Raw genomic sequence first — 72,089 nt, forward strand, 5'->3', positions numbered from 1 at the left:
GCAAAGCTGCTCACATCACAAAACAACTTGGGGTACTTTTTAAAATATAGATTCCCGGACTGTATACCCCAGAGTTTGATTCAGTATACCTGTGTGGAGTTAGACCGTGACATCTGCGTTTAAACACATGCCCTGGGAGATTCTGATGCCCCCTGTCTGCAGGCACTGATCTAAGAGATTTTGTGTCTCTGACCCTTGACCCAGGAGATCCATGTGGAGAAGTAGGGCCTATGGCCCTGAAAGTCCATCCCCTGTTTGCTCCAGAACCACTTCTCTTTGGGAGGCTGCATAATATACTGACCTGATTTTCCAACACAGTGCAAACGCATTGCTCAGAAGCAGGTACAAGAAGGATCTGACGGTACAAATGAACCTATTTACAAAACAGAAATAGAGTCACAGAGGTAGAAAAGAAACTTATGGCTCCCAGGGGAGAAAAGAGGGAGGGGATAAATTGGGAGATTGTAATTGATATAGAAAACAGATTAATTAATGTATAGCTATACACGAGTTATACAGGAAACTTCTCAATACTCTGTAATAACCTGTATGGGAAAAGAATCTTAAAAAAATGGATACAGGTATATGTATAACTGATTCACTTTGCTGTACAACAGAAACTAACACATTGTCAATCAATGATACTCTAGTTAAAAATAAAATTTTTTTTAAGTCTGAGGAAGGTCACTCAGAGTGCCCTGTTTACACTACCACACTCAGCACATGAATGCATGCCAGCGTGTACACACACACACACACTCTATCTGACTGGGGCCTTCCTGACCTTCCCAGGGCAGGGACTAAGAAATCACTATGAACATACCACCCAATCGGCACCTTTCCTGGTGGGTTCTAAGGATTTATGGTTACAGTTCACGCTATCAATTCAGGCTCCTCACAGGCCTAGCAGTTTACAAGGAGACCTTCCACAGATAGACATAAAGGGCTGTGACTAACTCCAGACTCAGAAGGTCTTGCACTGTTCGGTGGCTAGCAGGAAATGTGCTAAATATAACTTCCTCCTCAGGGATAGACACCAAAATATGTGTGCTAAAAATGCAGTCTGACTTCATTGCCAAAAGGGCGGTGAAATCTTGATGAATACCTCTCTTCACTCTGGCATGTCATGCCGAAAGCCCACAGCTGCAGGTACAGTTTGTAACCAGATAGAAAATAATCCTACTGGCTGATAATAGTGTGCAATAATTGGTGCAAAACATCACTTTTCTCATCATGTGACCTATCAGTTCACACTGAATCCTCCTTAGATGGGGTCTAGAGGGTCCTTTCTCTCTGAGCTCCACCCTCTCTACCAGGGTCCTGGTCTATCTATAATGCTGTCTTTTTTTAAATATTTATTTGCTGTGTTAGGTCTTACTTTCAGTAAATGTGCTTCTCTTCAGTTGTGGCAGTGCATGGGCTTAGCTGCCCCGCAGCATGTGGGATCCTAGTTCCCTGACCAAGGATCAGACCCACATGCCCTGCATTGCAAGATAGACTCTCAACCACTGGACCATGGGGGAAGTCCCCAGGGTCCTAGTCTAGCAGAAAGAAGCAAAAGAGGTACTTGAGATTTTAAGGGTCAGTCCCAACGCCATCCAGGGGAAATAGCTCAAGACAAACCATTTCTTCATTTGCTCATGTTGACTGTTTTCCATAGCATAAGTTCACCATGGTTATACCAGAGAAGTCTTTACCTTTATCCCACTAAATACCACTCTTCTCTAGGGTTGAGGAGGAAAGACAATCCTAGCTTGACACCTGTGAGTATAATGAATTCCTAGATTAAGGAGGATCCATTGATGCCAACAGATGCACAGAGCCCTCCTCCAGCCCAGGAAGACAAGACCCCAGTCTGTTGGTTGGTGATTCTGTAAAGGGATAGGAGGAACACTCTGCAGACCTGACCTTGCTAATGATACTCCTTCCTCCAGTGTGTTCTGAGGCCTGATGTGGCGTCTGTTATAGTTAGGCAATCTCGTATTTGAGTTGATACATGTGAGAACAAGTTATACAACCTTAAGAAGCCTGGGACAAAGACTACTCTGAAGGACATGGGGTTGTGGATGGTATTTTTGTCTCTGTGTGAAGAGTCTGACTTTGGAAAAGAAATAGCACATGGCTAACACCTGATAATTGACATGGGGTCAGAGAACAGGATTTGGGGGAGGGATTGTGACTTATAACAAAAGATTTATGGACCTCTGGTAAATTATATGGTAACTAAAAAAATGGGCATCATGTACTTCCCAAAACTTTCAAGGAAAGAGAAAAGTGTCCAAATAAAGCTGCCTAAATATGTATTACAGGAACTTCCTTGGTGGTCCAGTGGCTAGGACTCTGGGCTCCCAATGCAGGGGGCCAGGGTTCAATCCCTGTCAAGGAACTAGATCCTACATGCCGCAACTAAGAGTTCACATGCCTCAACTAAAGATCCCAGCCTGTGCGCCGCAACTAAGACCTGTGTGTGTGTGTGTGTCTGTGTGTGTGTGTATGTTTGTGTGTGTGTGTCTGTGTGTTTGTGTGTGTTCAGTCACTCAGTCGTGTCTGACTCTTTGTGACCCATAGACTGTAGCCCACCAGGCTCCTCTGCCCATCGAGTTTTCCAGGCAAGAATTCTGGAGTGGGTTGCCCTTTCCTTCTCCAGGAGATCTTCCCAACCCAAGGATCAAACCTGCATCTCTTATGTCTCCTGCATTGGCAGGCAGATTCTTTACCACTGGACCACCTGGGAAGCCAAACTAAGACCTGGGAGAACCAAATAAATAAATCAATATTAAAATGGAGAAACAGACATAGAGAACAGACTTATGGACATGGGGAGAGGGGAGGAGAGGGTAAGATGTATGGAGAGAGTACCATGGAAGCTTACATTGCCATATATAAAATAGAAAACCAATGGAAATTTGCTGTATGTCTCAGGGAACTCAAACAGGGGTTCTGCATCAACCTAGAGGAGTGGGATGGGAGGGAGATGGGAGGGAGGTTCAAAAGGGAGGGGAGATACATATACCTATGGCTGATTCATGTTGAGGTTTGATAGAAAACAAAGTTCTATAAAGCAATTATCCTTCAATTAAAAAATAAATAAATGAAAAACAAACAAGAACACAAACAGGTATTACAGTAGTGGTTTCCTGCATGAGTCTGCAGACTGGAGCTGGACCGTGACAAAGGATTTCTGGTCCAAAATGAAATAATATTTTTCCGGTACTTTTTAATTCTGAAAGTATATCCTTTCTAACCCTACAAAGATTAAGCTATGTTCTTTTATGGAAAAAATGGTGACATTCTAAGATTGCTTGGAATAAGAGGGAATATCATTTCTTTTTTGTCAAATACATCAATTTCAAGGGATTTTTCCCTGTAATTAGTTAACTTTAATAAAATCCTAAAGCTGCATCAGAGTGGAAGTGCTGCATCAGAGAAGACCAGAATGGGAAAGGAACTTGAATCTTTTCACAAGAAGATAAGTAGTTGATGTAGAACTCATGACTGGAGGAGGACCATGGAAAGACAACAGTGTTCATAGGAAGCAGATCTAATTAAAGATTCAACACTTAGTATATAAGTCCAAAGGGAAATCACAAAACTGCAAATGAAAGCATTTGGATGACAGGAAAATAACATCTGGGAGGAGTTACAGAATAGCTGTCAAGATGAAAGGAAGACATGGAGGGATGATGCTTTTTAAATTCAGGTTGCAAAACTGTTCCAAGGCAAGATACTAAGGTGCCAGAGGTCCCAGAATCAGGGCATCAACTCCAAGTCTCCCTCTGCTGGAAGCAAAGCACCTAGTAAATTCTTGCCCTATTGACAACTTCACTTACTGGAATTTTTTACATTGAATTATAATTGATATACTAGTTTCAGGTATACAACATAGTGATTGATATTTTTATACATTATATAATAATCACCATGATAAGCCTAGTAACCATCTGTCACCAACACAGTTATTACAATATTATTGACATTAGTCCCTATGCTGTACATTACATCCCCGTGACTTGTTTATTTTATAACTAGGAGTCTGTACCTCTTAATCCCATTCACCCATTTCACCTGCTCCCTCACCCCGTCCCCTCTGGCTACCACTCCTTTGTTCTCTGTGTCTGTTTCTATTTTATTTTTGTCACTTCCTGGAATGTCAAAGAAAGATGGTCAGACATAACTTTTATAGATTTCAAGTCAGATTTCAAAATGTTCCAAGAAAAATTACCTGAGGGGCTCAAAACGGACAGCTAGTTCTCTGGTGTGAAGTTCCAGTATTTTGTTTCCCCAAAGGATCCTGCTGAGGGAAAAAAAAGCCTTCACCAATCAGAAAATTGCACTGGTTGTTTTCTGATGTGATCAAACTATGAGCAGGGACAAATGACAAGTCTCTTACACTGAAAAATGAACCAAATAAGTAAAGCAAGGACACAGTTCATGTGAAAATGTTAAACCAATATGAAGGTTTTAGTGAACTGAAAGGTCAGTTTGAAGTGGTAAAGGATGAGGCTGCCAAAAAAATTAATCCAATGTTAGGGCTCATTCCTTGCATTCCTATGTAGATGCGATGGACCTGAGCAGAAGTTCAGTTCCGGGAAATTTTTCCTTTTTTGTGTGAACAAAACATTTTCATTTTAATGAAATAAGGAGAACAGGACTTTTAAAAAAATCATTCAGGACTTCCCTGGTGGTCCAGTGGATAGGATTCTGCTTGCCAATACAGGGGACATCCATTCGATCCGTGGTCCAGGAAGATTCCACAAGCCTTGGAGCAACTAAGCCTGTGAGTGGCAACTACTGAAGCCCGTGCACATAAAGGCTGAGCACCGCAACAAGAGAAGCTACCACAATGAGAAGCCCACGAACCTCAATTAGAGAGTAGCCCCCACTGTCCACTAGAGAAGGCTCAAGAGCAGCTGCAAAGACACAGTGCAGCAAAAATAAATAAATACATTGATTAATTAAAATATTTTAAAAATCATCCATAATTACACTATCTAGAAATAACCACATTAAATATTTTTAAACACATATGTATGTATACATGTATTCTTTCCATATCAATAAATATAGAATATAAAAATGCAGTCACCCTGTAATAGGGAAAAAACTTTTGTATTCTATCACAAGATAATCAGGGCTTCCCTAGTGGCTCAGCAGTAAAAAAATCCTGCCTGCAATGCCAGAGGTGCAGTTTCCATCGCGGGGTTAGGAGGATCCCCTGGAGAAGAAATGGCAACCGACTCCGGTGTTCTTGCTTGGGAAATCCCATGGACAGAGAAGCCTAACAGGCTACAGTCCACGGGGTCACAAAGGAGTTGGACACAACTTAGCGACTAAACAACAACTAAGAGTAGGAATTTATGCTAATAAATTTTAGCACCATTAACAGTATACTAGAAATCTCAGTGTCCACTGTTTATAAATGTGACATCTAAAAGTAAATTATGTAGTTTTGTTGGTATTGACATGGAAAGACACTTTAGAATAGACAATTCATATAATGCCATCCCATTTTTGTAAAATAAAAGCTTGTATAAATAAATATGTGCATGTTTGACAAGTGAAACAGGAGGGAAGGGGGCAGGGAACAACCTTTAAAAGAAAGACATAGCAGTAGGACATGACAAAAACAGGTTAGAACCGCCTTTTTTCCTCTTAGCGCTTGGCGCTGACTGCTTGCTCGCCTCTTTTCCTCCGCTGCCTCCCAGTTCTAGATTAGCCATCGCCATGGGTTTTGGAGACTTGAAAAGCCCTGCTGGCCTCCAGGTGCTCAAAGACTACTTGGCGGACAAGAGTTACATCGAGGGGTATGTGCCATCACAAGCAGATGTGGCAGTATTTGAAGCCATCTCTGGCCTACCACCTGCCGACTTGTGTCATGCCCTGCATTGGCATAATCACATCAAATCTAATGAGAAGGAAAAGGCCAGCCTGCCAGGAGTGAAGAAAGCTTTGGGCAAGTATGGCCCTGCTAATGCAGAAGACACCACAGAAAGAGGAGCTACAGATAGTAAAGATGATGATGACAGTGATCTCTTTGGATCTGATGAGGAGGAGGAAAGTGAAGGAGCCAAGAGGCTAAGAGAAGAACGCCTTTCCCAGTGTGAGTCAAAGAAAGCCAAAAAACCAAAACTTGTCGCCAAGTCTTCCATCTTATTAGACATGAAACCTTGGGATGATGAGACTGATATGGCAAAACTGGATGAATGTGTCAGAAGCATTCAAGCAGATGGCTTGGTCTGAGGCTCTTCTAAACTAGTTCTGGTTGGGTATGGCATTAAAAAACTTCAAATACAATATGTAGTTGAGGATGACAAAGTTGGAACAGACATGCTGGAGGAGCAGATCACCGCTTTTGACGAGTATGTACAGTCTATGGACGTGGCTGCATTCAGCAAGATCTAAAATCCATCATGGATCAGTGCCCTTAAATAAAAGTTTGAAAGACAAAAAACCCTCAAAAAACTGGTTAGAAACAACGCAGCTCAAGATGGCAGAAGATTCAACTTCCAGTGGACCTTGAGACTGATTATACATTCATTATAATTCACTAGCAAGCTAAATGACATACCCACCAGTGTCATGACAATTCTGAAGCCAATCATGAAAGGCCAAAAATGGGCAGTGGCCTAATTCCTGGAAATCTCCCACTTATTAGCCTATGAAATTACCCAACCATATTTTAGGGCCTCTCACCTTCTGACAGTCCATACTCTGTCTGTGGAATATGCTTCTAAGTCCACTCCTTACCTATCACTGTCTCTAACTGAATTCTTTCTGTGACAAGACATCAAGAACCTAGGCTTTATTAAGTCCTAAGACCAAGCGTATGATCTCAGTTAAAAGATGTTGGTTCAAGACCCATCTGAGGTGCACGGTCTCAAAAGCACAAATTGCTTAATTAATAATGTTTGCTGCTGGAGAGTAGAATTGGCTGATAAAATTCTCATGGTTTATTTTATGGTTTATTTTCAGTACTGGCTGAAATTTTACAATGAATGTGTATTTTTATAGTTAAAAATTAAAAATCAGAAACAAAAAAGCTCTCCAGTCAAAGGTGATCCTCATTTTGATTTATATTTATCTGTCACTATCAGACAGGAATCAGGTGTGCTCACTTTGATTCCTACCTAGCCCAGCACAGGCATTTACCTAATAGTCGACAAAGCTTGGAGAAGCAAAAAGCATTGCAGGAATGGACTCCCAGAGGGCTATGTAAGGTCAAACAGAAGTAAAGTAAGAGGCTGTGAGGTAAAATTCATATTTTATAGCAAGACAAGAAAAATTTAACAGAAAAATTTCTTCTCTGCCCTCTAGCCTCCTCTCTTCCCCATTGTGCATTGTGTATCTGAATTATGCATTGACCAAACCTCCCCAGTTGGCAGGAATACCTGCTCAGACATAAAAAGCAACATTCTCTTAGAATCAGCAGGACAACCCCTTAAAGTTAGCATTTCTGGACTTCCCTGGTTGTCCAGTGGTTAAGACCGGGTTCCCAATGCAGAGGACATGGGTTCTATGCCTGATCAGGGAAGATCCTACTTTGCTACATAGGGAGGCCACACTCCCAAAAGATAACAGTGCTTTTTGATCTTATAAGGTGTAACTTGATCTACCATGATGAAGAGTGTGTGTGTGTGTATGTGTGTGTGTGTATGTGTTAGTTGCTCAGTCATATCAGATACTCTGCAACCCAATGGACTGTAGCTTGCCAGACTCCTCTGTCCATGGGATTTCCCAGGCAAGAAACTGGAGCGGGTTGCCATTCCTTTCTCCAGGGGATCTTCCCAACCCAGGGATTGAACCCGGGTCTCCCGCATTGCAGGGAGATTCTTTGCCATCTGAGCCACCAGGGAAGCCCATAATGAAGTTTAGATCTGGATTACATAAACTGTCAATAATATGTCATTTGATATACAACCCTCTGTCTCAAGAAACTCATATAACTTTGTCTTGACTTCTTACTGGTTCAACAGTTCTCAGAGCTTTCTGAGATGCTCCTGCTGGGTTATAATCCTCAAAGTCAGCTCAAATAAAATTTTCCATTTGTTTATTAGATTGGCTGATTAATTTTTCATCTATAAGGCTAAATTCTCCCTGTTGAAAATAAGAGAAGAGCTGTCTCTTTCCCTTTTCTGAGACATATACTTTAGAAAACTTGTGAGTTCTGTCTGTTCTTTGAAATGTACATAAATATTAAAGTATGTTTACATATATAAATCTTAAATGTACATAAATCTCTAGTTTTAAATTTTAAATCAGCCTCTGGTCAGCTTTGTGACCCAGCAAGTCTTTCTTCAGGACCTTGGAACCATCTCTTTGAAGTAGAATCAAGGAAGATGGCACCCTTTCTCCCAGTCTCCGTGGGAGAATAGGAACCTAGCTTGGAGGGATGCCTCATTCTCAAACTACCTTCCATCATAAAGATATGAGATGTTTATTTTTCCTCTGGATAAAGCTAATTAGCTAACAGATGACTATGCAATTACCAGATGAAATTAGGATATTACCTGTGACAAATGTAAGAGGTCTTGACCACACCATTTGTCACCATTTGTGTTCTAGTTCCCTGACCAGTGATTGAACCTGGGCCCCCTGCATCAAAAGCACAGAGTCTTAACCACTGGACCACCAGGGAAATCCATAACCCCTATTCTCATTTGAGTGGCCTTTGTTTCCAGCACGCTACAGAGTTGCCTTAGGAGCGTGTTCCATGAAAAGCATAGGTGTTAATTCAGGCAAGATGCATACTGCAGTGCTAGAGGTCAAGGAGGACAGGAATGTAAACCCTAGTGTTTCTGGTGACATTGAAAAAAATCTGGCTTGCACTGACCTGAGCCATAGACCTACATGGTGCCTCTCAGATATCTCAGGCAGTGTTTGGGCACCAAGAATCCAAAAAGTTTAGTTAGAAATAGGCATCTTTCTAGTTCCTCAGAAAGGGGGAAGGGCTATACTTGGTGTAGAGAGAGAGCTTTAGTCAAACTGTTTTTTAGTCATGAGAAATAATGACCTTCTCAAAAGTGCTCAATAAAGACAGGTTTGATATATGGGTACTGGCAACCTCATCAAACCCAGGAATAGGAAATAAAACTGTCAGCGTCTTGACCTGGGAAGTCATTAGAGAGGAGGGCCCTTCATTCTTATCTCTGCAACTGAGTTGACTCTCATCCATCTCTTCTCTATTTTCTATTTTCTCTATTATTCTCTGTGATGGGCAGACTGGGCTCCTCTAATTACTCATCAGCTTGTTGCAATAACTTATAATGGAAAGTGTCTAAAAAAGAATATATATTCATATATACATGTATATGAATATACATAACTGAATATGTATAACTGTATCACTTTGGTGTACACCTGAAACTAACACAAATTATATATCAACTACACTTCAATCACAAAAAAAAGAAGAGATGGAGGAACCCCTGCCCCCCCCAAAGTAATTACTCATCAGCTTGTACCTGCCCCAAATGGCCACTCCAGGCACCAAGTCTATTTGAGCTTCCAGAGGGAACATCACCATTGTCTGGTAAAATCACTACCTCTCTTATTTCAAACTCTCAAAAAAGAGACATTTGTTTGTACAATTTATCTGTCCCAGCCAAGCCACACAGGTCATAGATCACTGGCCAGGCAATGCATTGTGCCTTCAGGCAGATTATCCATCCATGGGTCAGTCCTTGGAAGCTGAGGGAACAGGGCATGTCTTACATAAGAATGCGAGCATGTTGGGTGTTATGAATGTGTTCTAGTACAGAAAGCAGTGTTATTAAATAACATGGACTACATATATCCACCACAGTCACTACAAATGTCCACTGAGGGAAGACAGTGGGGCACAGGATATAACAGTGGCCTGATAATGAAGATTATTCCTAGAAAGATTCCTAGAGAAAACAGAAGGAAAGGGCATCCATGGAGAAAGAACTAGGAAAGACTTTGTGTCAACATGTACCCCAATGTTCATTGCAGCACTGTTTATAATTGCCAGGACATGGAAGCAACCTAGATGCCCATCAGCAGACGAATGGATAAGGAAGCTGTGGTACATATACACAATGGAATATTACTCAGCCATTAAAAAGAATACATTTGAATCAGTTCTAATGAGATGGATAAAACTGGAACCCATTATACAGAGTGAAGTAAGCCAGAAAGATAAAGACCAATACAGTATACTAACGCATATATATGGAATTTAGAAAGATGGTAACGATAACCCTATATGCAAGACAGAAAAAGAGACACAGATGTACAGAACAGAATTTTGGACTCTATAGGAGAAGGCGAGGGTGGCATGATCTGAGAGAACAGCATCGAAACATGTATATTATCAAGTGTGAAACAGATCGCCAGTCCAGGTTGGATGCATGAGACAAGTGCTCAGGGCTGGTGCACTGGGATGACCCAGAGGGATGGGATGGGGAGGGAGGTGGGAGGGGGGTTCAGGATGGGGAACACATGTAAATCCATGGCTGATTCATGTCAATGTATGGCAAAAACCACTACAATATTGTAAAGTAATTAGCCTCCAACTAATAAAAATAAATGAAAAAAAAGACTTTGTATCAAGTTGATAGAAGAGTTGTATTCAGGATCCATGAGGAAAGGGGGTCAAATATGTTGGGACTTCAAACAGGACACACACAGGCTGTAGACCCTTCTGCAATTCTTGAAATATTCAGTGTGGACAGAACTTAGAGATCAAGTCAAGCCCTGATGCACTTCAGAGGAGACCACTGAGGGCCAGAGTGGCAGGTGACATGGTGACCCATTGTGGCCACAGAGTTAGAGTTAGAACCAAGGCCAGAGTCCAAGTCCCTGTCTCCAGCTCAACCTCTTTCTGCTATAGACCACTCAGGGTCCCTCAGCTAGCTCACTCTTTTGCTAAGGCAAGTCCTGTCTTTTATTTTTATTTATTTATTTAATTTTTGCTTTTTGGCCATGACGCATGGAACATGGGATCTTAGTTCCCCGGCCAGAGATCATACATACTCCCCTTGCATTGGAAGCACAGAGTCTTAACCCCACTGGATCACCTGGGAAGCCCCTTTCTTTTTCTTTCCTAAAAAAAATTCCTCTCTTTTAATACTGGGAGTCTGTACAATGGGTACCTGGTAGTGAAGAGGAAGAGGAACTATCCCTCTCCTCTGTGGTCACTGACAGAGGACACTCCTCTCCTCAGCGTTGTCCTCATCCTCTTTTCCAAACCTGCTCGAACCCAGTCACACATCCCTGAGGACCTTCAACACTGTATCATTCCGCAGGGTATATATGAAGGGGTTGAGGAATGGAGTCACCGCTCAGGACTGAGGGGACCTTGTTGACCTCCAGATATTCTTTCTGGGATGGAGTCACATAGATAAACACCATGATACTGCTGGAAATCACACCTATGGTCAAGTGGGAAGCACAGGTTTGAAGGCCTTCTTTCTTCCACTTGCAGAAGGGATGCTCACTATGGATGATGCACATATAGGAAAAGGCCACGAGAACTATGCAGCAGAGGATGACCGTGGATGAAAGCATAAAATCCATCAGCTCGATGGCGGTGGTGTCCACACAGGCTAGGGCCAGCAAAGTCCACTGTCACAGAAGAAGTGGTTAATGATGTTGGAGTTACAGAAGGGCAGCTGGGAGATGAGGATGGTTGGAAAGAGCACAGATACGAAGCCTCCCACCCAAGAGAACACAACTGTCCTGATGCAGACAGGGGGGCTCATAATGGTGCTGTACCACAGGGGGTAGCAGATGGTGGCATAGCAGTTATAGGACATGACTGTCAGCAGGAGAAACTCTGCTGTGCCCAGGAAGAAGTAGAAATAGCACTGGGTGATACAGCCAGCAAAGGAGATGGTTTTATCACCAGATACTAAGTTGGCCAGTGCTTTGGGGAAATGACAGAGGTGAAGAGGATGTCCAGGATGGAGAGGTTGCACAGGAAGAAGTACATGGAGGTGTGGGGGCGGGTGAAGGACAGCACCACGGAGATGATGAGCAGGTTTCCCAGGAGTGTCAGCAGGAACATGGGCAGCAGGACCACCAAGGAACAGCAGCTCCACCTGCCTGCTGAGAGGAAATCCCAGCAAGATAAACTCCATCACCGGGGCACTCTGTTCTCCATGGGCCATCCGCCCAGCTCAGTACCTCTAATGGGATAAAGGGAGATGATATTTAGGTACATGTTCATGGTACGAAATCCCAGGGCTGTTCACTGGAAAAATACACAGAATGTGCTAATCCAGATTAGATTTGTAAACCAAATTTAACCTGGTTTTACATTTTTTGCCCATGGAGCTGGAAAATGTGAGGGTTCTTTTTGCTTTTTGTTTTTGGGAATGATAATGTTCCCTTTTTGTAAGGGTACCTGCCTTGCAACCTCACTATCACACAGTTCATATGAACTTCCTAAAAAATAACGTAGTAATTTCTATCAAAAAAACTTAAAATTGAACAAATCCTTAAACATCCTACTTCCATCTTGAGAAAATAGGCATGAATATTTTACCACAGGAATATTCACCATAAAACTGCTTATAACAAGAAAATTTGGCAACAACTTAAATATCAAGAATGGGGGATGAAATGAGTAAATTATAGTATATCTAAATTATAATATTTCATGTAGTTAAAATTATATTTTACAGCATTATGTAATTCCAAAATATTCACAATATTTATTAAGGTTTTTTTTTTAAGCAAGTTATCAACCAGTAATAACATTATGATCCCATTTTGGGAGTAAAATGTAAATCAGCAAAGATTCTAGAATAGTTGAGACATTGCTAAAAAAGAAGATGGCAGGGAGGACTTGCCTAGGCAGATAACAAGACATAAAAGAAGAATGATTAAGGCAAGGTGGTCATGACATGAATATACACAAAATGGCCAGCAGAGCAAAATAAAGAGCCAAGAAACAACCCCACACAAGACTTTCAGAAGAAAAGAGAAGAATATTGTTTTGGACCCCAGTATACAGAAGAGTTTACTAAAGAACAGAAAATTTCTAAACAAAAAACAAAACTTTGATAAATTAAGCTACATTACAATTAAGAGTTTTCTGGGAATTTCCTAACGGTCTGAGCTTGCACTCCTGAGGAACTAAGATACCACAAATCGCACAGCATGTGGCCAAAAATATATATGTGTATATATATATTAAATTAAATTAAGAGTTTCTGTTTATTAAATGACCCCAAAGTAAAGTTAAAGGCAAATCACAAACAGGGAGAACATATTTTTGACAGAGACAATGCACAAATGTTTAGTATGCATAATATAGAATCAACATATTGATTTTTACAAAGCCATAAAAGATAGATAAGCCATCTAATAAAAAGTAGACCACATTTGACCTGAATTACATTTAAGAAGGAGGAAATACAGAATAATGTACCAAAATATGCTTGATCTCATTAGTAATTGCTGCTAAGTCACTTCAGTTGTGTCCAACTCTATGCAACCCCATAGACGGCAGCCCACCAGGCTCCCCCATCCCTGAGATTCTCAAGGCAAGAACACTGGAGTGGGTTGCCATTTCCTTCTCCAATGTGTGAAAGTGAAAAGTGAAAGTGAAGTCGCTCAGTCATGTCCAACTCGTAGTGACCTGATGGACTGCAGCCTACCAGGCTCCTCCGTCCATGGGATTTTCCAGGCAAGAGTACTGGAGTGGGGTGCCATTGCCTTCTCCAATTAGGGATGTTCAAATTAAGACAGTAACAAGATACTATTCTTATACCCCCTATTATCGGTAAAGAGTCTGCCTGCAATGCAGGAGACCCGGGTTCAATCCCTGGGTCAGGAAGATCCCCTGGAGAAGGAAATGGCAACCCACTGCAGTATCCTTGCCGGGAGAATCCGATGGACAGAGGAGCCTGGTGGGCTATATATAGTCCAGGGGGTCACAAAGAGTTGGACACGACTGAGTGACTAACACGCACACATATTGAAAAAAATAGAAATATGATAAAAACAAACATTGAAGAGATGGTGAATCCATATAAATTATTTTTAATTTTTAAAAAATGTTATTGAAGGGGACTCCCCTTCAGTGGGAAGGGAAGTGGTCTGGTGGTTAGGAATCCACCCTGCAATACAGGGGACTTGGGTTCAGTCTCTAGTCCTGGAACCCTTTTCAGGGAGCTCAGGGCCCACGTGCCACATGGCATGGCCAAATTAGAAAAAAAAAGTTTAATGAAGGCAAAGATACATGCATCAGATTGTAATAGGATCTTCTGCACTTTAGGCAACCTGGAAAAGCCAGATGGTTGCTCTGCATTCAGCTAATCATGCTACCTCTAAGCTCAGATTTGCTCATTCAGGTTTTGCAGCCACCTTATCATTGGAAAAGGCCCTGATGCTGGGAGGGATTGGGGGCAGGAGGAGAAGGGGATGACAGAGGATGAGACGGCTGGATGGCATCACTGACTTGACGGACATGAGTCTGAGTAAACTCCAGGAGTTGGTGATGGACAGGGAGGCCTGGTGTGCTGCGATTCATGGGGTCACAAAGAGTCAGACATGACTGTGCGACTGAACTGAACTGAACTGAGAACCTTCTATAGTAATTACCTTGATCGAAAGCCACAGTGGGCTCCACATCAGACCAGTAGCACCGAACAGGTGAAATGAACCCCTCCCTGGTGGCTCAAATGGTCAAGAATCCGCCTGTAATGCAGGAGACCCAGGTTCGATCCCTGGGTCAGGAAGATCCCCTGGAGAAGGAAATGGCAACCCACTCCAGTACTCTTGCCTGGGAAATCCTACGGACAGAGGAGCCTGGTGGGCTATAGTCTATGGGGTCACAGAGTCTGACACCACTGAGCGACTAACACTTTCATTTTCTACTCATCTGGACTTCTGCCCTGGCTGTAAAGTCGTCTCTAATGAGCATGCACATGGTGTAGACAGCTGGAAGGTTTAGTCTGTTGTATTTTTATATTCTTTGTGCAGTTACAGGGAGTGGCATCCATTCCAGTACTGGGCCCATCCATTCCAGTAGGTAGCCGTCAGTCCAGCTGGGGCATCCATTGACCAACTGGCTCCTCCCATGCTGTCCATGCATTTGACCCAGCCAAGGGGTCAGGGGGCGGCCTCACCAGCAAGCTGCTGGATGGTGGTGTGCCCCCTCTCATGCTGCCATCTTCCCTGCTCCCTCTCCAGTCCTCTCAATGCCTATAGCCCAGTCATACTTGCTTCTTAAGAAAAGGATCAAAAAAAAAAAAAAAAAAAGAAAAGAAAAGGATCACTGCACTCACCTGATGGGCAACAATTATTATTCTGCTTCTCTCATTTTCTTCTCCTCTGTCCCCTCAACCCAACACGTACCACTTTCCTATCACTTGTTTTCGGAGACTGCTAGGCCAAGTGTCCCGAGGGCTAAACGTCTCCTAGGATTACTGCAGGACAGCTGAATCCTGTCAGGGGAAATATAGCTAGTGTACTGAGAAAAATCTGGACCTGGAGTCAAAAGACCTGGTTTCAAATTCTACTCCTTACCACCTTTGAGACTGGATAAATCATCTCACCTTTCCAGACATCTGCACATAAATCCTCATATGATAAGCAGGGCTCTTTTCCCTATCTTTTTCACAGCCTGGTTGAGAAGCTCAAAATGGAAAAAAAGATAATTCACATGAAGTGCCTCAGGAAATCATAAACATACCATAATCAAATGTTGCTGTTCTTTCAAGAAGCTCTGCTACCCTGTAATATTGGCAAAGAACAATTCCTGTTTCCTTGTCTTTTTTGCTATTGTTGTTTCAGTTGCTAAGTCATGTCCAACTCTTGGCAACTCCATGAACTGCAGCATAGCAAGCTTCCCTGTCCCTCATGTCCACTGAGTCAGTGATGCTATCTAACCATCTCATCCTCTGCCTCCCCCTTCTTCTCTTGTCCTCAATCTTTCCCAGCCTCAGGGGCTTTTCCAGTGAGTCGGCTCTTCACATCAGGTGGCCAAAGTATTGGAGTTTCAGCTTCAGTCCTTCCAATGAATATTCAGGGTTGATTTCCTTTAGGATTGACTGGTTTGATCTCTTTGCTGTCCAAGGGACTCTCAAGAGTCTTCTCCAACACCAGAGTTCAAAAGCATCAATTCTTCTTCAGTGCTCAACCTTCTTTATGGTCCAACTCTCACATCCATACATGACTACTGGAAAAATCATAGCTTTGACTATATAGACTTTTGTTAGCAAAGTAATGTCTCTGCTTTTTAGTATGCTGTCTAGGTTTGTCATAGCTTTTCTTCCAAAGAGCAAGTGTTTTTATGAGCTATTAACCATTCCACCTTGAAACACTGTCACTTCTGGCCCTGGAATACATCTCATCAGATCACAGTTCTACCTTAATCTACCGTTTTTTCCTTGGACAGCACATCTGGTTGTCTACAATGAGTGAAGACAATGGAAGATGGTTCTCTACATGAGAATTTTGCTGAACCCTTCTTGCCCGGGGTTCGTGGAATGAACTGTCCTCCACTGTCTGCATTCTACAGAGGGGGCTCAGCAATACTCACATTAGCCTCAGTGAGGCACGCTGGCCAGTTTCCAGCATATCCTGCCCACAGGGAAGCCCCAGGCTCGGGCACTGTCATGCGGAGGCTTCTACTGCTGCGAACAGACTTGCACAATCAAGGCTTAGAGCGGGGATACAATGGGAGGGTCTCACGTATGGGTCCCATGGTTGCTCTCACTGGGGTGGGGCGGGCAGGCTTGGCTCGGGCGAGAGCACACACTTTCTGAGAAGGATCCAATCATGGGGGAGTCCTCAGGGGCACAATTTACCAAGCCGTCCCTGAACACCGAGCCTGAGCCTGATGCCCCTGAAGCCCACTTAGGAAAGGATGTAAACCCAAACATGTCTACACTAACAAGAACTGGAGTTGGAACACTAGCCAAGGTCAACACCACCAGACACATCTCAGAGAGTCTCAGAGTTCAGAGTCCTCATTTGCCCTTCTCCAGTCCCATCGTGACAACTGTGTCCACCCCTACCACTCTGTGCTCTGGACTCCCCTCCTTTCCAACATCCTAAAGTTCTGCTATCAATAGGTCAAATCTTCCATGATCTTCCACCATCCAAAAGAAGAAACCTAGCTGCTCAGCTAGGGACTCAAAGCCCCACCCGTGGTCTTTCCCAGAATCAGCTCCCAGCCTCAGTTCCCACCTTACACACTCTGGTACACGTCTTTCACTTCAATCTAACCACTTTCTTCACTCTGCCCGCTGCTAGCCCAACCGGAATGTCTTCTCCACACACCTAATTTCCAGAGCTCAGCTCTTGTGGCCCCCTGCTCTCACCTAAGCTGGGTTCTCCCTACCTAAATATACTTTTCTTGCACTTGGAATCAGGAATCTACAGTATAGAGCTCAAGCATTTTTAACATTTAAAACTTAAATATAACACATACACAGACAAGCACACAAATCACAAACTCCATGAATTGTTATGAACTGAACACATGTCTGTAACCACCACCTAGGTCAAGAGATAGAACAATACTAACACCCCAGAAGACTCTCTCTAGCTCCTTCCCTACATTCTAAAGGTAACCTTTATCCTGGTTCCTAACATCATGGGTTAGTTTTGCCTGTTTTTGAAATTCATATAAATGGATCCATGTAGTAGGTATTGCTCTATGTCTGGCATCTTCTGCTTAACTTTGTATTTGTAAGGTTCAAGTGTGCTGCACGTGACTTGCTTTCATTGCCATATAATATTTCATCCTTTCACATATGTACACATGACCCTTTAGTCAACTAGCTTGAATGGACCTGTTTTTTAAATTCAAAATATCAGTGACTAAAAAAAAATATTATTTTTCTAATCAAGAAGTTATTTTTCAAGATCCAAAGCAGAACTGTTACTCTACAGAAATTTACTTAACATGAATAACACATAAGGATTGTGCCTTATGGATTAAGGCACAAACTTACTATAAAAAGCAATGATCTCAGAACAGTCCCTATATGAGGACAGTCCCTACAAAGCCTTCCAAAGTTCAAGGCTACCATCTTATCCAGCTTTAATGTCAACTCCTCCCATACCTGCCTTCCCTTTATCTGAACATGTTACTAGCTCTGGCAACTGGCTAATTATAATAAGTGTTAAAGATAAATATTTCCCAGACCAGCAAACAATTTTATGATGTGCTAGCAACCCCCAAGAGGATGCTAAATTCTTCCCAAAAATGCATTAGCTTCACTATACAACTGCTGTTTTGTATTAGCCATCACCTCCCTCCAATTGTAAACAATCATGGCATATTGGAGATGGAAGAATCCAGGTGCTATGACCGTCTCATCCCACAGATGAATATATTGAGTCCAATACAGGTCAGATGAGTTCCCCAACCTAACTAAATTCTGTTCAGTTCAGTTCAGTCGCCCAGTCGTGTCCGACTCTTTGCGACCCTATGAATCGCAGCACGCCAGGCCTCCCTGTCCATCACAAACTCCCAGAGTTTACTCAAACTCATGCCCATCGAGTCGGTGATGCCATCCAGCCATCTCATCCTCCGTCGTCCCCTTCTCCTCCTGCCCCCAAATCCCTCCCAGCATCAGGGTCTTTTCCAATGAGTCAACTCTTCGCATGAGGTGGCCATAGTATTGGAGCTTCAGCTGTAGCATCAGTGCTTCCAATGAACACCCAGGACTGATCTCCTTTAGGATGGACTGGTTGGATCTCCTTGCAGTCCAAGGGACTCTCAACAGTCTTCTCCAACACCATAGTTCAAAAGCATCCATTTTTCGGCACTCAGCTTTCTTCACAGTCCAACTCTCACATCCATACATGACCACTGGAAAAACCATAGCCTTGACCAGACGGACCTTTGTTGGCAAAGTAATGTCTCTGCTTTTTAATATGCTATCTAAGTTGGTCATAACTTTCCTTCCAAGGAGTAAGTGTCTTTTAATTTCATGGCTGCAGTCACAATCTGCAGTGATTTTGGAGCCCAGAAAAATAAAGTCTGACACTATTTCCACTGTCTCCCCATCTATTTCCCATGAGGTGATGGGACCAGATGCCATGATCTTAGTTTTCTGAATGTTGAGCTTTAAGCCAACTTTTTCAATCTCCTCTTTCACTTTCATCAAGAGGCTTTTTAGTTCCTTTTCACTTTCTGCCATAAGGGTGGTGTCATCTGCATATCTGAGGTTACTGATATTTCTCCCGGCAATCTTGATTCCAGCTTGGGCTTCCTCCAGCCCAGCGTTTCTCATGATGTACTCTGCATATACGTTAAATAAGCAGGGTGACAATATACAGCCTTGGCGTACTCCTTTTCCTATTTGGAACCAGTCTGTTGTTCCATGTCCAGTTCTAACTGTTGCTTCCTGACCTGCATACAGGTTTCTCAAGAGGCCGGTCAGGTGGTGTGGTATTCCCATCTCCTTCAGAATTTTCCACAGTTTATTGTGATCCACTCAGTCGAAGGCTTTGGCGTAGTCAATAAAGCTAAATTGAGGAAGGTATAAAACCCAGTTCTCCTGACCAGAACAGTTTGATGGAGAAGAAAATCAGTGAAGGATAGAGGTGCAGGCAAAGGAGTCATGGAAGATGTGAGATTAAAATTGAGTGTGCATGTGTAACTTAGAGTCTTTACACAGAGGGCAAAGAGCACTGGAATGCGTGCAAAAGCCAGATATTGAGTCAGGCTACCACTTATTGGTTATATGACTCCCTGAAAGCAGAAACTGGATTTTATTCATCTTGGTGTTCTCTAAGCTGAGTACCACATAAGGGAGGGTGAGAGAGAGGCTGAGTAATGAGTGAACAGGAGTAAGTGAGTAAGTTAGTAAGTGAGAGAGCAACAGGTAGATACAAAACTGTACACTGTGGAGAAATTTATGTAGAGAAAGAAAAACAGCATGGGGCTCAGTGAAAGTCCCTGGAGAATAAAAAGCAAACCAACAGAAGCAGAATCATGCAGGTTTAGCAAGCAGGGGAGGAGAAATTCAAGATGACAGGAGCATCAACAGTGCCAAATATATGGAAAGGTAATGAAGAACAAGAATGAAGAAAAAGCCATTAGGCAATTTTTACCAATAAGGCATGGGACTTCCCTGGTGGTCCAGTGGTTAAGACTTTGCCTTCCAAATTAGGGGGTTCAGGTTTGAACCCTGGTTGAGGAGCTAAGATCCCACATGGCTCATGGCCAAGAAAATAAATTAAGTAAAACAGAAACAATACTGTAACAAGTTAAATACTCTTAAAATGGTCTACATAAAAATTCTTAAAAAAATAAAATATGGCAAAATGTCTATTATTAAACTAGAAAGAAAGTGAAGTCGCTCAGTCATGTCCAACTCTTTGAGACCCCATGGACTGTAGCCTACCAGGCTCCTCCATCCATGGGATTTTCCAGGCAAGAATACTGGAGTGGGTTGCCATTTCCTTCTCCAGGAGATCTTCCCAACCCAGGGATTGAACCTGGGTCTCCCACACTGTAGGCAGACACTTTACCGTCTGAGCCACCAGGGAAGAGCTATTATTAAACTAGACCAGCAGCATATTTCAGCTGGGCTAGAGTTGGGGTTTCAGTGCAGCTGGGAAAAGCAAATAGCGTCTATCTACCTACTGACACACATTCTGAGCTCACACCCCAGAGCATCCATTATGTTAATTAGTGCCTTGAATTCTGTAGGAAATAGAGGTAAGAAGTGCCCCCTCATTTCTCTTTGCATATACAAAGTTGCATATAAAATTAAGGGCTTTCCCAGGGGTTCAAAGGGACTCGTTTTGATTCAAGGACATAAAAATAGATCTGATGCACACAAGTGGCCCCAAACTGAGGATCAGTCTCAGGGAAGGACTCTGGACTCCCTCACAGGGAGCTCACCACCAGGCAAGACAGTGTGTGAATGGTGGGTTGTGCTCAGCACCAAACCTTCAGTTCACTGTGTATCTGTCATTCTGGCAGCACTTTGGGAGAATCTGAATTTGTGGACTTCCAAATTGATAGACCCTTTTCAATTAAGCTTCTGATATTTGGGACTCAGTTCTCTTTACTATGGAGTCCCATCCCATCCTGAACTTATAGAACTTAGCCCTGAGCCAACTATGAGCAGCATGACTGTGTTCAGCATGGTTCACAGGGTGTCACTGATATAGAAGTTTCTAAAAATGGCAGTGATAATAGTGGTCCCTCTTGCTGCCTCTCTAGCAGTGGCAGAGGACTTTTAAGTGACCCAGACCAGCTGTTATGGTCATTCAGTCCTCAGCATTTATCAAGCTCAGTAAATGCAGCTGAATGATGACTTTAGAGAAGCATTTAGAATAAGTTGATATCATGCCATTGCAAAAACCAGGTAGCAGTGTGAGGATCCTCAAAATGTCACTTCTCATCTCTTCCTCAGACCACCATTGACCTACATGTCTCAGGTCAGCACACTAGGTCAGGACCAGAGGGTCGGAAGGGTGAAGAGCTCACACACCATCAGGTCCAGAACAGTGACAGGGCTGTCACTATCAAAGCCCCTCATAGCACTGATGCCACTGGCATTTGCACACCCTGGCCTGGCTTCTGTCAAGCAAATACAGGTTTGCTTCTGCCTTTTAGCTCTTATCAGCGCTTCCTTTATCTCAGGCACTTTGGGTAGGCACAGGACACACATCAGCGCACAAGGACAATCCTTGCCCTCCAGGAGTTCATAGTCTAAAGAAGAAGGTCCATAGATAAACTTCAGGGTTTTCTGGGAAAACCCTTATGTTGTATGCAAAATAGTGTGCCTATGTAGATTAGGGCGTTGTTGTTGTTTATCGCTCAGTCATGTCCGACTCTTTGCAGCCCCATAAACTGCAGCACACCAGGCTTCCCTGTCCTTCACCATCTCTTGGAGTTTGCTCAAACTCATGTCCATTGATTTGGTAACGCCATCAGACCATCATGTCCTCTGTTGCCCCCTTCTCCTCCTGCCTTCAATCTTTCCCAGCATCAGAATCTTTTCTAATGAGTTGGCTCTTTGCATCAGGTGGCCAAAATATTGGAGCTTCAGCTTCAGTCCTTCCAATGAATATACAGTGTTGATTTCCTTTAGGATTGACTGGTTTGATCTCCTTGCAGTCCAAGGGACTCTCAAGAGTCTTCTCCACCACCACAATTCAAAAGCATCAATTCTTCAGTGCTCAGCCTTCTTTATGGTCCAACTCTCACATCCATACATGACTACTGGAAAAACCATAGCTTTGACTATACAGACCTTTGTCAGCAAAGTAATGTCTCTGCTTCTTAATACACTGTCTAGATTGTTATAGCTTTTCTTCTGAGGAGAAACCATCTTTTAATTTCAATGGCTGCAGGGGTGGGAAGAGTCAAACTCTCAAATGGATTTTTAACTCATAAAACGTTAAGAACCACTGATCAAGACCATCCATCTCCCTTATTTCTAAGTTCTTGGTAAGGAATCTCACTTACAGCACCTCCCCACCCCCCTCACCCACCACGTCTCACCTTTTACTCTGTCCATGACTTGCCTTCCTCACCAGCTCACGGCAGACCTCTAGCGGTAGAGGACGGGAGCACACCTCAAGACTGCCATTGTCTCATAGTTCCCAAGGGCTCTGTCCCAGGAAGGATAATCACATCCAGGGGGTGGCCACCCCTGCCCTTTTGGATGACTTTGGGCTCATCCAGTGAGCAGCCCAGTGCCTGCTCCCTGACAGGCAGAATGACCAGGGAGGAATTTTTATCTATTTCTGAAGTATTGCTTGCTTCCCAAGATGTCTTCAGACTAGAAAGCCACTCTCTAAGAGGGAAGAACACACTTTTCTTCTACAAAGGATCAAAGAGATCTCAGGGAATGGTACTGACTAGAAGGAAGGAAGCAGAGGGAGAGAATGCACTGAGCAGATAATTCTCCAGAATTTTCTAGAAATAGGTCTAGCAGTCCTGTTTCTCATGCAAATTAACAAAGCATCATTCTGAAATGCTCATCACTCCTAGGTACATTTTTGTTGATGTGACTCTCTTAAAAAATGACACACCCACCCCCAGACACTTTTGGAGGCTTCAAAAGGGAAGGACAGATTCCCCTGGCTTTTGTCAGAAGACACCATTAATATCCTCCTAGATGCTTTATTATTCTGCCAATTTCTGTAAAGTACAAACACCGTTAAAGAAACAAAAGTGTACTGGAGTGTTCTAATGAGATCAAATCCTCAGAGTTTTGAAAATGTAATGTCTAAAAGCCAGAATAATTTATTTAAAAATTATCAGCAATTTTCAGATTCAATTTTGGGAAGAGGGTATGTTTGTTTGGGGAAACATTTCAATGGCTTTATGGCAGCAAAGCCAAAACAATGACTTAAGACAGACAGAGCTACACTGCTCTCCTTCATGACATAGAAACAGCTTGCATTATGGAATGAGATCTGTCTCTGCAGAATAAGATGTGTCCTGGGAAGTGAGTATGGGGCTAAAATGGGGTTTTACCTTCTTCCTGGGTCTCAAAGATCAGAATCCTGCACCCAGAGATGAAAGAAACAGAGAGAGATATAGGCAAGGGTACTACATGGCAAAAGGTAGGTTTATGGCCAGATGGGAGCAGAATGAGATGAGGAAAGTACAAAAGAAAAAAAATAGCCTGTGTAGGTAGGTGGCTGGTGGACTCTTACAACTTCCTGTATCTTGTTCTATGGGATTTTCCTCCCTCTTTCCTATACTAGAATTCCTTCGTTTCCCAAAGTTTTGACAGGTACTATAGGTGGTCTCTGATGTGCTTGGACAGATAACAGAGGGGCCTTCATCTGCACTTGGGGTGAGGAGGTATGGGGAAAGCAGGAGCAGTTGAAGAAGCTGGTTACAAGATGGCCTAGCAGAACTCCAGAACCAGCAGGACTAGGCAGAAAGCATAAGCATTCCTCTGGGAATTACAAGGGCGGGGAACCAGTCCATAGCTGAACCTTCAGTTGTGGATCAGGGTCTGAGCTTGGGCACTTGTGATCTTAAGCACCAAAGGGAAGGATGACTTTTGAAGACTTGAGAAGCCAAAGACTTCAGTTAGTTAGTTAGCTAGTTAGTAAGTTAGTTAGTACTTGAGTTGCCCCCAAATTGTTCCTGGCCAAATGTCACTGCTGAGTCAAGATGGCAGAGGAATAGGACGGGGAGGCCACTTTCTCCCCCACAAATTCATCAAAAGATCATCCGAATGCTGAGTAACTTCCACAGAACAACTTCTGAACACTGGCGGAGGACACCAGGCACCCAGAAAGGCAGCGCATTCTGTTCACAAGGAGGTAGGACAAAATAGAAAAGACAAAAAGAAAAAGAAAAAAAAAAAGACAAAAAGAGAGACAAAAGAGTTAAGGATGGAGACCTGTCCTGGGGAGAGATTCATGAAGGAAGAGAAGTTTCCACACAATAGGAAACCCTCTCACAGGCGGGTCTATGGGGAGTTTTGGAATCTCAGAAGGCAACATAACATAACTGGGAGAGAAAAAAGAAAAAAAAACCCTACAGAATACACGCTTAACTGCAACTTCAGAAAAGAGAACTTTCCGCAAAAGGCTCTAACCTAACAACCTAACAATCTAACCAACACAGCCTGGCCTGCTCACAGAACAAAGGATTGAGCAAATACCAAAGGAGAGCTATCCAGCTTGATAGCATGAAATGCATGCCCAACCCACAGAGACTGAGCCAGAACTGTGTCTGAGTGTCTCCTGTGGAGGTACGGGTCAGCAGTGGCCTGCCACAGGGGCTCTGGGTGCAGCAGATCTGGGTATGACATAAACCCTCTTGGAGGAGGTCAGCATTAACCCCATCATAGAACCACCAGAACTTACACAGGACTGGGGAAACAGACTCTTGGAGGGCACAAACAAAACCTTGTGCCCATCAGGACCCAGGAGAAAGAAGCAGTGACCCCACAAGAAACTGGCCCAGACATGCCTACGAGTGTCCAGGAGGCTCCGGCTGAGGCGTGGATCGGCAGTGGGCTGCTGCAGGGTGGGGGCACTGAGTGCAGCAGTGAGTGATTGTGCCTTTTGAAGGAGGTCGCCATCATCTTCATTACCTCCACCATCCTTTGGCCTCAGGTGAAGCAACAGGGAGGGAACACAGCCCTGCCCATCAACAGAAAACTGGACTAAAGATTTACTGAACATGGCCCCACCCATCAGAACAAGACCCAGTTTCCCCCTCAGTCAGTCTCTCCCATCAGGAAGCTTCCATAAGCCTCTTATCCTTCTCCATCAGAGGGCAAGCAGAACGAAAACCACCATCACAGAAAACTAACCAATCTGATCACATGGACCACAGCCTTGTCTAGCTCAAAGAAAGTATTAGCCATGCCGTCGTGTAGGGCCACCCAAGACAGACGGGTCAAAGTGGAGAGTTCTGACAAAACATGGTCCACTGGAGACGGGAATGGCAAACCACTTCAGTATTCTTGCCTTGAGAACCCCATGAACGGTATGAAAAGGCAAAAAGATAGGACACTGAAAGATGAACTCCCCAGGTTGGTAGGTGCCCAATATGCTACTCGAGAAGACTGGAAAAATAACTCCAGACAGAAAGAAGAGACAGAGCCAAAGCAAATGCAATACCCAGTTGTGGATGTGACAGGTGATGGAAGTAAAGTCCAATGCTGTAAAGAGCAATATTGCATAGGAACCCAGAATGTTAGGTCCATGAATCAAGGTAAACTGGAAGTGGTCAAACAGGTGAATTTAACTCAGATGACCATTATATCTACTACTGGGGGCAAGAATCCCTTTGAAGAAATGGAGTAGCCATCATAGTCAACAAAAGAGTCCAAAGTGCAGTACTTGGATGCAATCTCAAAAATGACAGAATGATCTCTGTTTGTTTCCAAGGCAAACCATTCAATATCATGGTAATCCAACTCTATGCCCCAACCAGTAATGCTGACGAAACTGAAGTTGAATGGTTCTATGTTGTCACCCCACTTATTTAACTTATGTGCTGAGTACATCATGTGAAATGCCGGGCTGGATGAAGCACAAACTGGAATCAAGATTGTCAGGAGAAATATCAATAACCTCAGATATGCAGATGACACCACCCTTATGGCAGAAAGCGAAGAAGAACTATAGAGCCTCTTGATGAAAGTGAAAGAGGAGAGTGAAAAGTTGGCTTAAAACTCAACATTCAGAAAAGTAAGATCATGGCATCTGTTCCCATCACTTCAGGCAAATAGATGGGGAAATAATGGAAACAGTGAGAGACCTTATTTTGGGGGGCTCCAAAATCACTGCAGATGGTGACAGCAGCCATGAAATTAAAAGATGCTTGCTCCTTGGAAGAAAAGCTATCACCAACCTAGATAGCATATTAAAAAGCAGAGACATTACTTTGCAAACACAGGTCCATCTAGTCAGAGCTATGGTTTTTCCAGTAGTCATGTATGGGTGTGGGAGTTGGACCATAAAGAAAGCTGAGTGCCAAAGAATTGATGCTTTTGAACTGTGGTGTTGCAGAGGACTCTTGAGAGTCTCTTGGACAGCAAGGAGATCCAACCATTCCATCCTAAAGGAAATCAGTCCTGAATATTCATTGGAAGGACTGATGCTGAAGCTGAAACTCCAATACTTTGGCCACCTGATTTGAAGAACTGACTCACTGGAAAAGACCCTGATGCTGGGAAAGATTGAAGGTGGGAGGAGAAGGGGATGATATGAGATGAGATGGTTGGATGGCATCACTGATGTGATGGACATGAGTTTCAGTAGGTTCCAGGTGTTAGTGATGGACAGGGAGGCCTGGCATGCTGCAGTCCATGGTGTTGCAGAGTCGGACATGACTGGGCAACTGAAATGAAATGTCATGAAAGCATGAATAGTAAGATCTAAAGGAGTTTAGAGAGTCTAGAAGAGAGGGTAGCAGTTGGAAAGTGGGAAGAGCAGGAAGAGCACTCTTGTCAGGAGAAATAGCAGAAGCAAAAGCAGGAAGACCAAAGGTGGTTGTGCTGAATCTTCATTGTTGCATATGGGCTTTCTCTAGTTGTCGAGAGTGGGGATGTCTCTCTAATTGCTTGCAAGGGCTTCTCATTGCAGTGTCTTCTCTTGTTGCAGAGCATGGCCTCTAGGGCACACTGGCTTCAGTAGTTGTGGCACACAGGCTCAGTTGCCCCATGGCATGTGGGATCTTTCCAGATCAGGGATTGAACTCATGTTTCTGACATTGGTAGGTGGATTCTTTACCACTGAGCCTCCAGGGAAGCCCACAATTTGGCTTTAAACAAGAAGTGGTCCTGTCTGGCTAGAAGCAAGCCTGTGTTCTTGAGTATTCATCCTCCATACTTCAGATCACTTTAGGTCCCATTTCTGAGGCCCAAAGATGAGCACATATTAAGCTCATCTCATTGGAACAACCAGAGGTGTTGAAGACAACTCAAGTTAACTGGTATCATTCTCAAAGAGAGGTCAATCATCCCAAGAGGATGGGAATTGGTTTAAATGACTCACCCTTAGTTTTCTCATGCTTCATATCCTCTTCTCAAAAGGCACTCCTGAATCCCATACCCAAACATCCTGCAAAATGCTGCAAGAAATGTACATCTCCCCTTCCACCCCAACCCAACAGCTACTCTCCTCCATTCAACAGCTCCTCTGAGAAAGAAGTGCTTTGCTTTCTTATTTTCATTTTAAAATGCCTACTTAGTACCTCCTCAATGCCAAGCCTGTTCTAAATACACAATGATGAACACACCCATCTGTGCCCCCACAGAGTTTTCCTTTTAGTAGGGAAAAGCAGAGACATTACTTTCCCCTCAAAGGTCCATCTAGGGAGGAGCCAAGATGGCGGAGGAGTAGGACGGGGAGACCACTTTCTCTCCTACAAATTCATCAAAAGAATAACTGAATGCAGAGCAAACTTCGCAAAACAACTTCTGATCGCTAGCTGAGGTCATCAGGCGCCCAGAAAAGAAACCCATTGTCTTCAAAAGGAGGTAGGACAAAATATAAAAGATAAAAAGTGAGACAAAAGAGCTAAGGACGGAGATCCGTCCCAGGAAGGGAGTCTTAGGCGACATTGCTTGGGGTAGGGTCCGGGCCTGAGTGCCCTGAGGACAATCAGAGGGAGCTTCTGTGAGGTGCCAACTTGAACTGTGGGAGACCAAAGGAGAGAGAGAAAATTAACCGGCCGGAACACACTGCCAGCCGTTCGCAGAACAAAGAGACAGAGAAAGTCCAGAGAAGAGCTCGCAGGCTGCGGACCGGCCCAGCCCCGCCGGAGGCAGGAGGCAGGGGGGAGGGGAAGGTCGCGGCGAGACACAGGGCGCAGGCACCCGACCGGCGCGGGCGGGGACTGGGGCTGGGGACGCAGAGGGCGGAAGGCGCGCGCACCCGACAGGCGCCAGCGGAAACTGAAACTGGGTCCGTGGAAGGGAGTGGGTGCGCCACACCTGGGGAGAGTGCGCCCACCAAGCCCCTGGCTGCCTGGACCGCTCTGACGGGGAAGGCACAGAGAGCAGGCGCAGCTTTTCCTTCCGCGCTGTAGTGGAACACCCGAGGGCTGGAACCTGGCGCAGCGCGGGGCGCGCTCCATATAGAACAGCCGGGAGCCTGAGCAGCGCAGACGGAGAAAGCAGCGCCAGCCCCTCCCCGCAGCGCCAGCCCGTCCCCGCGACGCAAGCCGGTCCCCATAGCGCCAGCCCCTCCCTGCAGCGTCAGCCCCTCCCCTCAGAGCGACGGAACTAGCTACCTGTATAAGAGTCCACCTCCGCCCGCCTATGTCAGGGCGGAAATGAGGCTCTGAAGAGACCGGCAAACAGAAGCCAAATAAACAAAGGGAACCGCCTCAGAAGGGACTGGTGCAACAGATTAAAATCCCTGTAGAAAACACCGACTACACCGGAAGGGGCCTGTAGATATCGAGAAGTGTAAGCTGGAACGAGGAGCTATCTGAAACTGAGCCGAACCCACACTGACCGCAACAGCTCCAGAGAAATTTCTAGATATATTTTTACTTTTTTTTTTTTCTTTTTTTCTTTTTTATTTTTTCTCTTTTATTTTCCTTTAAAATTCCCTATTACTCCCCCATTACTCCTTAACTTTCATTTTCATAGATTTTTATGATTTTTTTAATCAGGAGAAAAAAAAAATTTTTTTTTCTTTTTTTTTTTTCTTTTTTCTTCTTTTTTTTTCTTTCCTTTTTCTCTTCTATTTTCTATTTTTCTTTTTCTCTTATTTCCTTTAAAGTCCTCTAGTACTCCTCTACTACTCCTTAATTTTCATTTTCAATACACTATAACCTTACAAAAAAAAAAGAAGAGAAGCCCTATTTTTAAACCGATGATTATTCTCTCCCAATCTTGACTCTCTGTTTTCTACCTCTATTTCCTCCTTTCCCCTTCTCTTCCCAATCCAATTCTGTGAATCTTTGTAGGTGACTGGGCTACGGAGAACACTCTGGGAACAGACAGCTGCGTAGTTCTGTCTCTCTCCTCTTGAGTCCCCCTTTTTCTCCTCCTGCTTATCTCTATCTCCCTCCTCCCTCTCCTCTTCTTCATGTAACTCTGTGAACCTCTCTGGGTGTCCCTAACAGGGGAGAATCTTTTCGCCATTAACCTAGAAGTTTTATTATCAGTGCTGTATAGTTGGAGAAGTCCTGAGACTACAGGAAGAATAAAACTGAAATCCAGAGGCAGGAGACTTAAGCCCAAAACCTTAGAACACCAGAAAACTCCTGACTACATGGAACTTTAAGTACTAAGTGACCGTCCAAAAGCCTCCATACCTACACTGAAACCAACCACCACCCAAGAGCCAATAAGTTTTAGAGCAAGACATACCACGCAAATTCTCCAGCAACGCAGGAACATAGCCCTGAACGTCAACATTCAGGGTGCCCAAGGTCACACCTAACACATAGACCCATCTCAAAACTCATTACTGGGCACTCCATTGCTCTCCAAAGAGAAGAAATCAAGTTCCACGCACCAGAACACTGACGCAAGCTTCCCTAACCAGGAAACCTTGACAAGCCAATCTTCTAACCCCACCCACTGGGTAAATCCTCCACAATAAAAAGGAACCACAGACCTCCAGGATACAGAAAGCCCACTCCAGACACAGCAATCTAAACAAGATGAAAAGGCAAAGAAATACCCAACAGGTAAAGGAACATGAAAAATGCCCACCAAGTCAAACAAAAGAGGAGGAGATAGGGAATCTACCTGAAAAAGAATTTAGAATAATGATAATAAAAATGATCCAAAATCTTGAAAAGGTCCATCTAGTCAAAGCTATGGTTTTTCCAGTAGTCATGTATGGGTGTGGGAGTTGGACTATAAAGAAAGCTGAGTGCCGAAAAATTGATGCTTTTGAACTGTGGTGTTAGAGAAGACTCTTGAGAGTCCCTTGCACTGCAAGGAGATCCAACCAGTCCATCCTAAAGGAAATCAGTCCTGAATATTCATTGGAAGGACCAATGCTGAAGCTGAAACTCCAATACTTTGGCCACCTGATTTGAAGAACTGACTCATTGAAAAAGACCCTGATACTGGGAAAGATTGAAGGCAGGAAGAGAAGGGGACAACAGAGGATAAGATGGTTGGATGGCATCACCGACTCAATGGACGTGAGTTTGAGCAAGCTCCAGGAGTTGGTGATGAACAGGGAAGCCTAGCATACTGCAGTCCATGGGGTTGCAAAGAGTCAGACACAACTGAGTGACTGAACTGAGGGAAGACAAACAAATATAAATACATAAATAAAATATCAGGTAGGGTTATGAATAAAACTAAATAAGTAGTGGGAGATGGGGGGGAGGTTCAAGAGGGAGGAGACATATGTGTACCTGTGGCTGATTCATGTTGATGTATGGCAGAAACCAGCACAATGTTGTAAAGCCAATACCTTGCAATAAAAAATTTAAAGAAAAAAAATAAGCAGAGTAAGGGGACAGAAAAGGATAAGAAGAGGGTCTATCTTAAGATGAGCAGGAAAAGCCCATCTAAAGAGGTAACACTGAACAGAGAAAGGCCATAGGTATGGGGGCCCACACCTAGAATTGGGCCCAGGTTTTGAGAAGCCCAGTTGGGGTGTGGCAAGCTCATTGAACAGGAACAGGGACAAGCAGAGATTTCTAGGAAAGGGACAGAGGGGAATTATCCTGCAGCTCTTCGAGTGTGGTCCACTCCTGCCCATCACAGTCACACAATGCCCATGCTCATAACCCCACTGCTCCAGCCCTTGGAAGGGCCTTGCCTACCATTTTTCCCTCACTCTCTCAACCAGACTCATTCAGCTTTTCCAAAGTCACTATGCTCTGCAACAGGAGGATGAAAGGGCAAAGTTCCAGCTTTAAAGTTAGAGCAGTCAACAGCCAAGGGATTTGAGGTAGCTGGGGCCTTGTTATCAGAGTGCTATAATGAGTCTCCAGAGAAACCTCACACCATCGCTCCAGAGAGGGAAAAGTTTCCCTCAGTGAATCAGCACTTAGGGTTCCAAGTTTCAAAATTCCATAGATATTGGGAAACCATCCAAACACATCTATGTACTACAGACACATGGAGTCACAGTCTCCCCCAAAATGGCTTATACCAAGGCCTTTTTAGGGATATTATTCCTGAATGTAGATGAAGGATAATCTAGCAGGACCCCTGGGGCCATCTGTGGTTGTGCTAAGTGAATCTCATGACCCACAATTACACCTATAGCTCAGAAGGAAAAGACAGGAGGACAGACTCCAAGGCCATTGCCATGGGATGGTGCACTTGCTCCCTCTCCCACAGAACCCAAGAGCAAGGGTCAGAGTCCTCTCAGCTGAGAATGTAAAGTTTTGGTTTGTTTTGGTTTGTTTTTCCAAGCTCTCAATTTTTTCTTTTGTATTGAGGTAAAGCCAATTAACAATGTTGTGGCAGTTTCAGGTGAACAGTGAAGGGATTCAGCCATAAATATACATTTATCCATCCTCCCCCAAACTCCCTGCCATCCAGGCTGGCACAAAACATTGAGCAGAGTTCCATGTGCTATACAGTAACTCCTTGTTGGTTATCCGTTGTAAATACAGCTGTGTGTACACGACCTTCCCAAAGTCCCTAACTAGTCCTTTTCCCCAGCAACCATATAACTTCGTTTTCTAAGTCTGTGAGTCTCTGTTTTGTAAGTAAGTTCATTTGTATAATTTCTTTTTAGATTCCATCCATGTGCTATGTTGTGCTTAATCTCTCATGTCTGCTTCTTTGCAACCCCATGGACCCCTTCAGGCTTCTCTGTCCATGGGGATTCTCCAGGCAAGAATATTGGAGTGCGCCATGCCCTCTAGGGGATCTTCCCAACGAAGGGATCAAACCCAGGTCTCCTGCATTGCAGGCAGATTCTTTACCATCTGAGCCACCAGGAAAGCCTATAAGGGATGTCATACGATATATCTCCTTTTCTGTCTGGAGAATGTAATGGTTTTGATGAACCTAAAAAGGCAAGAAGCTCCTGAGAGTCTGGAAACTGTCTGCAGCTGGGTGACCAGGAAGATCCAAGAGTAGCTGTTTCTCAGCCCTGAGGTAACTTGTTCTGTTTAAGGTAGCCAAGTGACCACAAAATGAAGAGCATGAGGCTTGTCAAAGAGGATGCAACACAACTAGGCTAAATAATACAAGTGAACATTAACTGAACATTTACTATGTGCTGTTCCACGCGCTTTACACATTTCCTTGAATCCTCCAAGCAGACCCTGTGAGTTAGGTGCTGTTATCATGATACCCAATCCACCAAGAAGATGGAGGCACAGAGACTAATAAGGCACTTGTTTCCAAAGTTACATATGGATGGAAGAGTCAGGATTTAAATTCAGGTCAGAATCCAGAACCCACTCCCCTAGATGTTATCATGCATGGCACTCTGGAAACGACCCTAAAGTCTGAATAGTCTCAGTATGGCTCTGGATATAGTGGGTACCAACTCTTTTTTGTGTGCATGACTTTTTACTATCAGGGAAATTTGCCTGACCAATGTCTTAAAGTCTGTTTCTCTGATGGAAAATCCCCTACTTTTGTTAAGTGCTAGGTTGGCATGAACTGACCGTTCCCAGAAGAGTAATAACCTGGGCTCTATGAACTCCAGGGCCCCTCCCTGCCTTGTGCTCAAAGTTCTAATGGAATTGCTCTGGGCAAGATGCAAGGCAGAGCCTTTACCACAGAGGGAACCTACGGAGTTCATCAGGTCCACTGTATAGGCAGAACCTAATTTATACCTGGACATGTGTGCTAAGTTGTTTTGGTCATGTCCGACTCTTTGTAACCCTATGGACTGTAGCCCGCCAGGCTCCTCTGTCCATGGTATTTTCCACGCAAAAATACTGGAGTGGGGTGCCATGCTCTCCTCCAGGGGATCTTCCCGACCCAGGGCTTTGAACCCACATCTCTTACATGTCCTGCATTGGCAGTTGAGTTCTTTACCACTAGCGCCACCTGGGAAGCCTACTGGACACCATCCTACTAACCCTGCACAGTGCTGTGAGTTGCAGCTGCTCCTAGATCTGTTTGAGAAACCAGTCCACTGTCTCCTGCCTCCAGCCAAAGGGATAGCCATCTCACTTGCACCACGCTACACCTGTAGCTCTTAAAGACAAGCAAGGGGAAGTAGCTGCATAGTCTCCTACAAAGTCATACCCTCCTGTACTCCTGACCTACTTCCTGTCACACACGAGCAATTTCCGCTGTCCATGAGGAAAAACAACAGAGAGTCACTGTCTGCTTTTAATTCAAACAGCTACTGTGTCCTTTCACATGACTGACTGACTTTCTTCTTTTATCATTTCTGAAGCATTCCTAGATGTCTCATAATTATATAAACAGATCTGACTTTTTCCAGCTTTTTACTATGAAAATATTTAAATACACAGGAAAGCATTAAAAAACATAGTGCAATGAACACCCAAACCCACCACCTGATGCAATTTTTCAACTCTTAGTGAGCATCTATGCTTCAAAGGATAAATGAAATTCCTAAGGACCGGAAAAAGTTTCAAATATTCACAAGAAACCTAATTAATGACTATACTCAATGGTGAAATAGTAAAATAATTCTAACACTGAAATCAGAAAAATATACGCTTGATATGCACTAATTTGATCTTGGTTAGAAATTATGACCGAAGACAAAAGCTATAACCCTTAGTTAACAATGTAACAAATTGCCTTGAAAGAAAGGGAGACCACTGACACAGAGGCTTTAAGAAAGCAGAGTCATAAACCAACCACTGAATATTATTAGATAGAAAATAGCAAAAATACTTACATATAAGTTACTCAAAAATTTAGTGAAATCTACTTTTTTTCTGGACCTTGTGCTTGCAGAATTGACCATTTGTCTGGATCAGTCAACTAAAAAGACCAAGGAGCATCCCCACAGTACTGAAAGATTTTTTTCCCTCTTTCAATTATTTTTTAGCCACACCACATGACATACAGGATCCTAGCTTCCTGACCAGGGATTGAACTCTTTGCTCCCTGAAGTGGAAGCTCAGGGTCTTAATCATTGGACCTCCAGGGAAGTCTCTACTGAAAGATTTTTTTTTAATACTTCCATGGATCATTGTCTTATAACACTGAAATTGAAAATATTTGTTATAGGAAACCATATGTGTGTAAAATGTTTGTTTTCAGAAGACTGTGTGTTCATACATAGTTGTAAACTGTTTTCATGAGAGGCTGATTTATTCACCACTATTACTATTACCTCACATATGAAATTATATAGTTAAACACCAAGAGAAACGTCATAGTCTAAAATGCTTATGTTAATAAACAAGAAAGAACAAAAATCACTGAATTGAGGATGCAAAAGAATATATTAGGAAGAAATGTTAGAAGGAAGAAATTAATATAGAGAAAATCACAAAATAGTGAATTTTTATAACTTGAAACAGCAAATACAAGAACTGATTTTTGAAAATCAACTAATAGATTAACTGTTAGTGAGCCTAACTGTTTTTAAAAGGAGAAAGCACAAACACACCAAATAGGAAAGGAAGAAATAACCAGACACAGCAGAAATATATATGTGTGTGTGTGTATAAAGATATATATATATTTGGTTTTGCTCACATATATGCAAATATATTTGAAAACTTGTATGAAATGGATCAAAACTGACCCTAGAAAAGATGGAAAATCTAAATACACCAAGTAGCACAGAGTAACATAGAATAAAGAAAGCTGTCATTTACCCTCGACACACTCTCTCCCCAAAATCACCAGCAGATAATTTAAAGGTATGCATGGGGAATCCGCTGCTCAAAAGCAAATAAGCAAGCCAGGTTGGTGGAAAGGAAAGTTTGCTTTATTTCAGACACCGGCAACTGGTGGGAGAGGGTGGCAGACGCTTGTCCAAAGGTCGACTCAGTCCCCTGCCCCGCCCCCCAAGTAGGGGGTGAGGGTATTTAAGGCAGAGTGGGGGTGGGGTGGGCAACATGCAGAAACAGCACAGTCATCTCTAACAGTCTTCTTCAAATTGGTTATTAGTGGTCTGACTAGCATTATCTTGGTTGTTTTAGGTACAGTTAGTCTTCAGTTCCGGGTCCATTTGTTCCCATTTCTTTGTGATCAATTCTTGGAATTGTGATAACTCGAGTCCTGGGTATCATGCAGTTAACTTTTCCACCTGGTGTTTTAGTGTCTATAAGACAGCTCACAGGACATGGCTCAGAATATTTATCTACAGCCCTTGAGAAAGAACTAAAGGTGCTTGATTATGCTTGATGACTACATTATCATTGTTTGATCTCCTTAGACTGTTTTCCTTTGTTTCCACATTTCTTACTTCTCTGATTAAACTTATTCTATTATTAAAGTTTTCCACAAGCAAAAGGCAGGCAGAGAACATGATAGAGGGGCAAGGACCATATGGTCCTGCTCTGTTTCAGAACTAAGCACAGAAAATAAGGAAATCTTTCTAGCTATTTCATAAAGCAAGCATTGCATCAGTAGGAAAACTGAAAAAAAAAAAAAAATAGTACAGAAAAGGAAAACTACCCACTTTTGAATATCAGTGCAAAAATCACAATATATTTGCAATAAGAATCCAGTGAAGCAGTAAAAAAAATAAGATACCATAACCAAGTGTAATTTTTTCAAGGAATGCAGGATGATACAATATTAGGAAATCTATTAATATAATTCACCATATGAATAGGAAAAAGAGAAACATAATCATTTCCATAGATGTTGGAAAAAATTTTTTCTAAAAATCAATTTACATTCTTAATGTTTTTAGGTTAGAAGTTCTTAATAAAATGGGAAAAGATGAATATCTTCATAATGTTATATATCTGTAATCTCCAAAGTCAGAATTATTTTCAGTTGGGAAAGATAAAAAAAACTTTCCCACTAAAGTTAGAAAAACAACAAAATGTTCATCATTGCCTACCAGTATAAGGTGCAAATATTCAAGAGAAATGAAGAAGGAAATAGCAAAGAGAAGTTGAAAACTGAACAATTTTTAACTAGGAACTTCCAGAGAATTACTGAAAAATTATTACTGCCAATAGAGTAAGATGGCTCAATACAAAAACAATACACAAAAATCATTGTTGTTGCTTTATTGTTAATGAGAAATAGGTTACAGATAACAGAAATCATTCAAATTGATATAAGTAGAAGGTGATTTTCTGTGTGTGGTTCACAATGTCACTGGTAGGGCTGGAGGAACAGGACCAAAGCAGAATTCCAAGGAACCCTTAGTCAGACTACCTCTGCTGTGATTGTGTGTGTGCTAAGTCACTTCAGTCGTGTCCAACCCTTTGCAACCCCATGAACTGTAGCCCGCCAGGCTCCTCTGTTCACAGGATTCTACAGGCAAGAATACTGGAGTGGGTTGCCATTTCCTCCTCCAGGGGATCTTCCCCACCCAGGAAGCGAACCCATGTCTCATGTCTCATACCTTCTGCATTGGCCGGCGGATTCTTTACCACTAGCGCCACCTGGGAAACCCCTCGCTGTGATGGGGTGCACCGCAATTCTGCTGCAGGAAGTTGCGGGATCAGGAAAAATGACACCATCTGCTGGGAACCCCATTATCTCATGCCCTGCCACTCCACCCCACATAACGGAGCTCCAGTTGTACTTTCTACATGTACAAAATCTAGATTCCATCCAGAATACTAGTTTTTCTGGTCTTGGAAATGTAGTTTTCAACTACAGAAAGTCAGCTCTAATGAAAAACTGTAAAAATAATCTCCTTGGACCTAAAAGACTTTTAACTTCAGATGCTGTATTATAAAATGCCTTGTTTTGTGCTGATAAGAAACTCAATTTTATAAGCTTTCAAAATTAAACACAACTGGTTAATCAACCATAGGGAAAGAGTCAGATAAGAATAAATTTAACTGTGTTCTCAAACAAAAGTGACAAATTTCTCTGTTGCTCTCCTGCTCTTCAGTATAAAAGTAAATAAGTAAATGTGATTCACTGTTACATTATTACTCATTTTAAATGAATACCTTAAAGTTTATCAAAAATCATGAACAGGGTTTAATTAAACAGAAGTCATGAGGCACAGCTAAGTGAAGGAGATAATAATAGCCTAATAATGATATTTGTGAATCACTTCCAGTAAATCTGATCTCCCAATGAATCCTGCTTGATATTCAGATGCGGTTCTTCATAAATTATAACAAGCCCATATGACTTTTAATTACTGACGCTGGTACCAGAATTCACTGACTCCTTTCTGCAAAAGTAACTATCTAGACAGGATGATGAAATAGTTGATAATAATCTCCTTGTGGAAGTATTCCAGCTGCTAAGTAAAGAAAGTATGAAAGAATTAGAATCCAACCTTATGAAATATTCTTGCCAAGAAAATCAAACCTGAATCTGATCAAGCTTCTACACTGAATAAACCAGGCTTCAGGGAACACAGAGGGGCAGAGGAATGGGTTGCACAGCACCACAAGGATGCAAACAGTAAGCAGAGGCTGTGGGCATGCTATAGGTCAAACGACCAGTTCATTCAAGTAAATCGTAGGAGAAAAAAGAGGGAGAATGAGGATGAGGATCTAGATTTTAGAAGTCTTAGGGGAACATCAGCAAGTTGCAAAGTATGTTAGGTTATGTTATAAAATTTATCAAGATGATCAGAGAAATATGGACAGAAAATCTGAGAGGCTATCTAATGCACTAAGCTTACTATGCTGTATTAGATTATATATACTATTAGTATCATATATTAATATATAATATTAGTAGTAAAAATATTAAGAAGTTATTATTAAACTTATGCTAAGAGAAATATATCAAGAGAGAAAAAGATAAAGTAAATGTGGTACATTGTTAACATATAGGGAATCTGGGTGAAGGACATACGGGAATTCCTCACAACTGCAAATCAAAAGTTATGTCAAAATGAAAAGCTATAAGAAAAATAAAATTGTGTCTCAATTCCACAAGTCTCAATTAAAAACAAAATAACCAAGACAGAGGAAATTGTCTTTCTAGAGCCACAAAGTCTTTGTTTACAAAAAAAGCTTATGTCTTCCACATGAATAGCCATCTGTGTGCCATCAACACCTATCAAAGGAATCCTGTTGGGGGGAAACTGATATAAAGCAGGAATGGAGCCCAGGCCCCCACAGAGCCAGAACTCTGCAGTCCTGAGCTACCCTGGAGCCTGAGGAGAGGATGCCCCAACATTCCAACCCCACCCAGGGTGGAACCAGGGCTCTAGGGGCTGCATACCTGGTTATCCAAGCATCCCAGCCATGGTCGCTCCTTCTGTAATCTTCTCACGCTGTCTCTTAATAACATGTGGATTCCTGAAAGGCCAATTAGCATCACAACTTAGGATGGACTAGATCTGGGATTTGCAGGGTGTTGGCTTCAGGACAATACCTGGCCAAGTCCACAGTGATGAAAGGTCAGTCTCCTCAAAATATACTGGAGCTTCAGCTTCTGGACAACACCAAGCCTCGTCCATGCAGACAGAAGCCCAGTGTTTTCAGAACCCACTGGGACATGCCACCTTGGCAGTAAAAGCTGAAGAAAAAGTGGGGAGAAGCTTCTTGTACGTGGCTGACTGCTAAGAAGGGGTCCATTTTCAGAGGAGCCAGCAAAGGAAGGGAGCAATAAAGAATATTCTGGATTTCAGGTAGTTTTGTTTGTGGCATAGACAGTTTCCAGGGTCTTTGGTATGTGGTACCTACTTTCCTTGATATCATTTATTGAGAAGACTTTCCCCAGTGTATGTCTTTGGCAGCTTTCTTAAATTAATTGATCACATACACATGTTTATTTCTGTGTTCTCTGTTTTATTGCTTTGGTGCGTGTGCCTGTTTTTGTGCCAAATCCATACTTTTCTGATTCCTGTAGTTTCATAGTTTAGTTTGAAGTCAGCCGGTTGACTCCAGCTGTGCTCTCCTTTTTTAAGATCACTTTGCCTTTTGGGGGTCCTTTTTGGTTCCTCACACATGACAGAATTGTTAGTTCTGTTTTGTGAAAAATGTGAAAAATGCCATTTTAATTGTGTTAGAGATTGAATCGAATGTGTAAGGTGCTTTAACTGGAGGAACATCTTAACAATATTCTTCCAATGCCTGATTATAGAATATTTTTCTTTTTAATATTGATTTTTATTTATGTATTTATTTACTTGACTGTGTTGGGTATTAGTTGCAATACACAGGATCTTTTTTTCACTTGCAGCATGTGGCATCTAGTTCCCTGACCAGAGATTGACCCTAGGTCCCCTGCATTGGGAGTGGGGAGTCTTAGCCTCTGGACCACCAGGCAAGTTCTCAGGATATTTTTCTATTTGTTTCTTCTTCAGTTTCTTTATTGAAGTGTCTTACAGTTTTCATTGTGCAGGTCTTTCACATCATTGGTTAAATTCATACCTAGGTATTTGTTCTTTTTAATGCAATTGTAAATGTGCTGTTTTCTTAATTTTTCTGATACTTCTTTATTAGTGTATAGAAACTCAGCTGATTTTTGTTTATTGCTTTTGTATCATGAAATTACTAAACTCATGTATTACTTGCAACTTTTGGTGGTTTGATGTAGAAAACTGTAATTCAAAAATCCCATTGTTTCTACCATATCCCAGTCATCCACAGCACTCAACACAGTAATACTAATACAATCTTCCCACAGTAGAAATAAATAAATACATAAATAATAAAAGTCTCATTTTCCCATTTCATTTGATTGCAATACCTTTCATATATATTTTTTAGTGGTTTTACCCTTTTTTTTTTTTTGCTGCGTTGGGTCTTCATTGCCACGCATAGGTTTTCTCTAGTTGCGGTGAGTGGGGGCTACTCCTTGTTGCGGTGCACGGGCTTCTCACTGCGGGGGCTCCCCTCATTGTGGACCACAGGCTCTGGGTGCACAGGCTTCAGTAGCTCCAGCACCTGGGCTCAGTAGTAGCGGCTCAAGAGCCCTGGAGCTTCAATAGTTGTGGCACACAGGCTTAGTTGCTCCAAGGCCTGTGGAATCTTCCTGGACCAGGGATGGAACCCCTGCCCCCTGCACTGGCACGTGGATTCTTATCCACTGTACCACCGGGGAAGTCCATTTTTCATATGTTTTAAGTTCTCACACACAATGGACTCTAATTTGGATATTTCATTCAATTTCCACCAATCTACTTCCTACTCTATGTGTCTGTCATGCTGATTTGCTATGGAGCTTTGAAGTCCATTCTGATACGTAGTAAGGCAAGCAGATCATTGCTAGTTTTTAACATTTCCTCTCACAAAAAATTTCTTCCCTATTGTAAGGCACTTATTCTTTTAGTTACATGTTGTTTGTTTTATTCATATACACACACCTACACACAGGTTAGTATTCTTTATTTATTTTCTGCTGCACTGGGTGTTCACTGCTTTGTGAGGGCTTTCTCTTGTTGCAGTGAGCAGGAGTTACTCTTTGTTTGGTTCTGGTGCCTGGGCTTCTCATTGCGATGGCTTCTCTTGTCGCAGAGCACAGGCCTAGGCACACAGGCATTTGGTAGTTGAGACATAAGGGCTCAGTAGTTTCACGGGCTCTAGAGCTCAGGCTCGGTGGTTGCAGCATTCAGGCTCAGTCAAGAGCCCTAGAACTCACGGGCTTCAGTAGTTGTCATGCTTGGGCTTAGTTGCTCTGAGTCATGTGGAATCTTTCCAAACCAGGGATTCAATCCACATCCCCTGCATTGGCAGGCAGATTCCTATCCACTGCACTACCAGGGAAGTCCTAAGTTAGTATTCCAATTAAAATGACATTGGATTAACTTTTTAAAAAATATTTATTTGTCTGCACTGGGCCTTAGTTGTAGCATGTGGAATCTTTAGTTGAGGCATGTGGGATCCAGCTCCCTGACCAGGGATCGAACCCAGGCCCCTGCACTGAGAGTTCAGAGTCTTAGCCATTGGACCACCAGGAAAGTCTCTGGGTTTACTTTTGAAAGAATCAACTTTTTTAATATCAAGGCTTCCCAAGAGTATGGTATGTCTTTCCAGTTGTTCGGGTTTTGTATAAAATAATTTTCTTCATAAAGATGTTCCTTTTCTTGTTTAAAACAAGTATTTTATAGTTTTTATTGTTATAGTTCTTGCTATGAAAACATTATTTTTCCTATTGGCTTATTCTTTATTAACTACAGTGATATAGTACTAAATCTCTGGGGTTTTATGCAGTCATATCACCAGCTTATGTTTATCTCTTCTTTTCCAATGCCTTGACCAGCTATTTCATTTTGTGTGATTGTATTTGCTAGAAATAATAATGTCAATAGCAAGCATTCTTATCTGGTTCCTAATTTTAATTGAAATCATATTTCAATTAGCTCTACTGGCATGTTTGGTAATTGGTTTTTGTTATATTTTAAAAATCTGCTTTTGTCCCTGTTTGTATAGAGTTTTTAAATTAAGAATACTGCTAAATTTTATCAGAAGAGTTTTCAGCATCTATTGATATGATCATATCATTTTTTACTTAATTTTTTATTGTTCTAGCTTATGTTGCTAGATTTTCTGATATTGAACACACCTGTATTTCTAAAATAAACTTTTCTAGACATTATTTATTATCCTTTTGATAAATACCAGATTTTACTTACTAGTATTTAATTTAGAGATTTTCTTCCTATATTCAAAAGCAAGCTTGTTCTATATTCTTTTCCCTAATTTTTAAGTTTTAGGTTAAAGTTATGTTGGCTTCTCAAAAGGAATCATAGAAATTTCCATCTTTTTCTATGACCTTAAATAGTTTAAATAACATTGAGATTATCTTGTCTTGAAATGTTAGTCAAAATAGAGCTGTGAATCTATCTGGTTCTGACCCTTTTTACTACTGAATCTTTAATTACCTTTCCAGTCTTCAAAATGTAACTGGACCACTCAGGCAACCACATGTGTGCATGCCTGCTTAGTCATTTTGTGACCCCATGAACTGTAGCCCACCAGCTCCTCTATCCACAGGATTTCCCAGGCAAGAATACTGGAGTGGGCTGCCATTTCCTCCTCCAAGGGATCTTCCTGACCCAGGGACTGAACCCAGGTCTCCTGCATCTCCAGCTCTGGCAGGTGGATTCTTTACCACTCTGCCCCCTGGGAAGCCCCACTCGGCTGCCACTGGTCTGCCTAGTTTATACCTTCCCACCCTAGAGAGAAGTCCACCTCTTCATAAACCTAGCCAGCTTACACAGAGCCAACAGTTGGCTTTCTCATTCAAGTGACCTACTCCTCTCAGGAGAAAAACCCACACCAGATACCTTTATTTAACAGTGTTTGTTCATAAATATAATTGGATTCTCAAGTACCACCAAATATTTGAATAAAAATCAATAGCATGAAGAAAGAGGCACAAGATGAACAAATGGGCAACAAACATCAGAGAAACCTGAGGTGATTAGGAAACTAAAAATTTTTTCTAATTTATGCAATATTTGGGAAGTCCAGTAGTTAGGGCTCTGCATGCTCAGTGCTGAAGACCCAGGTTCAATCCCAGGTTGGATAAATAAGATCCCACAAGCCATGCAGAAGAGCACCCACCCCCAAATTCATGAAGTACTCAAAATGATTGAGTGGGTATGACTCTCATTAAAGCATATAGTCTGTAAGGAAAAAGGAGCAATCAGAGAAAAAAAATATTTTGGAACATTAAAAATACAAATGTCAAAAAATTACACTGAACTGTGTGAATAATAAAATGAAAATAAGGTAATAAGAAATCATATTTAATGTCCTATAGTGGAAACTAAAGGTAAATAATTCAAAAATAAGGAAAAAAAACCACATGGAAGATGGATCCAAAAGTCAAAGATCTAAGAGAAGTTTCAAACAGAGACAATGGCAGAAAAGAAATAATCTAAGAAATAGCAGAAGAGACTCTCCCCAAACTTCATGAAATCTTCATTTTTAAATAATCTATGTAGAAGCAAACAAAGTTAATTTTTAAAAGACCCACTCCTAGGCTCAATCTAGTAAAATTTAGGAACTCCAAGAGTAGAGAAAAATCCTGAAAATTCTGAGAGAGGGAGTGAGAAAGAAACAAGGATAAGAAGAAACAAGGATAAGGATGGCACCAAGGACTTCCTTGGCAGTTCAGTGCTTAAGACCCCCTACTTACATTGCACGGAACACAAGTTCGATCCCTGGTCCAGGAACTAAGATCCTGCATGCTGCTCAAAGTGGCCTAAATAAATAAATAAACAAATTTCAAAAAAAGAATGCCACCAAACTTCTCATCAACACTTAATGCTCAAAGACAATTGGATAATATTTCAAACTTTTGAGGATAGGGAAAGGTTGGAATGTTTATATTACTCAAATTTTTATAAATAATACTTTTACTTGGTAAAAGAATGAAACTATATTAAAAAAGTGTTTAGAGTCTCACTCTCATCCCTATTTGCTCCATTCTCCACTTATCTGTCCCCAAAGGTAATGATCATTTCTGTTAGTTTCTCATTTATCCTCCAAGTTGGGAAAACAATTTTGAACTTAAATTTCTAAACAATCAACCCAAATCAAGTCCCCCAAATCAAACAAGTTTGGGCAAAATAATTGCATATGCAACAAACAAGCACTCAGAGTATAGTGTGCCATGGGGTTTTTGTGAAATAAAATGCTAGAAAAAGATTCTAGCAAAATGAAAAGGGAGCCAAGAAAGGGGATACACAGGATAGACACTAGATATATGGCAGCAGCTGAATGTGACTTATGAGAAGTGATTCTGAAAAGAAGTTGAAAAGGATCTGCTAGAGACAGGTTTTCTAGGAAACTAATAATAATAAGCTTCAGGGCTTCTCACTCACTAAAGACCATTCCAAGGCCAAGGGATAGCCCTTAACTGCGTGTATTTGTAAATTTGTATTTCTTCTCTTGAAATACAGCTCCCCAGTTGTATAAGATTCAAGACCTACAAAACTTGGATCCATCCTTGATTAGACTTTAACATTTGAAGGATTTTCTTTCTAGCAACAAAGTTTTAATGACATGAATTACATTTCTTTCTTTGGGTTGAATCAAACTCTTATAACAGTATTTATCTAATCACATGAAAAATATTTTTGCTTATTTTTTTTTCAAGTTAATTTTAACAGTTTATTGGCCAACGGAGAGCTCCCACATTTTCTTCCCACCCAGTGGTGCTATTCCTGAATTTGTCTCTTTGCAAAGTCAAGCAGAGACCAAAAAGTTTCCCTTAGTATTACTCAAAATCTAAACAAGTGAGGGGAAAAAAAAAATGCTTATGGTTAGAAAATAAAACTTGTCTTTCTGTTTAGAGAAATTTTTTCTTTGTACATCATATTTTAAAATACACTTTTGTTTTCCTTTTAGGAACTGTGGAAAACCCCTGTTTAAGTCTTTGGAAGGATAGCCTGTTTTGAGATGTTTGGTCTTCCAGGTTCTTGTGGGTTAGCGATGTTGAGAGGTACTCCATGGTCTTCTCATTTCCTTTGAGTCGATGTTGTCTGGCAGAGCCTCTCTGTTTTCAGCTGTCTGACATCTTATCAAGAATTAGCAGAGGGGCAAGAATTCTTGCCCGATTTGTTTCCACAATGCAGCCATTTAATACCATCTCATCCAAAATGATGTGTACTTTGTCCAAATTAAACATTATATCTAGTTCACTCACTCGGCTGAAGTAGTCATCTAAAACTTGCACGAAGTTATGCATGAATTCATAAATGGCCGTCTCCTTCTGTCATTAACTCCAACCACAATGAAGAGAGCTGCGTACTGCCGGTATATCAGCTTAAAGTCCGTATATTCAATGAAGGAGCACTGTTCATCGGATCGAGAGAGACAGCTCTTTATGACTTCTGTTTCCAGAAGCGTACGCTTATTAATCTCCACATGTTCATAGTACTTAGAAAGTCGGGTCTGCCCTTGTTTATTCACCATGAGGAAAAATTTTATCATTTTTTTTCCTCTGGCCACTATTTTTCCAAGTATAATTCAAAAGATATGGCAAGGGGCGGCTGTAACCAGAACCTGTGCGGCTCGGGGGGCGATGGTCCTGGAGACGGCTCTTCCTAGAATCCCCCGCCCGCTTTCCCGCAGAAGCTTGTTAGCCAGACCTCACTGGCTGCGCGGTGCGGGCTTCCTTGGGGCAGCCATTTTGGCTTTAGTATGGCCTCTGTGGGGGCTCCTCCCTATTTTTGCTTATTGATTTTCCATTTCTAAAATTAACCTAGAGATGAGATATGAAGACTTAATTGGAGTTATAGCACAGAACTGGAATGTTATAAATCTTGTCAATAAAAAATTACAATATAGCTATAAATATTAGGAAAGAGAGATGGAAGGATAATCAATTTATTAACCTTTGATTACAGAATTTCTAGGAACACTAAAGTTGACAACAAGAATAGAGACTCAATTATACTGTATATTGTTAACTACATAAAAATGTTACTACTGCATTCTGGAGTTGGAGGGGTTAGGGAAGTGGGAGGTACTGCAGCGGTGATAAATTCCTCATCTTTGAGAATATAGCCCAGGACACTATTAAAAGATGATGAACCAAAGAAAAAGACAGAGATATTACTAAAGACAGAAATATTAATTAAAGATATAATTAACCAAAGGCTTTAGTTAAAGCTAAAATAATAATCATGTGAACAATCCCAGTAAGAAAGAATTATCAGATGCTTGTTTTTAACTGAAGTAGAGGAAGAGGAAAGAAAACTTTTTACCTTTCATTTTATAATTCTCTATAATATTTGAATTTTTAAATGTATACTACCTCTATAATTTTTTAAACAAATTTTTAAATATCTGTACAAGTACACACTTTATAATTGTGGGAATGGGAAACAATCTAAATGCAGAGAGACAATTAGGAAACTGATTAAAATAATTTAAATTGATTTTATGTATTTACTGACATGGAAAGACCTCCACATTTTATTATTTGTTTTGTTTTTGTTTGCTTATTTGTTGTTTTAGTTGCAGCATTCAAACTCTTTTTTCAGTTGCAACATGCAAACTCTTAGTTGGAGCATGTGGAATCTAGTTCCCTAACTGGGGATGGAACCCTGGCCTCCTGCATTGCCAGCACAGAGTCTTAGCCACTGGACCACTAGGGAAGTCCCTCTATCAAGTTTTTTTATTTAAACAAATCCAAATGCTAAATAACATGTGCATCATGACCAATTTTTTAAAAAATCTGTGGTGTATATAAATGTATATATGCAAAAATGCTTATTCTAAAATGTGAATAATTATTTTATCCAGGTGATAAGAATGCAGGTGGATTTTTATTTTTCTCTCTTTGCTTGGCTTTTCTAAAATTTCCTAGGAGGAACATAAACTATACTGTAGCAAAAGGAAACCAATAATGTTATTTTAATATATTTTTCCCTAATTCATTCCACATTTTTCTGAACTGAAACAAGGTTACATGATTCTCTTTGTAATTCTTGGCACAACTTAATATTTTATTTGCATCAAAATCTGTTTGACATCACCTTCAAATCAAAGTGCTGAGGTACAAAGATGTCCTTCTTTGTCCACATTGATAAAAAGAACAAAATTTCATAGCTAAAAACAGACAAAAAGAACATCATGTGCCTGGTACCTAGTGCAGCTGTGACATGGATTTCAGAGCCAAGGAGAGGGGAATTTAAGTTATCACAGTTGACAACAAAGCACAAGCTGAGTTTGTCGGCAGTTGTTCATTGTCTCCATGTTCATCTCAAAACGCTTTGGGAAGCCAAAGTTACTGCTGCTAAATTTCAAAAATCTGAAAATCTATGACTTTTCCAGTCATAAAGAACAGTTGTGCAAGCCTTGATAAGGAAGTTTATAATGATTTCATTGCAACAGATTTAACACAGAAAATAAAGCCAAAAGCAATGGGTGCTCATGTTCTAGTGCAAGTTCGGATCCAGAGCATCTTCACCACTTCAAAGCAAGTAAGAGGGTCACGAAGTAAGCGGGTCACAAAGCATTTCCCCCTGGTTTGGGACATCTTAGTTCCACATCAGGCTGCCCTGTATTTCAGAATTTTTCTTCTTTTCTTTTTTGGCCTTCCGGCATGTGGGATCTTAATTCCTCCACCAGGGGCTGAACCCGTGTCCCTTGCACTGGAAGGACAGAGTCCTAACCTTTGAACCACCAGGAAATTCCCAACTTCAGAATTTTTAAAGTGACAAGAAGACATTTAAAAGGTAACCACAATACACTTTTACTCAATTTCACTTGTATTTTTTTTTCCACTTTGTCTACTCTTAATCAGATTTCTCTAAGAACCAGAATTCAGAAAATCAAAAACCATCCAAACAGTCCAAAGGTTCAAGTAATAATTATGGTAACACTGAGCCTTTCCAATGCACCAGGAACTACACTAATTACTGATTAACTACTTAAGTGTTGATTAAGTGCTTAATCAATATTGAAGCACTTGATTTAAGCAATTAAATCAGTACTTAAGTGCTGATTAAGTCCTATACTAAGAACATTTCTCATTTGATACTCACAGAGCCTCACAAAATAGGCAATATTACTTGCACATGGCAGATTGTATTTCTAAATATGGCCAGAACTATATCTCTCATCCCAAATACTTTTCTACAACGTGATTTGCCAAAATTCCCATCAACAGGTTGGGCCCTCTATACTCTCACTTTGGCTTTTTTTTCAATATTTAATATTTTTCTTTATTCAGCTGCATGGAATCTTAGTTGTGGCATGTGGGATTCTCGTTCCTCAACCAGGGATCAAACTCAGGCCTCCTGCGTTGGACGCACAGTCTTAGCCACTGGACCACCAAGGAAATGTCAAAGTTCTACATTGCTTGTGATGGCTCCTCACATCCCTGTAATAATAGGACTATCTAATGTTAGACAGGAGCCTCAATTTCAGAATAATAATTAGATGTATCACTTTAAAAGTAACTATTATTCTTGACTTGAACAAACAACTGAAACTTTTATTAGAAAAGTTGTAATAAGGAATAGCCAAGAGAGTTGGGCAGAAGCTGAGTGAGGCTCATTATACTAATCCTCCAGGGAACCCAGGGACCATAAATCTTAGGATAAGAGTAGATCCCTGAAGAAAACAAAGCTGCCATCCAAATCTTCCAACCCTTATGTCAGTTCCACAAGGAGATGTGTTTATTCCAGGAGTAGCTCATTCACTGTCTTATAGAGCCCCATTGTCCACAGGAGAAATATCTCACAGAGACTGGCCCAACATGAGAATGTAATAGAAGTCTTTATCGTCAAAATCACCCTCAATTAGTCCAAAAGGAGGATGAAGGAAGATTCCACCAAATGGTAACTGAACGCTTCCCAGGCTTTTCCCAGGATGAGCTTGCTGAACTTGGAAATTTTCAAGACATTCTGGCCTCATTAGATCCTGTGAGTTGAATGATGACAAAGTTAAGGAAATCATTCTCCCACCCAGGAAAAGCCAGATACTTTTTTCAGGATACTTTGGAAAAGAATTGTTGTTCTTAAAGGATGCCATCAAATTCATGAGAGATAGGGGTCTCATACCAACGGTTTAAGATCTGCATTTAGTGCACATAGACAATACTGCAAGCTCAAGACACACTCATGTGAACCAGGTTATCTTCTGAAAGCCTGTGAGTACTGAATTTTAGATAGCCTGATCGGAACCTCCCTAGAGGGCTGTCTGGTGGCTCAGACAGCAAAGAATCTGCCCATAATTCAGGAGCTGCTGCTGCTGCTGCTAAGTCACATCAGTCGTGTCCGACTCTTCGCGACCCCCATGGACTGTAGCCTATCAGGCTCCTCCGTCCCTGGGATTTCCCAGGCAAGAGTACTGGAGTGGGTTGCCATTGCCTTCTCTGCAATGTAGGAGACCTGTGTTCAATCCCTGGGGCGGGAAGATCCCCTGAAGAAGGAAATGGCAACCCACTCCAGTATTCTTGCCAGGAGAATTCCACGGACAGAAGATCCTGGCGGGCTATAGTCCACGGGGTCCCAAAGAGTTGGACACAACTGAGCAACTAACACTTTCACTTTTCAGAGGGCAGCAAGAAACCTAACCCTGGGCCAGAGGGTAGTCTCCACTTTGTCCTTGCACAGAAGGCAGAGCAGCAGTGACTTCCCCAAACCATGCTTTTCTTGGCACTTATCTTCTGTATTCTAGCACATTGAGCACACACACACTGGGTCTCATCTGTAGCTTCAGTCCCACCATCCAGGTCAATGCTAGGCAAGCCAGTGTTCATCCAGGCAGAACCATTAAGTTACTCACATAGAGGAAATTTGTCTGTCCTGCCTTGTGCTCTGTGTACCTGTCCCCTTGAAAAACCCAAAGCTCTGGAGAGCATCAGGTCTGCATGAAATTCTTAATGATTTTCCTTAGAAGGAGATCTCACCCTCCTTCTATCTACTAGAACTATCGAGAGGCAGGACAAACCTCCAGGGCATCCATAGAGACTTTCCTACTGGGTACTGCATGACTGACACTTAAAATAATGAATAGTCTGGGTGAATAGTGCAGCCATGCCTAGGCTCTCAGGGTGCCAGGCAAGTCTCCCAGTTCAGTCACCAAGTCTGAAGGATAAAGGAAGAAATACCCAAACTCATGAAGTGGGCCCCTTCCCTTTGTATCTGGAAGACTGCCCCACCCAGCTGTTGACCTCCCATTTGAAGTAGGGAAAAAATAAAAAGTTTATTAGCCACCCTGTGTGTGAGACATATCCTTGGGCTAATCACAGTGTCTTTTCATGATTTATCTGTGCTAACTTCATGATTCAGTATGAGCCCAGAGCTTTCTCCTTCTACCCGCAGCCAATTCTTCTTCATCTAAGTCTCTATTCCCATTTCTTTCCCAATATGTTCCATCAGGACTTCGCCTAAATGATACTCATTCTATTACCTCCTGATGATGTGTCTGGATATCACACTTATATTGGATCCTGCTTCTCTTCTAAAATGAGTTGGGTAAGTTTTTCAACCAACTGGACTCACCTGTGAACCTCATGATTGGGCCACAGAGAGCTCTTTCTCAAATTGCTGAGAAGCTAAATGATATTGAGCCTAGAAATAACCCCTGGTGAAGATCTCTTAGTTATATTATCTGAGGCTGATCAACTATTTTGTGCTCTTTAATACCTGTAAACCAATGTTAGATACAATAGTAGTTTTGGAATAACTTTGAATAGCATAGCCTGTGCTGAAGAGAAGGCAAAATCATAAGAAAGGTAAAGTTTATATAGTTTACCATTTCATCCTCTGTACTAATATCCCCTAGCATTTCCTTCATCCCAAGTACCTAAACTGGATCCCAATCTTATTCTCCAGTGACAGAAAAATAATTGTTGCTACAGTTCTGTCTGATAATTAAGGGAGTGGTTGATAATGCTTAAGGAAGGAAACTTGTAGGGAGGTAGACTTTTAAAAAGAGCTGTTTTTTAGGTTAAGGGTTTTGCTTTTGTTTTGTTTTCTACTGGAAGCATTCTAGCAGATCCAAACAGACCTCTATTTACTAGCTCAAACTCCAGACTATCTCAAAGATGGAGAGTTACTCCTTAGAGAATGTTTGCGGGGAGACATCTCCACCTTCTCGTGAGGAAAAGCAAATCCTCTTCAGATGGGCCAATTTAACAGACTACTTGGCATATGACAGCAGGATTTCTGTCTTCCATGAAGTGCCACGTAAGTGACACATCCTCAATCTACTGTGTGTCAAAAACCACCAAATCCATCCCACAGATATTTGAGGTGTTGTTCTCTCATTCAATACATGCTTATTAAAGCTGATTGTTTCAAGAAACTTGTTCTAAGGGCTATATAAAATACAAAGATGAAAAACAACTATAAAACACAATAAAAGTTGTGATATACAATAAAATTATGAGGGATACAGAGACTCATGCATTCAAAAGAGAAGACTTTATGAAAATGATAGCACTCGTTGAGGAGAGACTTAAAGGATAAATAGGATTTGAAAAGCTGATGGTTCCAAGCTGAAATGCCATGTCCTGAAACCTATGTATATAAAACAGTTAAAATTTTTTTTAAAAACAAAGGGTCTATTGTATCTTGAGCCCATGGGAATATGTAATCAGGAGACTATGGATCTATTACATTAGGACAAATCCAATGTCCACATTAGGATAAATACCAAATTCCCATTAACAAATTTTGTTTCCACTAACAAATTTTTATTTCTGCATATGTTACTTGGATTATTCTCTTTTTGATTGGTAAGGATTGTGCTTTTCTCTCACAGATTTCCTCTTGTCTCTTTATTAAGCCAAATACTAGTGAAAGGCATCACATTTTCACGTAATACTGAAATAGCAATAGAGTGTCTTTGAATAATCAGTTTACCCAGGATATGGATCTGTATAGTGAATGGCTAAGTTAAGCCATTTTGCTATTTTCCTAGCTTCAAATATTTGTCAGCCTCAAATAGGGACTACTTATGAATGAAGACCCAATATTAGGATAAAGATAAGATGAAAGGTAGTGAAAGGTAGTGAAAGTCAGAGCAAAGGAATTGCTGAGGAACAGAAGTAAAATTTCAGTTAACAAAAGCAAGCAAGAATAACTTTTGGTATAGGACGTTTACTTAGCATCCCTGGCAATACCACTCTCTACCATGTAGAAACACCAGGGGCAATAAAAGAGACAGGGAGCCTCAAACGGAGAAGGCAATGGCAACCCACTCCAGTACTCTTGCCTGGCAAATCTCATGGATGGAGGAGCCTTCTAGGCTGCAGTCCATAGGGTCGCTAAGAGTCGGACATGACTCACTTTCACTTTTCACTTTCATGCACTGGAGAAGGAAATGGCAACCCACTCCGGTGTTCTTGCCTGGAGAATCCCAGGGACGGTGGAGCCTGGTGGGCTGCCGTCTATGGGGTCGCACAGAGTCGGACACGACTGAAGTGATTTAGCAGCAGCAGCCTCAAAGAGGCTCTCCAAAAAAAAAAAAGAACAAAAAAAGGACTCCTACAACTCTAAATGGTACATTCAGCACTTTTTCCTATAAATTCCAAGTGTCCTCAGATCCCCAGAACATCACGACTCCTGAAGCCGCACACCTCTGAGTGGTCATTCCCAGCAGAGGCCAGAGGAGCCAAGGGGAACCACACCACTGTCACCGAGTTCATCCTGCTGGGGCTCTCAGACGCCTGTGAGCTGCAGATGCTCCTCTTCCTGGGGCTCCTCCTGACCTACCTGCTCACTCTGCTGGGGAACCTCCTCATCGTGGTCCTCACCCTCATGGACAGGCGCCTCCACACCCCCATGTACTACTTCCTCCGCAACTTTGCTGTCCTAGAGATCTGGTTCACCTCGGTCATCTTCCCCAAGACACTGACCAACATCCTGACTGGAAAGAGGACCATCTCCCTAGCAGGTTGCTTTCTCCAGCTTTTCCTCTATTTCTTCCTGGGCACCACAGAGTTCTTCTTACTGGCAGTGATGTCCTTTGACAGGTATGTGGCCATATGTAACCCCTTGCGTTATGTCACCATCATGAGCAAAAGGGTCTGTGTCCAGTTAGCTCTTTTTTCATGGATCACGGGATTCCTTCTTATAGCCATTCCATGTTCCATCATATTTCAGCAGCCATTCTGTGGTCCCAATATCATTGATCATTTCTTCTGTGACAGCTTTCCACTCCTGGAACTAGTATGTGCAGACACAAGTCTGATCGAGCTTCTGGGATTTATCCTGGCCAACATCAGCCTACTGGGCACTCTGTCCGTGACGGCCACCTGCTATGGCCACATACTCCACACCATCCTTCACATCCCCTCAGCCAAGGAGAGGCAGAAAGCCTTCTCAACCTGCTCCTCCCACATCATTGTCGTCTCTCTCTTCTATGGCAGCTGCATCTTCATGTATGTCCGGTCGGGCAAGGGTGGCCAGGGGGAGGACAGGAACAAGGTGGTGGCCTTGCTCAACACTGTGATGACCCCAGTGCTCAATCCCTTCATCTACACCCTGAGGAACAAACAGGTGAAGCAGGTGTTTAGGGAGCAGGTGAACAAGCTCTTCTAATAAACCTGTGGTTCCAAGAGGCTGCACATAAGATCCCCAGTCAAGCTGAGGGAACATCAGGCCTCTGCAACAGATGGAGGCTTTCTTATCCAGAAAAAGCTTGATGACATGTTTCTGGGGTGCCAGTCACTGTGCACCTCAGCATCAACTCATAAGCTCTGTGGAGCCTCAAGGCATTTTTAGTAATTATCAGATTTAAATATTTCTCTTCATTCCATATATGTCAGCTTGGCTTCCCAGCAGAACATAAGCTCTTTGATAGCAGGTACTAGCTCTTCAGAGAAGGGCAGGGCAACCCACTCCTATATTCTTGCCTGGAGAATCCCATTACAGAGAAGCCTGGCAGGCTACAATCCATAGGGTCACAAAGAGTCAGACATGACTGAAGCAACTTAGCATGCACGCATGCATGCACTAGCTCTGTAATTCACCGTAAGCCTCTAACACCAATCTGTAGTCATAGGTAATATCCATACTCAGAAAGTACTTTCAGGCCTATTGCTTTGTGTCTATTTATCTAACAACTTTGAGGAGAGGAGACAAGTCCTCATTTAGCACTGTTCTCATCTCACCCTTATATTGTTGCCACAGAAATACATCAGTAAAAATTCAAAAAATAAGGCTAGCTGCCTACTTATGTTTTGTTTAGTATAAAAATTCACAGAAATTCTTCATTCCTATTTAGAAAGACTCTTCCTCTTTCTGGTTGATTACTTCCTTGAGCTCCAGTTTTCTCATCTGTAAAATGGGTGTCAGGGAATGTTTGACGGGAGGATTCCTACATGCTGTCTCTCATGAGTCCTTTGTCCCTCTTCAAGCAGAACAGCACGCTGCTCCCAGGGACTGAGGTCATTGTGTGAGGCAGGCTTGAGTGTCCTTTAGTAAACATTCTCTTTATGACAAAACTGCTTAGTCTTGTTCCCCTTTCTTGAGATATGGATTGTGTCCTGACCTTGTGACTAACATTACCCCTTGTTCCCTTGGCAACGGTTGCTGTACGTTTGGTTTTCTGATCTCTATCATTCCCGAAAGTTTCTTGTACCACAGCCTATATATACTCATAGGAAAATCATTAAAGCACCTTTGCTCCATCAGAGCTTAGGTCCCCGGGTCTTTTCTGTCTCTCTTTCTCTCTCTCTCTCTCTTTTTCTGGCCGACTCACTGGAGCGTGGAGAACCGTCATGCTCACTTTTCTGCCTGGGCTTCTAAGACCCCCTCGAGAGGGCGCCTGGTGCCTTCGTGAGTGATGCAAGTCCTGTGTCAAGGACTTTATTGGTCCTCTGCGTAAACCAAGGGATATCAGCCTCTTTCTCTCTTTCACTTTCTTATCGTCGACTCCGTACCACAAGGTTCCGGTCCATTAAAGGACCCCAACAAATAGGGATGCCAATGGCCATTCCAAAGGATTATGATAAAAGTCAAATAAGATACTCTATGCAAAAAACTTAAATAGTGACAGGAACCTAGTAAGTCTCACTAAATGTTAGTTTTTTTCATCTACCTCTCATCTTACCTTTCCTCTCTTCCTTTTGAATTTCACACCAGTTGCTAACAAAAGCTTTTCTGTTTCAAATGCTATAAATTTTATATTCTGAATGTCATATTCATCTTATACAAAGCTAAATACAGTATTTAACCTATGAAACTTGTTACTAACATGTTCAATATTTTAATGAAAATTAAGTCATTGATAAATAATCAAATATTAATTAAATAATGGAATTCACATGTTCATTTATTCTGAAACAATTATTATATGAACACTATATTTAATTTATGCTTTGAATAGAGTTTGAAATCTAAGAAGGAAGATATACATAGATAACTATAATTTAGGGTATAAAATTATCTATGTAAGAAAATACCATGGGTAGCTCTTCAGCAACAAATAGGAAAACCAGGAGGAAATGGATGAATCCCTAAAGAAAGAGAATTTTCAAAAATCTAAAAAGAACTAGAAAACTTAACTGGCTCAATTACAATGGAAAGTTTGCAAAAAAGGGTTATATAGCCACTATAAACCAAAAAACTATGTGCTCAACAACAAAAACAAACAATCCTCCTACAAATGGCTAACAAGTACATGAAAAGATGTGTAGCATCACTAATCAATACAGAAATGCAAATTAAAGTCACAATGAAATTACTTTATACCCATTAAGATGAATACTATTTAAAACATTTTTATGAACAGATTATACCAAATATTGGCAAGAATGTGGATAGAATGGAACTCTCATGCATTGCTGATGAGAGTGTAAAATGATGCAGCCACTGTGGAAAACAGTATGGCAGTTCCTAAATAAAGTAAACAGAGATTTACCATATCATCCAGCAATCGCACTTCTGGACATAAACACAAAAGAATTGAAAGTAAGGGCTTGAACAGATATTTTTATATCCATGTTCATGGCAACATTATTCACAATAGCCAAAAAGGTAGAAACAACTCAAATGTCCACAGATTGAATGAATGGATAAACAAAATGTGGTATGTACATACAATGGAATATTATTCAGCCTTAAAAGAAATGGAACTCTGATAAATAAAACTGTACAACATGAAGGAAACTTGAAGACATTATACTAAGTGAAATAAACAAGACATAAAAGGAAAAATATAGTAGGATTCCATTAATATGAGGTATCAGTTAAGTTCAGTCGCTCAGTCGTGTCCAACACTTTGCAACCTCATGAACCACAGCACTCCAGGCCTCCCTATCCATCACTAGTTCCCGGAGTTCACCCAAACCCATGTCCATTGAGTCGGTGATGCATCCAACCATCTCGTCCTCTGTCATCCCCTTCTCCTCCTACCCTCAATCTTTCCCAGCATCAAGGTCTTTTCAGATGAGTCAGCTCTTCACATCAGGTGGCCAAAGTATTGAAGTTTCAGCTTCAACATCAGTCCTTCTAATGAACACCTAGGACTGATCTCCTTTAGGATGGACTGGTTGGATCTCCTTGCAGCCCAAGGGACTCTCAAGAGTCTTCTCCAACATCACAGTTCAAAAGTACCAATTCTTCGGTGCTCAGCTTTCTTTATAGTGCAACTCTCACATCCATACATGACTACTGGAAAAACCATAGCCTTGACCAGATGGACCTTTGTTGACAAAGTAATGTCTCTGCTTTTTAATATGCTGTCTAGGTTGGTCATAACTTTCCATCCAAGGAGGAAGCGTCTTTTAATTTCATGGCTGCAATCACCATCTGCAGTGATTTTGGAGCCAAAAAAAATAAAGTCAGCCACTGTTTCCACTGTCTCCCCATCTATTTCTCATGAGGTGATGGGACCAGATGTCATGATCTTAGTTTTCTGAATGTTAAGCTTTAAGCCAACTTTTTCACTCTCCTCTTTCACTTTCATCAAGAGGCTTTTTAGTTCCTCTTCACTCTCTGCCATAAGGGTGGTGTCATCTGCATATCTGAGGTTATTGATATTTCTCCAGGCAATCTTGATTCCAGCTTGTGCTTCCTCAGCCCAGCATTTCTCATGATGTACTCTGCATATAAGTTAAATAAACAGGGTGACAATATACAGTCTTGACATACTCCTTTTCCTATTTGGAACCAGTCTGTTGTTCTGTGTCCAGTTCTAACTGTTGCTTCCTGACCTGCATACAGGCTTCTCAAGAGGCAGGTCAGGTGGTCTGGTATTCCCACCTCTTTCAGAATTTTCCACAGTTTATTATAGAGTGATCAAAATCATAGAGACAGAATGTAGAATGGTGGTTACCAGGAAGTGTGGGTAGGAATAGAGAGTCACTATTTAATGGATATGGAATTTCAGTTTGGGATGATGAAAAAGTTCTGGAGATGCATAATGGTGATGATTTCACAACAATGTGAATGTACCTGATGCCAACAAACAGTACACTTTAAAGTGGTTAAAATGATAAATTTTGGGCATGCAAGAGCAAGTGCACAGTGGGATGGCCCAGGACGGTCAGCAAGTTTCGCATGAGCGGACAGGCGAGTGGGTGGTATGAGGGTTTGGCTCCTGGTCACCGTCAGGGTGGGCTCCTGCAGTCCCTGGGGAGGGGGCTACTGCCAGAGATCAAGCCCTGAGCCGTTGGAGTGGGAGCACTGACTCCAAGACCCTAGACTCCCAGAGAACTAACCCTCAGTTCAGTTCAGTTCAGTTCAGTCGCTCAGTCGTGTCCGACTCTTTGCTACCCCATGAATTGCAGCACGCCAGGCCTCCCTGTCCATCACCAACTCCCGGAGTTTACTCAAACTCATGCCCATCGAGTCGGTGATGCCATCCAGCCATCTCATCCTCTGTCGTCCCCTTCTCCTCCTGCCGCCAATCCCTCCAAGCATCAGGGTCTTTTCCAATGAGTCAACTCTTCGAATGAGGTGGCCAAAGTACTGGAGTTTCAGCTTCAGCATCAGTCCTTCCAGTGAACACCCAGGACTGATCTCCTTTAGGATGGACTGGTTGGATCTCCTTGCAGTCCAAGGGACTCTCAAGACTCTTCTCCAACACCACAGTTCAAAAGCATCCATTTTTCGGTGTTCAGCTTTCTTCACAGTCCAGCTCTCACATCCATACATGACCACTGGAGAAACCATAGCCTTGACCAGACGGACCTTTGTTGGCAAAGTAATGTCTCTGCTTTTTAATATGCTATCTAGGTTGGTCATAACTTTCCTTCCAAGGAGTAAGCGTCTTTTAATTTCATGGCTGCAGTTAAATAATGAGAACTCACACAAAGGAAACCACTTGAATACAAGACCTGGCAATACCCAACCACCAGTAGCACCCTGTCAGGATGCCTTAGCTAAACAACAAACAAAACAAAAGTACAAACCCAATCATCAGCAGACAGGATTACCACCTCACTCAGCCTTGCCCATCAGAGGAAAAACAAAAAAACAAACAAACAAAAACTCAGCACAAATTTCACCCTATACAAAGATTACACAAACCACTGGACAAACCTTAGTCAGGCAGAAACCAAAAGGAAAAAAGAATTCAACTTTATTCAAGGAAAGAATTCAACTTTCCTTGAAGCCTGGGAAAAGGAGACCTCAAACACAATAAGTTTTAAATAATGAAAAGGCAGAGAAATACTACACAAATGAAGAAACAAATTAGAAACACAGAAGTCCAAATAAATGAAGAGGAAATAGGCAAACTACCTGAAAAAGAATTCAGAATAATGATAGTAAAGATGATCAGAAACCTTGAGAACAAAGTGGAGAAAATGCAAGAATCAATTGACAACGACCTAGAAGAACTAAAGAATAAACACACAGAGACAAACAACACAATTACTGAAATTAAAAATACTCTAGAAGGAATCAATAACAGAATAGCTAAAGCAGAAGAATGAATCAGTGAGCTGTAAGATAAAATGGTGGAAATAACTTCTGAAGAGCTTAATAAAATAAAAAGAATGAGGACAATCTCAGAGACCTCTGGGACAATATCAGATGCACCAACATTTGAATTATAGGGGTCCCAGAAGAAGAAGAGAAAAGAAAGAGAAGAGAAAGAGAAAAGAAAGAGAAAAAGAAAGGGTATGAGACAATTTTTGAAGAGATTATAGTTGAAAATTTCCCCAACATGGAAAAGGAAATAGTCAATCAAGTCCAAGAGGCACAAAGAGTCCCATACAGGGTAAACCCAGGGAGAAACATGCCAAGACACATATTAACCATACTAACAAAGACTAAACACAAAGTAAGAATATTAAAAGCAGCAAGGGAGAAGCAATAAGTAACATACAGGGAAAACCCCATACGTTTAACAGCTGATCTTTCAGCAGAAACTCTGCAGGCCAGAAGGGAACAGCAGGATATATTTAAAGTACTGAAAGGGAAAAATCTACAACCAAGATTACTGTACCCAGTAGGGATCTCATTCAAAATTGATGGAGAAATAAAAAGCTTCTCAGACAAGCAAAAGTTAAGAGAATTCAGTACCACCAAACCAGCTTTACAACAAATGTTAAAGGGACTTATATAGTCAAGAATTACCAAAGAAGAAAAAGATCTACAAAATCAACCTCAAACAATTAAGAAAATGGCAATAGGAACATATATATCATGGATAAGGAAGCTGTGGTACATATACACCATGGAATATTACTAAGCCATTAAAAAGAATTCATTTGAATCAGTTCTAATGAGATGGGTGAAACTGGAGCCCATTATACAGAGCGAAGTAAGCCAGAAAGATAAAGACCAATACAGTATACTAACACATATATATGGAATTTAGAAAGATGGTAATGATAACCCTATATGCAAAACAGAAAAAGAGACACAGATGTACAGAACAGACTTTTGGACTCTGTGGGAGAAGGCGAGGGTGGGACGTTTCAAGAGAACAGCATCAAAACATGTATATTATCTATAGTGAAACAGATCACAAGCCCAGGTTGGATGCATGAGACAAGTGCTTGGGCCTGGTGCAATGGGAAGACCCAGAGGGATCAGGTAGAGAGGGAGGTGGGAGAGGGGGATCGGGATGGGGAATGCATGTAAATCCATGGCTGATTCATGTCAATGTATGACAAAAACCACTACAATACTGTAAAGTAATTAGCCTCCTACTAATAAAAATAAATGAAAACAAACAAAACAAAAAATATATATATATCAATAATTACTTTAAATGTAAATTGATTAAATGTGCCAACCAAAAGACACAGACTGGCTGAATGGATACAAAAACAAGACCCATATGTATGCTGTCTACAAGAAACCCACTTCAGACCTAAAGATACGTATAGACTGAAAGTGAGAGGGTGGAAAAATATATTCCATGCAAATGGGAAGCAAAATAAAGCTGGAGTAGCAATCCTCATATCAGACAAAATAGACCTTAAAATAAAGAAGATTACAAGAGACAAGGAAGGACACTACATAACAATCAAGGGATCAATCCAAGAGGAAGACATAACAATTGTAAATATCTATACACCCAACACAGGAGCACCTCAATATGTAAGACAAACACTAATAGACATAAAAGGAGAAATTGACAGCAACACAATAATAGTAGGAGACTTTAACACCCCACTCATACCAATGGATAAATCATCCAAACAGAAAACTAATAAGGAAATACAAGTCTTAAATGATACATTAGATAAGATGGATTTCGTTGATATCTTCAGGACATTCCATCCAAATGCATAAGAATACACTTTCTTCTCAAATGCACATGAAACATTCTCCAGGATAGACCATATCTTGGGTCACAAATCAAACCTCAGTAAATTTAAGAATATTGAAATTGTATCAAGCATCTTCTCTGACCACAATGCTATGAGACTAGATATCAATTGCAAGAAAAAAACTGTAAGAAACACAAACATATGGAGATTAAACAATACATTTCTAAATAACCAACAGGTTACTGAAGAAATCAAAAGGGAAATCAAAAAATTTCTAGAAACAAATGATAATGAAAACATGACAACTCAAAACCTATGGAATAAAAAAAAAAAAAAAAAAAAACCTATGGGATGCAGCAAAAGCAGTCCTAAGAGGGAAGTTTATAGCAATATAATCCTACCTCAAGAAACAAGAGAAACATCAATAGACAACCTCATTTTACACCTAAAACCTAAAACAACTGGAAAAAGAAGAAAAAAAAAACCAAAATTCATAGAAGGAAAGAAATCATAATGATCCAAGCAGAAATAAATGAAAAGAAAATGAAAGAAACAATAGTAAAGATTAATAAAACTAAAATCTGGTTCTTTGAGAAAATAAACAAAATTGACAAACATTGAGCCAGACTCATCAAGAAAAAAAGAGAGAAGGATCAAATCAACAGAATTAGAAATGAAAAAGGAGAGGTTACAACAGACAATGCAGAAATACAAAGGATTATAAAAGACTATTATGAACAACCATATGGCAATAAAATGGATAACCTGGAAGAAATGGACAGATTCTTAGGAAAGTTCAATATTCCAAGACTGAACCAGGAAGAAGTAGAAATTACGAACCACCCAATTACAAGCACTGAAATGGAAGCTGTGATAAAAAATCTCCCAAAAAACAAAAGCCCAGGACCAGATGGCTTCACAGGAGAATTCCATCAAACATTTAGAGAAGAGCTAATGACTATCCTTCTAAAACTCTTTCAAAAAATTACAGAGGAAGGAACACTTCCAAACTCATTCTATGAGACCATATCACCCTGATACTAAAACCAGACAAAGACAACACAAAAAAAGGAAAACTACAGGCCAATAGCAGTGATGAACATAGATGTAAAAATCCTCAACAAAATTTTAGCAAACAGAATTCACCAACACATCCAAAAGCTCATACACCATGATCAAGTTGGGTTTATTCCAGGGATGCAAGGATTCTTCAATATATGCAAATCAATCAATGTGATACACCATATTAACAAATTGAAAGATAAAAACCATATGATAATTTCAACAGATGCAGAAAAAGCCTTTGACCCATTTATGACTAAAACGCTTCAAAAAATGGGCAAAGAAGTAACCTACCTCAACATAGTAAAGGCCATATATGATAAGCCTACAGCAAACATTCTCAATGGCGAAAAACTGAAAGCATTCCCCCTAGGATCAGGAACAAGACAAGGGTGTCCACTTTTGCCACTATTATGCAACATAGTTCTGGAAGTCTTAGCTACAGCAATCAGAGAAGAAAAAGAAATAAAAGGAATCCAGATCAGAAAAGAAGAAGTAAAGCTCTCACTGTTTGCAAATGACATGATACTGTACACAGAAAACTCTAGAGATAGTATCAGAAAATTACTAAAGCTAATCAATGAATTTGGCAAAGTTGCAGGATACAAAATTAATACACAGAAATCACTTTCATTTCTATATACTAACAATGAAAAATCAGAAAGAGAAATTAAAGAATCAATCCCATTCATCATTGCAACAAAAATAATTAAATATCTAGGTATAAACTTACCTAAGGAGACAAAATAACTGTACACAGAAAATTATAAGACACTGAAAAAATAAATCAAAGACAACATAAACAGATAGAGAGTCCATGTTCCTGGGTAGGAAGAATCAATATTTTGAAAATGACTATACTGCCAAACGCAATCTACAGATTCAATGCGATCCCTATCAAATTACCAATGACATTTTTCAGAGAACTAGAACAAAAAATTTCACAATTCATATGGAAATAAAAAAGACCCCAAATAGCCAAAGCAGTCTTGAAAAAGAACAATGGAGCAGGAGGAATCAATCTTCCTGACTTCAGGTTATACTACAAAGCTACAGTCATCAAGACAGTATGGTACTGGCACAAAAACAGAAATATAGACCAATGGAACAAGATAGAAAACCCAGAAATAAACCCATGCACTTATGGGTACCTTATTTTTGACAAAGGAGGCAAGAATATACAATGGGGCAAAGACAGCCTCCTCAATAAATGGTGCTGGAGAAACTGGACAGCTACATGTAAAAGAATGAAATTAGAACACTTCCTAACACCATACACAAAGATAAACTCAAAATGGATTAAAGACCTAAATATAAGACCGGAAACTATAAAACTCTTAGAGGAAAATACAGGCAGAACACTCGATGCCATAAATCAAAGCAAGATCCTCTATGACCCACCTCCTAAAGTAATGGAAATAAAAATGAAAGTAAACAAGTGGAACCTGATTAAACTTAAAAGCTTTTACACAGCAAAGGAAACTATAAGCAAGGTGAAAAGATAACCCTCAGAATGGGAGAAAATAATAGCAAATGAAACAACTGACAAAGTACTAATTTCCAAAATATACAAGCAGCTCATACAACTCAATACCAGAAAAACAAATCAATCAAAAAGTGGGAAAAATACCTAAACAGACATTTCTCCAAAAAAGACGTACAAATGGCTAACAAACACATGAAAAGACGCCCAACATGACTCATTATTAGAGAAACGCAAATCAAAACTACAATGAGACATCACTTCACACCGGTCATAATGGCCATCATCAAAAAGCCTACAAACAATAAATGCTGGAGAAGGTGCGGAGAAAAGGGAATGCTCTTGCACTATTGGTGGGAATGTAAGTTGATACAGCCACTATGGAAGACAATATGGAGATTCCTTTAAAAGACTAGGAAAAAAAAACACCATATGACCCAGCAGTCCCACTCCTAGGCATATACCCTAAGGAAACTAAAATTGAAAGAGACACATGTATTCCACTGTTCACTGCACCCCTATTTACAATAGCTAGAACATGGAAGCAACCTAGATGTCCATTGCCAGATGAATAGTTAAAGAAGTTGTGGTACATATACATGATGGAATATTACTCAGCCATAAAAAAGGAACACATTTGCATCAGTTCTAATGAGGTGGATGAACGTAGAACCTATTATACAGAATGAAGTCAGAAACGGAAAGATAAATATCATATTCTTACACATATATACGAAATCCAAAAACATGATACTGAAGAACTTATTTACAGGGCAACAATGGAGAAACTGGGATTTTGGAGAAATTGGGATTCATTCCAATCCCACAGAAAGGCAATGCCGAAGAATGCTCAAACTACTGCACAATTGCACTCATCTCACATGCTAGTAGAGTAATGCTCAAAATTCTCAAAGCCAGGATTCAGCAATACGTGAACCATGAACTTCCAGATGTTCAAGCTGGTTTTAGAAAAGGCAGAGGAACCAGAGATCAAATTTCCAACATCTGCTGGATCATCAAAAAAGCAAGAGAGTTCCAGAAAAAAACATCTATTTCTGCTTTACTGACTAGGCCAAAGCCTTTGACTGTGTGGATCACAATAAACTGTGGAAAATTCTAAAAGAGGTGGGAATACCAGACCACCTGACCTGCCTCTTGAGAAACCTGTATGCAGGTCAGGAAGAAACAGTTAGAACTGGACACAGAACAACAGACTGGTTCCAAATAGGAAAAGGAGTATGTCAAGACTGTATATTGTCACCCTGTTTATTTAACTTATATGCAGAGTACATCATGAGAAATGCTGGGCTGGAGGAAGCACAAGCTGGAATCAAGATTGCCAGGAGAAATATCAATAACCTCAGATATGCAGATGACACCACCCTTATGGCAGAGAGTGAAGAGGAACTAAGAAACCTCTTGATGAAAGTGAAAGAGGAGAGTGAAAAAGTCGGCTTAGAGCTCAACATTCAGAAAACTAAGATTGTGGTATCCGGTCCCATCACCTCATGGCAAATAGATGAGGAAACAGTGGAAAGAGTGGCTGACTTTATTTTTTTGGCTCCAAAATCACTGCAGATGGTGATTGAAGCCATGAAATTAAAAGATGCTTCCTCCTTGGATGGAAAGTTATGACGAACCTAGACAGCATATTAAAAAGCAGAGACATTACTTTGCCAACAAAAGTCCATCTGGTCAAGGCTATGGTTTTTCCAGTAGTCATGTATGGATGTGAGAGTTGGACTATAAAGAAAGCTGAGCACCAAAGAATTGGTACTTTTGAACTGTGGTGTTGGAGAAGACTACATTACCATATGTAAAATAGATAGCCAATGGGAATTTGCTGTATGGCTCAGGAAACTCAATCAGGGTCTCTGTATCAACCTAGAGAGGTGGGATGGGGAGGGAGATGGGAGGGAGTTTCAAAAGGGAGGGAATATATGTATACCTATGGCTGATTCATGTTGAGGTTTGACAGAAAACAGCAAAATTCTGTAAAGCAATTATCCTTCAATAAAAAATAAATAAAATTTTTAAAAAATGATAAATTTTATATGATTATGTATTTTACCATAAGAAAAGCACTTATTGCTCCAGATCAAAAGCAAAACTACATTACCTTTGACTCTCTCTCTTTCTTTCATTTCCCAAAGTCAATACATTAGCAAATTCTGTGGATTATACATTCAAAATAGGTATCAAATTTACCACTTCTTACCACCACACTAACATCTTTGTCCATACCACCTTCCCCTTCCTCTAACATATCTATCCACTACATGCCAACTCAATCCCATCCCATATCCCTGGAGGAGGACAAAGTTAGCACACACAGATAAAGGGGAGGTCTGCTTGCATAGTGAACACGGAGGATGCCAAAACCACACACCCTTTCTCTCTGAGGTTCACCTGCCTGAAATAGGCTTCATGTGAAGAAAGGAATATATTTTCACTTTAAGTGACATTCAAAATTTAACAATTATATGGGTTCAGACAATTCAGTAATTCCATTCTTTGAACAAAGGGTAAAAGAAGGACTTCTAAAACTATATGTATGCCCAGAAAATTTCCATAACTGTCCTGAATTCTATCCAAGGTCAAGGAAGAAACAACTACATGAACAAGTTTAAAAGGGCATTCAAGAAGGAGGTAGATGGAAGAATGTAAATACATATAAAAGACTATTTTCTATAATAAACAAAGACTAACAACCCAAGAGATAAATGAGATAAGTATATACATAGACACCTGACAGAAAAGTAAACCCAAAGGGCCCATATACAAGTGAAAAGATGTTCAACTTACTAACGGTCGTTGTTGTTTAGTCAGTAACTTGTGTCCAACCCTTTTGTGACCCCCATGGAATGGAGCCTGCCAAACTCCTCTTGTCCATGGGATTTCCCAGGCAAGAATACTAAAGTAGGTTGCCATTTCTTTCTCCAGGGGATCTTCCTAACTCAGGGATCCAACTTGTGTCTCTGCATTGCCAGGATGATGCTTTACCATTGAACCACCACGGAAAAGTGAAGTCGCTCAGTTGTGTCCAACTCTTTGAGACCCCATGGACTGTAGCTCACCATGCTCTGCTGTCCATGGAATTTTCTAGGCGAGAGTACTGGAGTGGGTTGCCATTTCCTTCTCTGGGGGATCTTCCTGATTATATTAATGGTCAGGATAACTCAAATTAAAATGAGTTTTATTTTAATTTTTAAATAAAATAAGTTTTATTTTAAAGAAATTCAATCCTTTGATGCTAAAGAATTTAGACATCTAATCCAATCCCAAAGAAGTGCAATGTCAAAGAATGTTCAAACTATAGCATACTATACTCATTTCATATGCTAGCAAGGTAATGTGCAAATCCTACAAGCTAGGCTTCAACAGTACGTGAACCAAGAACTTCCATAAGTACAAGCTGGATTTAGAAAGGGCAGAAGAACCAGAAACCAAATTGCCAACATATGTAGGATCATAGAAAAAGCAAGAGAATTACAGGAAAACATCTATTTCTGCTTCATTGACTACGCTAAAGACTGTTGGATCACAACACTCTGCAGAAAATTCTTAAAGAGATGGGAATACTGGCTCACCTTACCAGCCTCCTGTGAAATCTGTATGGAGGTCAAAAAAAAAAAAAAAAACAAAAAAAACAGGACCTAATACAGAGCAATGGACTGGCTTAAAACTGGGAAAGGAGTATGTCAAGGCTATATATTGTCACCCTGCTTGTTTAACTCCTATGCAGAGTACATCATGTGAAATGCTAGTCTGAATAAAGCACAAGCTGTAATCAAGATTGCTAGGAGAAATATCAATAACCTCAGACATGCAGATGACACCACCCTAATCGCAGAAAATGAAGAACTAAAGAGCAGCTTGATGAAGGTGAAAGAGGAGAGTGAGAAAGCTGGCTTAAAACTCAACATTCAAAAAACGAAGATCATGGGATCTGGTCTCATCACATCATGGCAAATACATCGGGGAAAAATGAAAACAATGACAGACTTTATTTTCTTGGGCTCCAAAATCACTGCAAATGGTGACTGCAGCCATGAGATTATAAGATACTTTCTCCTTGGAAGAAAAGCTATGACAAATCTAAACAGCATATTAAAAAGCAGAGACATCACTTTGTGCACAAAAGTCCATATATTCACAGCTATGGTTTTTCCAGTAGTCAAGTATGGATGTGAGATCTGGACCATAAAGAAGACTGAGTGCAGAAGAATTGATGCTTTTGAACTGTGGTGCTAGAGAAGACTCTTGAGAGTACTTGGACAGCAAGGAGATCAAGCCAGCCAATCCTAAAGGAAATAAACCTTGAATATTCAGTGGAAGGACTGATGCTGAAACTGCAGCTCCAATACTCTGGCCACCTGATGCAAAGAGACAATTCATTGGAAGTGACCTGATGCTAGGAAAGATTGAAGACATGGGGAGAAGTGGATGACACAGGATGAGATGGCTGGATGGCATCATCAACTCAATGGATATGAGTATGAACAAACTCCAGGGCAGGGAATCCTGGCATGCTGCAGTCCATGGGGTCACAAGAGTTGGACATCTCTAAGTGACTGAAAAACAACTTTATGTAACTTCATCAGGAATATCTTTCCTCATACCTCAGTCTGGTTCAGGATCTCCGATGTGGTCTTCTTCAGACACTAGTCTCAATAGTGTCTTATTATTTAATGGCTGTCTTCCCCACAAGACATTGCCTATATCTGGCATCTGGAGTCATACTTACCACACAAAAAGCACACCACAAAACTTATTGAATGTTTTAATAACTATGTTTCTTTGTTACAGTTAAAATTCATTAGAGGTTTCTCAGCTTCTCGGTCAAAATAAAGTAAACTTTAATTCCAAAGTTGAAGAAAGTAAGAGGTTAGGGACTTTCTTAGGTCTTATTAACCACTGATGGTAATGAATCTCCAGGGAAGCATAGCTCCAACCAGTAAGAGAATAACATGAATCTCTAGATTGATTAAGTTTGAGCTCTGCACCTTCTGTATCTCTGAGTTTCCATGGAGACCAAACAGAACCCCAAGCAGTCCAAGCCTGTTGCCAGCTCCACAGAGGCAAACAGTCTGCCATGACTATTTCACCCAGAACTCTCTATGGAAACCATACTCCTGGAAGGGCCAGAAATCTCTTAAGCCCAACTGAAAAGGAGTTAAACTAATCAGCATCTATTGATGTCTGTCTCTGCCTTACTATATGAGGGATGGAAGAATAATTAAATAGGTCTTCATGTCCTTTTCCCCAGGAAATTGGCCCAGTGGTAACAGTGATGGATCAGGAGAAACTGGTGAAGTTCTGGGGAATGTCCAGAGATTGTTCATTATTGAGGACAACTGATTATATGTGGATGGTGAGAGTCAGAGAATATTTCTTAAGAGAGATTGGTTGTTGGAAAATATGAATACCTGCAGACACTGTGTACAAGAGAACAGGACCTGTCTGTGTCCATGACCTGCAGACCATGTTACAGCTCTGGCACGTCCTTCACTTCACATCTCTGGTAAGCCCCCAAGAAGTGTACTCCTCGGGCAACCCTGCAGAGTTGGGAGTTTCCTGTGAAAACCAGGAGTCTCCCCTCATCAGAACTGCCTTGAAGACAACTGAGCATCTCACCTAGTATCTAGTGAGGTAATCTACGTTGGTGCAATTTTTGGAGTCCGGAAGGGGAACCTGATTCCTCTGGATTCTCTGGCTGGAAGCCTGCATCTGTTTCCAGGTGTCCACTGGCGGGCTGTGGCACAGCTCGCTTCTTTGATTTTTTGCATCATTCTCAGTATCCTGACTGAGGAACAGCTGATGGCTCACAGAATCATTAAGACTTTTTTCACTCTATGCATGGGCAGCCATTTATTTCCCATTTGTCTCAAAATGTTTTACCCAACCATTAGTCCAAATGGGCTCATTGTGCAAGTTTCCTTTGTGACTTTGAATTTAAGTTAGTTTACAATCAATAATAAAATAATAAAGAGACAGAACAAAAATCACCCGCCATCCTCCCATCCTATTGTGGCAATTATGCTCATTTTTCTGTGTTCTCATCCAATTCTCTTCCATATAAATACATATTTTACACAGCTATCCTGCACTGTGTTACCATTTCTCTGAGGCAGGCTTATCACATTAGTTCCTGCTCCTGTCTCAGATAGAGTCAGCTCTTCTCCACAGAAGCTTGCCTTTACCTGTCATTTCTATAAAGGACAACCGATGGCAAGAATGCCTACTGCTTTATCCAGAACCAGAAAGACACCGTTGAACAATGTAAAAACTAGAAAAAAAAAATCTTTTAGAAAAGACCGAGAAAACAAAGACATATTCTCTAAAATTGAACTAAAAAAATTCTAAATATGAGAATTTATCATTATTGTTAATATTACTTAGGAATGTATCCCAAAGAAATAACCATCATGCCTAATCTACAAATGCATGTTCTCTCCTCCAATACAACAATCTTATAGCACACAAATCCCTCAAATAATATCAGCCAATAATATCTAAGAAAGGATTTGTAATAGTATAACAATAATTCATTGTATTGATATGTGGGAAGCAAGGATGTTGAAAATAATAATCTGTGTGCATGACCATTCAAATCCATACACTGGAAATAATAGAAAAGTACAATAGAAGTAAATCAATATATTAATAGCAGTTGTCTCTGTAGGACTACAGGTGATTCTTTTCATTTTCTGTATATCTTAAAGTGTCCATGATGACCTGATAATATTTTTATATTTTAAAACTTTTTGTTTAAGTACACATTGCTCTAAATCCAGTATGTTTTCTCCAATTTTATTTTTACTTACCCTTAATCATCCTGCAAGAATATCAGTCAGAAAGAGAGAAATAAAAATCACTAGCATTATGTGACTGCATGGTCAGTGGTCAACCTTGCGTGAGGTGTTGAGTATACATTACTAATTTAAATTCTGCAGAACTTTTCCCTTGTGAACTGTTTTATTCCCATTGAAGAAGCAGAGTTTCGTGAGGTTAGACAACTGGCCCTAGACCAGTTAGTAAATGTTGAAACTCAGGTGCACACACGGAGTCTCTCTAACTGAAATGTCTGTGTAACAAGTTCTAGAGTAAATTTTCCATCGGTGTTTTTGATAAAGGTCTGTGATCAATGGATACAGGATTTGCAGAGGAAGTATTTTACTTTATTTGAGAGACCCCTTAAAACATTTGGACAAATAAGGGGAAAGACATCATCTGATCAAGAAGAAATAAAAGGACACACACTTCCTAACATAAATAAGAAAAAGAGAAAAAGAATTGGTAAAGGCAAAAATTTGCCCAATACCAGACAATTAAATCAAAGTATGTAACTTGATGCTAACTCAGTGAGGGATCTGGACAATCAGCCCAAGGAGGGAGGAAAAGGGATTTGCAGGTTGAAGAAATAAAGGATTCCTTCAGCTCAAAATCCCTCTTTCCTTTCAGTTCCAAGTGTCCTCAGAACCCCAGAACATCACGACTCCTGAAGCCGCACACCTCTGAGTGGTCATTCCCAGCAGAGGCCAGAGGAGCCACGGGGAACCACACCGCTGTCACCGAGTTCATCCTGCTGGGGCTCTCAGACGCCTGTGAGCTGCAGATGCTCCTCTTCCTGGGGCTCCTCCTGACCTACCTGCTCACTCTACTGGGGAACCTCCTCATCGTGGTCCTCACCCTCACGGACAGGCGCCTCCACACCCCCATGTACTACTTCCTCCGCAACTTTGCTGTCCTAGAGATCTGGTTCACCTCGGTCATCTTCCCCAAGATGCTGACCAACATCCTGACTGGAGACAAAACAATTTCCCTGGCAGGCTGTTTCCTACAAAGTTTTCTCTATTTCTTCCTGGGCACCACTGAGTTCTTCCTACTGGCAGTGATGTCCTTTGACAGGTATGTGGCCATATGTAACCCCTTGCGTTATGTCACCATCATGAGCAAAAGGGTCTGTGTCCAGCTAGTTCTTTCTTCATGGATCACAGGGTTCCTTCTCAACATCATTCCAGGTTTCCTCACATTTCAGCAGCCATTCTGTGGTCCCAATATCATTGATCATTTCTTCTGTGACAGCTTTCCACTCCTGGAACTCATATGTGCAGACACAAGTCTGATCGAGTTTCTGGGTTTTATCCTGGCCAACGTCAGCCTACTGGGCACTCTGTCCGTGACGGCCACCTGCTATGGCCACATCCTCCACACCATCCTTCACATCCCCTCAGCCAAGGAGAGGCAGAAAGCCTTCTCAACCTGCTCCTCCCACATCATCGTCGTCTCTCTCTTCTATGGCAGCTGCATCTTCATGTATGTCCGGTCGGGCAAGGGCGGCCAGGGGGAGGACAGGAACAAGGTGGTGGCCTTGCTCAACACCGTGGTGACCCCAGTGCTCAATCCCTTCATCTACACCCTGAGGAACAAACAGGTGAGGCAGGTGTTTAGGGAGCAGGTGAACAAGCTCTTCTAATAAACCTGTGGATCCAAGAGGTTGCACATAAGATCCCCAGTCAAGCTAAGGGAATGTCACGACTCTGCAACAAATGCAGGCTTTCTTATCCAGGAAAAGCTTGATGACATGTTTCTGGGGTGCCAGTCACTGTGCACCTCAGCATCAACTCATAAACTCTGTGGCCCCTCAAGGCATTTTTAGTAATCATCATATTTGTGTATTTCTCTTCATTCCATCTATATGCTTCACTTCCCAGCAGAATACAAGCTTTTTGATGAGAGGTACTGGCTCTGTAATTCGCCATAAGCCTCAAAAACCAATTGTTATGATAGACCATATAAATACTCAGAAACTGCTTTCAGACTGATTTTGTGTTTCTGTTTCTCCAACAACCTCAAGGGAGAGGAGAACACTGTTAACACTGTCCTCATCTTGTCACAGTAATATAACCCTAAGAATTCAAAAAATAAGGTTAGTTGCTTATTATCCTGCATATAAGCTAATACTAAACTCTTTGTTTAGTATTAAAATTCATAGGTGTTCATCATTCCTATTTAGAAAGACTCTT

General features: G+C 41.2%; 3 protein-coding genes, 1 long non-coding RNA gene, 1 other non-coding gene and 1 pseudogene across 5 annotated transcripts; 3 read left to right on the forward strand and 3 right to left on the reverse strand.

Moving 5' to 3' along the window:
* Positions 1–300: 300 nt before the first annotated feature.
* Positions 301–43,524, reverse strand: LOC122704678. Its single transcript, XR_006343910.1, has 4 exons — positions 43,512–43,524; positions 38,643–38,719; positions 4,223–4,294; positions 301–373 (listed from the first exon to the last, which is right to left on the reverse strand). It is a non-coding gene; the product is annotated as an uncharacterized LOC122704678 (long non-coding RNA).
* LOC122704673 (elongation factor 1-beta-like) lies at positions 5,672–7,708 on the forward strand. Its single transcript, XM_043919533.1, has one exon. The coding sequence runs from the start codon at positions 5,725–5,727 to the stop codon at positions 6,238–6,240; it is 516 nt and encodes a 171-aa protein (XP_043775468.1). The 5' UTR covers positions 5,672–5,724; the 3' UTR covers positions 6,241–7,708.
* TRNAK-UUU lies at positions 8,563–8,635 on the reverse strand. Its single transcript has one exon. It is a non-coding gene; the product is annotated as a tRNA-Lys (tRNA).
* Positions 43,525–44,792: 1,268 nt separating the features above from the next.
* LOC122704675 lies at positions 44,793–45,511 on the reverse strand (annotated as a pseudogene).
* A 6,827-nt stretch (positions 45,512–52,338) lies between these two features.
* LOC122705845 (olfactory receptor 49) lies at positions 52,339–53,382 on the forward strand. The gene has a single exon (XM_043921115.1). It carries the CDS (start codon positions 52,339–52,341, stop codon positions 53,380–53,382), a length of 1,044 nt encoding a protein of 347 aa, XP_043777050.1.
* Positions 53,383–57,293: 3,911 nt separating this feature from the next.
* Positions 57,294–71,722, forward strand: LOC122705846 (olfactory receptor 49-like). Its single transcript, XM_043921116.1, has 2 exons — positions 57,294–57,361; positions 70,525–71,722. Exons 1-2 carry the CDS (start codon positions 57,294–57,296, stop codon positions 71,537–71,539), a joined length of 1,083 nt encoding a protein of 360 aa, XP_043777051.1. The 3' UTR covers positions 71,540–71,722.
* The last annotated feature ends 367 nt before the right edge of the window (positions 71,723–72,089 follow it).

The sequence above is a fragment of the Cervus elaphus genome, chromosome 12 (assembly GCF_910594005.1).
Source record: "Cervus elaphus chromosome 12, mCerEla1.1, whole genome shotgun sequence".
NCBI lineage: Eukaryota > Metazoa > Chordata > Mammalia > Artiodactyla > Cervidae > Cervus > Cervus elaphus.

Excerpts from the sequence above, each read along its gene's own strand:
- LOC122704673 (XM_043919533.1), top strand. The coding sequence starts at position 5,725 with ATGGGTTTTGGAGACTTGAAAAGCCCTGCTGGCCTCCAGGTGCTCAAA.
- LOC122705845 (XM_043921115.1), top strand. The coding sequence starts at position 52,339 with ATGGTACATTCAGCACTTTTTCCTATAAATTCCAAGTGTCCTCAGATC.
- LOC122705846 (XM_043921116.1), top strand. The coding sequence starts at position 57,294 with ATGCAAGAGCAAGTGCACAGTGGGATGGCCCAGGACGGTCAGCAAGTT. Across the intron at positions 57,362-70,524 it reads TCGCATGAGCGGACAGGCGA|TTCCAAGTGTCCTCAGAACC; the intron begins GTGGGTGGTATG and ends CTTTCCTTTCAG.